Source organism: Camellia sinensis, chromosome 11 (assembly GCF_055761805.1).
Source record: "Camellia sinensis isolate YWXY chromosome 11, ASM5576180v1, whole genome shotgun sequence".
In the NCBI taxonomy this organism is placed as follows: Eukaryota; Viridiplantae; Streptophyta; class Magnoliopsida; order Ericales; family Theaceae; genus Camellia; species Camellia sinensis.
This window is the reverse complement of record NC_138971.1, coordinates 170,658,993-170,731,081: the sequence shown is the minus strand read 5'-3', so window position 1 is coordinate 170,731,081 and position 72,089 is coordinate 170,658,993. Positions and strand designations below refer to the sequence as shown.

General features: G+C 35.1%; 2 protein-coding genes across 2 annotated transcripts; both read right to left on the bottom strand.

Annotated features, from left to right (window-relative positions):
• Positions 1-28,683: 28,683 nt before the first annotated feature.
• LOC114257369 (aquaporin PIP1-3) lies at positions 28,684-32,732 on the bottom strand. Its single transcript, XM_028197133.2, has 4 exons — positions 32,106-32,732; positions 30,547-30,842; positions 29,296-29,436; positions 28,684-28,990 (listed from the first exon to the last, which is right to left on the bottom strand). Exons 1-4 carry the CDS (start codon positions 32,431-32,433, stop codon positions 28,895-28,897), a joined length of 861 nt encoding a protein of 286 aa, XP_028052934.2. The 5' UTR covers positions 32,434-32,732; the 3' UTR covers positions 28,684-28,894.
• Positions 32,733-48,057: 15,325 nt separating this feature from the next.
• Positions 48,058-59,529, bottom strand: LOC114257368 (signal peptide peptidase-like 2). The gene is made up of 14 exons (XM_028197132.2): positions 59,100-59,529; positions 55,575-55,733; positions 55,354-55,465; positions 54,922-55,041; positions 51,922-52,073; positions 51,635-51,817; positions 51,447-51,481; positions 50,733-50,889; positions 50,201-50,254; positions 49,474-49,566; positions 49,210-49,352; positions 48,770-48,840; positions 48,535-48,618; positions 48,058-48,426 (listed from the first exon to the last, which is right to left on the bottom strand). The coding sequence occupies exons 1-14, from the start codon at positions 59,247-59,249 to the stop codon at positions 48,311-48,313; spliced, it is 1,629 nt and encodes a 542-aa protein (XP_028052933.1). The 5' UTR covers positions 59,250-59,529; the 3' UTR covers positions 48,058-48,310.
• Between the last annotated feature and the right edge of the window lie 12,560 nt (positions 59,530-72,089).

The window sequence follows — 72,089 nt, the reverse complement described above, 5'->3', positions numbered from 1 at the left end:
TTTGCTTGGTGACATCTTCCTTAATCTTGAGAGCCCAGTCGGGGCAGATCCTCCTGAGTTTCTGCTTAACAGGTCGGTCCTCGGGGTCAAGAGGGATCCGGTGCTGTACAATCTCAGGATCGATTCCAGGCATGTCTTCGTAGGACCACGCGAAAACATCTTTGAAATCTTTTAATAAAGCGACTAAGCGCTCGCGTTCCTCTGAAGACAACGTGGACCCGATCTGGACCAGCCGCGGGTCCTTCTCAGTACCAATATTTACTGTAGTGATTTCATCAACCAGGGGTTTAACAAATCTTTCCTGCTCTTGTTCAATTAAGCGTTGCAAAACCGGAGGAACTTTGTCCTCGTCGTTTTCATCAAAATTTTGAAAGTCAGAGTTAATGCAATAAATCAAGGGCACAAAAAAGTACTCAGAAACCATAGCTACTTGATTCTCATTAAGCACATCCAAATCGCCCGATTCCTCGGTTACAACAGACTCAAAAGAGAAAGAAAAAGACGACCTGGACAAGACTGTGGCATCCGGGTTATCATCCCCAAGATTACCAGACTCAGACTCAGTCAAGCTGGAACCTGATTCCGACTCACAAGACTCGGTGGAATCAGATTCTGGCTCACTACCTGACTCGGTACTGTTGGACAAAAATCCCTCTTCATACTGCCAAATGAGAGAGGGTGCGATAGATGCATCCAAAATAGTTGCTGGCAGGCCCACAGCCGTTCTATTCCCGATCACGCATACCGAGAAGTTATCCCCCAAGCACTCCTGGTCGATCGGAGGATCTAAAAGTAGACATGCCAGTGCTACTCCCATTTTAAGTTCGGTGTCCTCAGATTGCACTTTCTTACTCTTTTCAACCTCAGCTGATGGGTTCGTCTGCTCTTCGGCAACGTCATCCCCGGATAATTGCAGGTCGAAGAAGATCTCGAAACCGGGTAAGCGCTTCCTCTCCGCGTTTAGCCATGGCTCTGGGAAGCCACAAAATGGAAAGTCCTCCCCTTCCCGGACGAAGCGTCCGTTTAGGGTACCCTGTATGGACCTATGTATTAGCTCAAAAGGCTTCCCGGCCTGCTTTGCTCTGGCTCTTCCAGCCATTTCCTTCCCCTTCCTTACCTGGTCCTCTTTGGTGGGCAGATATCCCATGTCAAAGGTATGAGGGTTGTGTGGCACTTCGGCCAATGCTGCGACGCCCTTCCGGCCGCTCCTTCTTAATCCCATTGCGGGAATGTGTTGTAGCTTGTTCATGAGGTACATAGATTGAGCACTGACATATACTCCCTCATTAACGACCATGATATTCTGCACAACCCGGGCCTCAGTCAGAGTAAACCCTGATAAGAACACATCCTCCATGCCGTGCTTGATTTCCAAGACTGGTGTAGACACTTCTGGCGGTGGATGGATTGATGAATTCCCGAAAACAATGGCCACCCCCTTCCCGTGAGGGTATTTCAGCATTTGATGCAAAGTGGAAGAGACCGCCTTGACCTGGTGCAACCACGGTCGCCCCAAAAGTAGGTTAAAGGTTGCGGGAACGTCCACGACATGAAATTCAATGTTGTGTTGTCCTGGACCAACCTGGGTCTGGATTTTGACAGTCCCCATCACCTCTTTGCTGGTGTTATCATAGGCTCTAATCACTTGAGTAGTCGGCACGAAGTCCGCGGGCTTCAACCCGATCGCATATGCCGTTCTTGATGGGCATACATTAATGGCGGATCCCGTGTCGATGAGAACCACTAGCACCCACTTGCCTCTACATTCCACGGAGATGTAAAGGGGTTTGTTATGATTTGCGCCCTCAGGCGGCAGTTCTTTATCTGAAAAGGTTAGTGTCAGGGAACCTCCTCCCAGAAAAACCAGTCCAACCAGCTGCTCTGGTGTGGTATCTATAGAGAGTTTGGCCTTGTCCATAGCAGATAGGACAGCCTGTCTGTGCACTCGTGAAGCCATAAGCAGTCCCCAGATGGAGATATCCGCTTGTATCTTCTTTAACTGTTTGAGTACAGCCTCCTCTTCAAGATGTTTCTTCTTCTGTTTCTCAGCTTCTTTATCCTTCCCAAATGTCTCTGGCTGGTCCAGGTGCGGGGGCTTGAAATACCGCCCGCTTCTCGTCATATGGTCGACCTCTCCGACATACCAAGTGTCGTCTGGCTGATGGTTTCCCCAATCTTCGTCTGTGTGGGCAAGACATAAATCATCGTCCTCCCACCACATTCCATCAGCCGCCGACAGACACCTGTCTGGCTCTGGTATGTTTGTACTCTTAGTACTTTCGGCCCACATGCCCGCAGCATCTTCTGTCTCTGTGCACACAGCACTTTCGGTCCCCTCATGGACTTTGGCTTTCCGGATTCTCTCAGAATCCCAAATCTTTTCTTGTTCTACCTGCGTTAGCACAGTTTGTTGTTCAGCTTTCCCTTCATTCACAATGCTCCTGTTCTGAGCGAAATTCTTCGTACCGGCGCTCTCCGGCAATGTAATCTGACTTCCGGCCCTTCTGGCCACAGCTAATATTCCTGTCCCTACTGGGCTCTGTTCTAGTTGGGACTCTTCCACCACATCCGGTTGATCATCCAGCCATCCAGTGGCCTCTGTCGATTCCTCATAATCAAACCAGTTGATTGCCGCGCCCCCTGATTCTTGGTTATCGAAAAACTGTAGGTTGGCAAAGTCCTCCTTCACAGCCGTCAAATCATTTGCCCCTTGCTTAAATCCATCCCCCTAGATCACACACAGCTCTTCCTTCTCTGGCAATTCTATACCCAGCCCAATCTGGCCTGTTGACAAGATGTACTCACTCGGATCATAGACTTCCCCAGCAAAACTCTCAGACTGTTCAATCCCAGACTCAACAATTCCATTCTTTTCTGAAGTCTGCACTGCCCCATCTTCGATAGTCACCACCGTCGGCTCTGGTTGGGTTGTGGAGATGTCCATCATGCACAAAGAGTCGGTACAGTCAAGAAGGAGCACCTCTGGCTTGGGTAGGTGGGATGGGGTGATATAGATACTAGGATCATAAGATGCGACCCCAGTTTGGATAAAATTGATTCTATTGGGAGGGGGAGCTTGGTTATGCGGTGGGAGAGGATTAGTTGTGACATTGGGTTTGTCGGGAGGCGCAATCACCTGCTTGTCAATAAGATCCTGGATCTCATGACGCAATCTAAAACAACGGTCGGTGTTGTGACCGTGTTGTTGGTGATACACGCAGTATTTTGCTGGGTCATGAGAGGGAGGGAGTGGATTTGGTAGTGGCCTCGGCTCCAGGGGCTTCAAATGCTTTTTCCTGATTAATACCCCTAGAGCTTTGGACAGGGGCATGTATAAGGGTGTGAAGGTTCTTTGGCCTCTGGGTTGGTATTTGTTGGTTTGGGTGTTACTTCTGGATGCACCGGAGAAGGGCGTGGCTGCCATGGGTCTTGGAAGGGGAGGGGGAATGGTGGTGACCATGCTCACCTCTGAAGCTCTTGCAGTTACAGCGCCACTCGGGCCTGCATTGTTGTTACGGTTGAAAGTCCTCCTTGGTTGCTCTCTATCTTGGTCGATCAGACCCTGTTTCATTGCATCTTCAATCTGTACCCCCATCTCGTGCAGATCTGAAAAAGTGGGGAAGGGGAGTACAATCATCTTTTGCATCAATTTTGGCTGGAGATTGCGTACAATCATCCTGATCTGGTCTTTATCGGTGGGCCTTAAAGTCATCATCGAGGCCTTCGCCCTCCACCGGGTTACGAAATCTGAGAAACTCTCCTTGGGCTCCTACCTTGTTGTTTCGAGATCACGAGTTGTAATCTCAATTTGGGTGTTGTAAGAGTATTGCGCAACAAAGGCTTCAGCCATTTCATTCCAACTCCACTTGACATCATCCTCCAACTTTGCATACCAGATGGCGGCTACACCCGACAGGGTCCGACCAAATAGTGAAAGCTTCTGGGGTCTGGTGAGGCCCATTGGTTGTAATATATCTGAGAATAACCGGAGGTGGACCATGGGATCACCAGATCTGCCAAAGCGATCAATCTGCGGCATTTTGAATCTATCTGGTAGCGTCACGGCCACATCGGTATATCCGTCCTCGATATCCGGGATAGCCTTTACCCCTTGGGATTTTTTGAATAGCTTCTCGAGCTTGCTCAATTTCAGTGTTGTATGGTCTGCCTCAAACTCGAAGGGAGAGTCTGGTTGATTAATAGGCGTAGGTGCCTTAGATAGCTGGGGCAGAATTGGGGGAGGAGGTGGCCTTGTTGGTATGTCCGTATCTGCCTGGACATTTGGTGCCTCTTCGGGTGCTGGGATTCCCGGTGGGGGAGGAACCGGGTGTAAAACAGATGCTCCAGCTTGTTGTTGCAGCCTGGCAATTAATTCTGCTTGCTGGGCCATGATCTCGGCTTGTTGTTTGGCAAACTCATCCCGGCGAACAGCGTCCTGCTGCATGGCTCTCATGGTCTCTTGCATCTGACGCATCATTTCCTCAACTCCTGTCGGTGCCGCCATACCGCTCTGATTTGTCTGAACTATTGGCAGGTCTATTTCTATAGCAACAATCGGGATCTCAATCTGACTGTCTACTGATGGGGTAATCCACTGCTCTGGAAACCTCTGCTCGGATACACTGCGTTTTCTTGGCCTCTGTCTGATAACTGGGGGTAGAGAGTGAAACACTGGCTGTCCGTCAACTAGATCTTCGGATCGATTGAGCCGACGACCTCTTGTCCAAAGTGCTTGGGGAATATCTACTGGGTTGGAAGCAATTGTGCTAAAACTGCCCTAGTAAAAAGGTAAATAAAGCAATAAGGAAATAAATAAACAGATAAACGGACAGCATAACAGCTTAAAGTAAATACACAACACACAGCCGGGCATAACAACACATGGTCGATAAGCTGAATACACATTGTCCTCAATCACTGATCATTATCCCTGAATCACTGTCCCCAAAGACTGAATCTGATACCCGCAGATAACTGATTCTCAAACACAGACTGATGCCTGCAGGCCTGATGCCCCAAACTCGCAAACTGATGCATGCAACCCCTATAGAGACACACTCTGATAGCACATAACAGATAAGTAAGAGCCAAAACACCCCTATGTTGGGGTAAGTTTTCCCTGTCCTATTTTGTCAGGAGCTAGGGTTTCACTACGCACGCAGCGGTTTCAAATAACCTATAAACGGGTAAGCAACCTGTCCTAGTTTGGAATGGTCACTATGGATCCGAATATGCACTAGGTCGAATGGTCAAAAAAGGTGCCCCGGTAAAATCGGGGTTTGTGTTCCGATACTGGCAGAGCTCATAACCGGTCAGCCTTATGGTCATGCCTTGACAAGACAAGCCTCCGGCAAACCGTTCAGGAATAGCAGATGGAAAACATGGTGTCCTAGGCGCACCAATACACATGCAATGCAAAGAAACACACAAGTGCAGTAAAAAACAGATATCATGAGTTCGAGTCAAGTTCTCTAAATCCCCAGCAGAGTCGCCAGAAACTGTAGACGTCCCCGAACGCCCCGGGAGGAAGAGTCCTGTTCCGTTCGTATTGGGATCACTACAGCTCGGATTCTCAAATTGTCACGGTTCTAAATCTGAACCAAAGAGTCCAAATCCGACAAATCGTTTTGAGAAAACAGATTTTGAAAGAAGTGCCAAACATGGACTGCTTTGCCAGATACAGAGTCGCCACCTAAATGTTTTATTTTGAGAAAATTTAGGAAACCCTGACTCGTTTGCCTAAGGCCACGTGTTCATCATCACCAAAGTTGTCTCGGCTCGGGAACTTGGGTACGATTGGGGAAGGTCACTTCGTGAGCACCCCCGCTCGCCCGATCAAAGATTGGCCTCTACTAACCATGATATCTATTTTTGAAAACATTATGCGTTCTTATTCCGGTTATTAGCCTAGATTTACTATGTGATGCGCACAGCATATAAGTATAGACTGGATCACCTGAATTGGAACAAAACATATCATGTTTGTTTGTTTGAAAATGGTTTGATGGTGCTACCCGCAAGTAGGCTAAGACGTAGATTTGCTACCCTCGGGTGGGCTTAGAAAACATGATTTTGCCACCATCTAGTGGGCTTAAAACTCGTATTTAATGAATTGTTCTAATCCAAATAACTCAACCTTCACCCACAGGCATTCAAGCAGATATATCGCATAAGCAATTAGCCTCATGGTAAGCATGCTATTATGGGAGTCACTCACACGCATGCAAGGATGCTAAAGCATAAAACTTACCGAGTACTCCAAGCCAAAACAAAAGCTAATTAGAAATTCATGCATGATCCTAATTATACAGAAATGCCTAATGCAACACATGCAAAAGTGCAACTATAGCAGGCTCGGCTATTCTAGAATGGCACATGAAATGCTACAGCTAACATATATTCAATTTGGAATTAAAAATACAATGCAGTTAGTATGATGCGCCGAGCCCGGTGCATGCAAAATAGATGAATGAATGCAAACATGCTGTCATATTGTATGCTAATTGAAACATGCCCTAACCTAACCATCATAAGCGGGTAAATAAAAGGGAGAAAGATGTGGGGTTGGAAGACATACATCACACACACGCACACTTATTACAACATTGCCCTCGCACAGAGGGTCCGAATAAATAATACAGTCCCAAATGAATAAATAATACAGTCCAAATATGTACAAAACCCTAATTAATTAACAAATTAAATTAGGAAAGTAATAAATTGGCATGCAAGCTGGGAACTGCCTCAAATCTACTCCGAATGATGAATGATGCATGCTCGGGTTGCCTTTGTCGGAAAATCCCTCGTGATGCCCCTGTTTGCCTCTGTTTGCAATTGTTCTTGGAATGCGTGCCAAGCTTCGGAAGGCTGCCGATTTCTGATTTGCTGCAACAGAGAGCAACAAAGGGGCATGGCAAAGTATTTTCACATATGTATGCATGACTACTCTTCGGGGAGTGTAGTCCTCGATCCTCGTGCCACCAATCACGCATATCGATGCATGATGGCCGAGGAGTCGAATTGCACGACTCAATATGAAATGAATGCACATATAAACACAACAAGACCTAAACTCCATCATGGATAATCCGGAGTGTCGGTGACTGGGAATTGAGACACGTTTCGTCACTCGAAGTACGAAACGTCCCTCGTTTCCCGGGCTCGGGCTAACTCCTATCCCAAACACAATGCAATATGCATGACATGCATGAATGCAATTCTAACATGCAACCTAGCATACACAATACTATGAAATGGCATACACGATGCACGAGGTAACATGGCATACACAATGCGCTAACATACAACCTAGCATACGCAATGCTATGAATCAAAATGGCATACACAATGCATAATGGACTTACACCAACATGAGTGGACCTCGGCCACACTCACATTAGTAGCCATTAGATGAAAAATGAGACTCTCGAAATACATGCACGCATGTACGCAAACAGAGGACCGAACCTAAGGCATAAAATGCTACTCTACCAAAGCATGGCAAGGCATGGAATATGGTATGCAAACATGCGAATTTCAGCGCTGAAATATGCTACAAAACAGCCCCGAAACATGGAAACATAGCACCCGATGCATGGAATGAAACCCGAAATTCGAAACTGGGCACATGGAATGACTTACAGCTATACAAAGCATGCATTATTTGATCATGAAGCATGAAGAAAGATGTAAGACAGTCCCAAAACACGCATATTTCCAGTTTATAACAAGCCTCAAAAATGAACACAAATAGGGCTAATCTATCATGCAAAAATGGCCCTAAAAGAGAGATTAAACACAAAGGGACAGAAGATGGCCCCAAATGTCCAAGAGCCCTTCAACAAAGTTTAAGAGGGGCTCAAAAAAAGGCACTTTACAGTTTACATCCAGCCACGAAAATAATCACAAATAAGGCCAAACTACTATGCAAGAAAAGGCCTAAAAGAGGGGTAAAGAGACAAGTGGCAGTTGCTGTTCTCAAACAGAGGAGATCCCTTCAACAATGTTGAAGAGGGGCTCAAAAAAAGATATTTTACAGTTTATAGAAAAGTTCAAAACAACTCAAAAATAGGCTTAAAATACTATGCAAAAATTGGCCTAAAAGAGAGATAAAGAAGCAAGTGATAATAGGAGGCGTCAAACAGAGGAGAGCCCTTTAACAATGTTGAATAGGGGCTCAAAACAAGATATTTTAAAGTTTATTTCAAAGTCCAAAACAACTCACAAATAGGCCTAAAATACTATGCAAAAATTGGCCTAAAAGAGAGATAAAGAAGCAAGTGATAATAGGAGGCCTCAAACAGAGGAGAGCCCTTCAACAATGTTGAATAAGGGCTCAAAAAAATCTATTTTACAGTTTATGGAAAAGTCCAAAACAACTCAAAAATAGGCCTAAAATACTATACAAAAATTGGCCTAAAAGAGAGATAAAGAAGCAAGTGATAACAGGAGGCCTCAAACAGAGGAGAGCCCTTCAACAATGTTGAAGAGGGGCTCAAAAAAAGCTATTTTACAGTTTATTGAAAAGTCGAAAACAACTCACAAATAGGCCTAAAATACTATGCAAAAATTGGCCTAAAAGAGAGTTTAAACACAAAAGGTGAGGAGGGGACCTCAAACAGAGAAAAACCCTTAATAAAACATGGAGATGAGCACAAAATATGACTATTTATAGTTTGGGTCGGAGCCCAAAAATGCTAGCAAGTATGGCTTAGATACAAAGCAAGATAAGGCACAAAAGAGGGAAAATGGGACTCACCCTTGTAGAACCACACTTCAGCAGCCTTTGGACCAGGCTTGTGAGCTCTCAACCTCTGGAAATCAGCCTCAAATGGTTGGAATGGATGATGGTGGTGTTATGCTATGGGTTGGTGTAGAAATGGTGTAGGAGCAAGGTGGTTTTGAGGCTTGGAGTAGAGAGAGAGGGAGATTGAATGCAAGAGCCCTAAACAATTTTTTGTAACCCTCTAAAATGCAGCTGGGGGTGCTGGTTATATAGGCAAAGGAATGGAGGAAAGGAGGAAAATGAAATTCAAATTTCCCCCCAAAAGACCCCCCCTCGGATACAGGATCTGAGGGGGAATAGAGGGTACAACTGTAAGGAACCAGGTGTGGGGGTCACGGCCGGCCAGGTTCAGAAGGTTCAGGGGGCCGGCCGACCACCTCCCATGGCCGACCGACCAAGGGTCAAAGGGGGCAGTGACAATTGCTGGTCGGCCACCTCATATTGGTGGCCTCCCATGTCTGCACAACACAACTATGTGGTTGAAACCCAGAAAAAGTGAACCAGTAGAGAGAAAAGACCATTTTTTAGAGGGGGTCAAAAGGGTCAAGCATAATTACTGGTCGGCCACCAAATATTGGTGGCCTCCCAGGTGTGTACATCACAAATATGGGGTCTAGGGTTCAAGAAAGTGGCCCCGGGGTGGTCAACATTGGCTTTCAAGTGAGGAAAACGGGCGTCGGAGAGCGATGAAGAAATAAAGCTGGCTTTTCAGAACAATTGCTGGGCTCCCACCCTCCTACAAGCTTCCTAACTATGAAAATAAGGTCTCCACCAAAAATGAACCAAAACGGATGCAAAACGGAGGTTCGGGAACCGAAACGTGGGGCCCGGGGCCCCGAAAATGGGTTGTTAAGCACTAGAGGTGGCGTTCGACCACGAAGTTGGTCTCTTGGGCCACAATGTTCCTCAAAAGGGAGGAAATAAGGTGTATGCCAAAAACCGGAGCAAATGGAGGTGGTTAGGCAGTCCCGAACTAAGGCACACGGTCGTCGGCTCTGAAAAACCGAAAATCGGGCTCCAAACGGGAAAAATGGCCTACGACTGCGAAACGTAGCCTACGGCCACTGAGAGATGGCCTACGAGACCTCTCCCTCCCTTAGGGAAGAGAAAACAGAGAAAACAAAGTCTGGTTCGTAAACCGAGGCAAGGTACGAAAGAGTCCGGAAGTCCGGAGGCAAGGTTTGTAGCCGGGACTCTGAAACTTCTGAACGAGCGCAATATGCAATATATCGAGCGTTCAATCAGTGACGTCTGAGTCTTAAGGTCGGTCAAAAATGGGGTGTCTACAGTGACCTAGGCTTAGGATGACCTCGGCTACACACACCAAGCAACAAACAAAGCAACGCAAACAACACTTAAGCAAAACAAGACAAGATCCGCAATGCAAGTTTAGCAAGACGAAAACATATAATTGCATGTGAGCATGACCAAGATGGAGTATGGGTTGTTACATCCTACCCTCCTTGAAGAAGTTTGGTCCCCAAACTTAAGTTACTTTGCTCTACAAATAACTTCGGATGACGGATTTTCACTTCTTCTTCCTTTTCCCATGTAGCCTCTTTGCCATAATGCTCCTTTCATTCAACCTTTACCATCGGTATCGACTTGTTTCTCAACTGTCTCACTTGTCTATCAATAATTCTCATCAGCTTCTCCTCGTAGCCTAAATCTTCACTAACCACAATCCCGGAATAGTCAATTACATGCAGTGGATCTCGAATATACTTCATCAACATTGAAATATGGAACACATTGTGAACTTGACTTAGTTCTGGTGGTAAAGCCAGTCTATAAGCAACTGGGTTAACTTTCTCAAGTATTTCAAACGGCCCAATGTAACGAGGTGCTAACTTACCTTTCCTCCCAAATCTGGAAATTCCTTTCATTGGTGAAACCTTCAGGAATACATGATCCCCAACTTCAAACTCCAACTCTCTTCTTCTCTAGTCGGCATAGCTCTTCTGTCGACTTTGAGCAGTTTTGATCCTTTGTCGAATGAGCTTAATCTTCTCGGTTATAACTTGAACTAGCTCAGGGCCAATCAAAGCTTTATCTCCCACTTCAGTCCAATATATCGGCGATCTGCACTTCCTTCCATACAAAGCTTCGTACGGTGCCATGCCAATGCTAGCTTGATAACTGTTGTTGTACGCGAATTCTACTAACGGTAGATGTACTTCCCAACTTCCCTTGAAATCTAACACACATAGTCTGAGCATATTTTCGAGTGTCTGAATCGTTCTTTCTGTTTGTCCATCGGTCTGGGGGTGAAAAGCTGTGCTAAATTTCAACTCGGTTCCCAAAGCTCTTTGTAAACTCTGCCAAAATCTAGAAACAAACTTCGGATCTCGGTCTGACACAATGGACATCGGCACTCCATGAAGTCTCACAATCTCATTCATATACAGTACAGTAAGTCGGTCAGCATTGAATGTAATCTGAGCAGGCAAGAAGTGTGCTAACTTAGTTAATATGTCAATGATAACCCAAATTGAATCCATGCCTTTTTGTGTCCTTGGCAAACCAACCACAAAGTCCATGGAGTTGTGTTTCCATTTCCACTCAGGAATCGGCAAAGGTCGAAATAGTCCTGTTGGCCTCTGGTGTTCTGCTTTCACTTGTTGACAGTGCAAATACTGGGATACGAACTCGGCTATTTCCCTTTTCATATTCAGCCACCAAAAAGTTTGTTTCACATCTTGATACATCTTAGTGTTCCTTAGATGAACAGTAAATCTGGAACCATGAGATTCCTGCAGAATCTTTCTTTTCAACTCTGGAATGTCGGCCATGCACAACCTTCTTTTAAACTTTAGTACCTGATTTTCAATAGTGTACCCTGACCTCAGCTTAGTGATAATCTCATCAACAACTTTCTTGAAGAATCCGTCTTCCATTTGTCTGGCCTTCACTTCCTCTATAACGGTCGGCTCCACTGAAATCATGGTTAAGCATGCTAGACTTCCAACTAATTTTTTGCTCAATGCATCGGCTACTGAGTTTGCTTTACCTGGGTGGTTCTGAATTTTCATGTCGTAGTCTTTCAATAACTAAAGCCATCTTCTCTGTCTCAAATTTAACTCCTTCTGAGTGAATAAGTACTTTAAACTCTGATGATCTGTGAAAACTTGGCAAGAAGCCCCATACAAGTAATGACGCCAAATCTTCAAAGCAAACACCACGGCTGCTAGCTCTAAATCATGGGTAGGATAATTCTTCTCGTGAGGTTTCAACTGACGGGATGCATACGCTATAACCTTACTTCTTTGCATTAACACGCGACCCAATCTCTTATGTAAAGCATCACTAAAAATCTAAAATTCTTCTTTGTTTGACGGTAGTATGAGTATCGGTGCTGTAACCAACCTCGTCTTTAACTCCCGAAAAGCTGATTCCCTATCCTCGGTCCATTCATACGCCACTCCTTTCTGAATTAGTTGTGTCAGTGGTACTGCAATCCTTGAGAAATCCTTCACAAACTTCTTGTAATAGTTGGCCAAACCCAGAAAACTACGAACCTCAGACACATTAGTCGGCGTCGGCCAATTCACGACGGCTTCAATTTTACTTGGATCAATAGAGATTCCTTCTTCATGAATCACATGGCCCAAAAATGAAATGCTGGAAAGCCAAAATTCACACTTGCTAAGCTTGGCATATAATTTCCTGTCTCTTAGGATCTGTAAGGCTAGTCTCAAATGCTTCTCATGCTCATCACCACTCTTGGAATAGATCAGTATGTCGTCGATGAAAACAACCACGAACTCGTCTAGGTACGACTTAAAAACTCTGTTCATCAAATCCATGAATGCTGCAGGAGCGTTGGTCACTTCGAAAGGCATTACCAAAAATTCGTAGTGGCCATACCTTGTCCGAAAAGCAGTCTTCTCGACATCCTCGGCCTTAACTTCAGCTGATAGTAGCCCGACCTCAGATCAATCTTAGAAAAGACACGTGCCCCTTGTAGTTGATCAAGTAAATCATCAATCCTCGGTAATGAATATTTATTCTTAATGGTCACCTTATTTAGTTCTCGGTAGTCGATACAAAGACAAAGTGTACCATCATTTTTCTTGACAAATAGAACTGGTGCTCCCCAAGGTGAAGTGCTCGGCCTAATAAATCCCATGTCCAACAATTCTTGTAATTGTAGTTTCAGTTCTTTGAGTTCGGCTGGGGCCATTCTATAGAGTGTTTTGGAGATAGGTTGGGTTCCCGACATAACATCAACCGTAAATTCTATCTCCCTATCCACTAGCTGGCCAGGCAATTCATTTGGAAAGACATCGGGGAATTTTCTAACCAATGGGACGTCGGCTAACTCAACATTTCCATTCAAATCACAGTATGCTACATAGATAACCGTGACACCCCTTTTGGATCAACTTATAGGCTTTCATGGATGAGATTAAGTAGGGTGGGGGTATTACTCCATTACTCTGGAAAATAACCTCGGCTTGGTTTGGGGGCTTCAGTGTGACATTCTTTGAAACAAAATTAATAGATGCATGATTCGTTACTAACCAGTCCATTCCTAATATAACATCAAAGTGAGTCATGCGTAACGGCATTAAATCAACTAATAATTCTACGCCCTCAAGCACCACGACACACGCCCTATAAATGGATGCAACAATTATAGTTCTCCCAGATGGAGTAGACACATATAACACATAATCAAGGGGTTCTTGTTCTTTATTTAACTTCTCGGCAAACTTAGTAGATACAAATGAATGTGAAGAACCCGAATGAATCAATATGTATGCATCTTGAGAGCAGATTGGGAGTATACCTGACACGACTGTCTCAGCATTCTAAGTGTCTCCTAGTACCAATGCAAAAACTCTGCCCTGTCTCATCTGGGCCCTCCCAATGTTATTTCTCTGTGCAGAGCCCGAGGTACTCCCATTCTTCTTACCATCATCAGCCCTTGCCTTTGGACAGTCTTTCATGCGATGACCCATTTTGCCACATTCAAAACAGGCTCCTGATACCCAACGACAAACTCCGAAATGCGGTTTCCCACAACTTGCACACGTCGGCTTAGTATCACCCTCCTGGTTCGAGTTGCTGGAGCTGCCCACATTCGCTTTCCTCTTGGCGTTAAACGGAACTCGACGATTATCATAGTTCTATCTCTTCCTCTGGCTCTCTCCTGAATTATGATATCAGTTCAAGTTAGCTTCTGCAATGATGGCCTTGTCCAATACTCCGGCATAAGTCGGCATGTTGAGCATGTTAACTCAATCTTGTATCGGCCCACGGAGCCCACTTTCAAACTTCCTGGCTTTTCTATATTCATCATCAACCATATGAGGCGCATATCTCGCCAACTCAGTAAAAGCACGGTCATATTCTGCCACTGTCTTGTTGCCCTGCGTCAAAGTCTAGAACTCTGTGGTCTTGCGGTCTCGGACACTAAGGGGAAAATGCTTGTTGTAGAACAACTCCAAAAATCTAACCCAAGTCAAACCTGGATTGCTTTCTCGAGTCATCATCCACCATCTTCGTGCATCGTCATCTAACGTAAATGTTGCCAAGGACACCTTCTGGGCGTCGGTGCTGGGAAAAATCTCAAATAACTTCTCCATTTCCAAAACCCATGCCTCAGCCTTCATCGGCTCTATACCCCTTGAGAACCTCGGAGGTTTCATCTTTTTGAACTCTCTGATCAAGGCTATGGTGTCGTCCCCATATAAAGCTTGTTGTGGAGGCACTTGAGACACTAGAGGAGGTGGAGGTGGAACTGCATGTCGGCCGTTTGTCTGCTCGACCTGGGTAGAAGTAGTACTAGTGTCTTGTGGCCTAGGTTGTCTCAACTCACGGACCAAACCTTCGACCAATCTCTCTAATCTGTCCAATCTGTCTTCGGGATGATCTCGGCCAACTGGTGGTTTACCCCTTCTCATGATGGTAAGAGTATACAAAATGTGACTTTAAAACAAAACGATCAAATAATATGCATGCAAATAACAAATAGTCACGCCGAGATGATGCACACATTATCAAGTAGCAAGCATTATGATGCAATCCTAACACCAATTCTACGGGAAACCCTATGCTCTTTAGGACTCGAAGTGTGTGAGTGACGTACTATAAGAAACTTGTGCTCTGATACCAATCTGTCACGACCCCATTCCGCCCCTCATAGAATGATGTCGTGATGGCCAGTAATCTGAGATTACCAAAGGCCAACTTCCAAAATTCACACATAATCAGAGTATAAATATATGGGGCTCACAAGTACGGAAGCAATATATTTAAATCTAATTAGTCCATGAGAGCTGTGCATAGATCGAATGAAATGTCATACATCTTAGCAAGGTCTTACAACTTGGATACAATAAAATGAAATACAAAATACATCTTGACCAAAACGCTTCTCAAGCCATCATATACAAAACACAATAAATTACAAGCTAAGAAGCATGATCTTCAAGATGCTACAAAATGCGAATCCAAAACAAGTTACAAAGCACATCTAGGCGTCACTGTCGTCCTGCTCATCACCTACATATATATATATATAGAGAGGGTGAGCTTGGATGCTCAGTGAATGGTACGAGTAATAAAGGGTTTGCATGAATAATATCTGAGATCTTTAACAAAACAATACATAGTCATAGCTTGTAATAAAACATGGAATGAATCAAGTTCATCTAACAAATCTTTCAAGCTTCATCAATCAAAGTCTTTCAAGGCTTTCAAGTTTCAAGGGATGACATTAACCAAGGTTGTGCTACAAATGCTTATAGTCCCCTAGCACATACGGACTTTCAAGGATTGTGCTACAAATGCTTATAGTTCCCTAGCACGTACGGACTTTCAAAGGTTGTGCTACAAATGCTTATAGTCCCCTAGCACGTACGGACTTTCAAAGGTTGTGCTACAAATGCTTATAGTCCCCTAGCACGTATGGACTTCCGAGAATGTCATCCAAAATAAAACTTATACTAGGCATACAAGACTTATACTTGGCACACAAAGCAGGGATAATCATTCATGCTTGATTAAATACTTTTCAAAAAAAAGCAAAGCAAGGCTTATCAAAATATTATAACATAGCTTTATTAAAGATACCACTCACATAGTTTTTCAAACGTCAGTGTCACAAGCAAGGATCCAAGGCCTACAAGCACATAACAAATCCCATTGAATGCACCATCAGACAAGCTTTTCATGAATGCAAACGATCTCGGCATTCCTTCAAAACTAAGTCGAACCAAAACAAAACATTGTTCCTCATCTCGGAAAAACATAATGGGCACCAACCAGATCTTGGCCGAGGTCCCACACCTCCTTGCCAAGGTGTGGCCCCGATGGCCTTATTCAAGGAAATGAAGTCGGGAAAATCTGGGTTTCCCTTTCTTGAAGAACATGAAGAACATGGATGCAAAAATCATAACTTATCATTACAAAATCTGAGATTTCATGCTATGAATTCAAAAACATAGGCCTGGGTACCCATACTTGAAGATTTTATGAAAACAAACACTAAACATGAACCTTGATGCAAGCTTTCGGATCAAACAAGGCTTTTATCCAAGAACACATGAATATTACTTTCTCCTTCTAAAACCAAACTTTAAATCAATGCATGGCTTACAAATTGTGCTCGATCATGTAATGCAGCTAGATGAACAATAAGAACAACAAGAGTAGATCAAGATTCTAACCTCAAGACACGAATCTAACGGCTCAAGGTGTGAAGATCAAGCTTGGAAAAATCTATTTTCTCTCTAAGAACTCCTTCTCCCTCTTCTAGAGCTTCTCTCTCCTTAAGAACAAAGACATATAACAAATTACACATTTCTCTCTCTGCCGGCTGATTTAACACTCAGCTCGGACACGTGGCAACGGCTGGTTGGCTCTACTCAAAAAGGTGACTGAGTGAAAAGACAAGACTATGACAAAGTGTGCTCAACAAGCAAGATGGAATAGGCACTCCGGCAGGTAATGATCTCGGCTAAGAACAAGGCATCGGTAAGTACGGGAACAATGATCTCGGCTGGGAAGGACGACACTTGGCCTAGCTGTGCCACACCTCGGCCTGATGTGCCACACCTCGGTCTAAGTCGCACCAATCCAGGAACAAGATCACTAGGTGCAGGGATAACATTTCGGCCTAGATAATACACATCTCACATCTCGGCCAATATGGCAGGGTGAAGGTGAAGGTGAAGGTCAGTCAAGGTGATCCCAAGATGGTCCTAGGCATAAAAGGCTCAAAGGTGACCTAGGCTTAGGATGACCTCGGCTACACACACCAAGCAACAAACAAAGCAATGCAAACAACACTTAAGCAAAACAAGACAAGATCCGCAATGCAAGTTTAACAAGACGAAAACATATAATTGCATGTGAGCATAACCAAGATGGAGTGAGGGTTGTTACAATAGTGGTGTGTTTTTTCCAGGGCGTTACAGTCCCCACAGGTCCAATTGTACCCTTCAGTCCGTGACGGACTAAAGGGAAGCCATTCTCTTATATATATATATATATAATGACGTAATATCCCAAAAAAATAAACCACACACAAACAAATAACATGGGCAAAATAATATTGTTCCAAACTAATCCCCTCACAAGTTTAAAATCCAACCATTTGAAACCTTTGCTAATCTCCTTCTCAATTTTACAAACAAATATCATTTTAGTAGGTCCTACATCTATCATAATTCAATCTCATCTCCTATAATCCAAAACAAACAGACCCTTAAAGATCACAAGATTACTAGAGAGTCATCCGAGGTTATGCTTGGTGAAGGCCGATCATCTGAGAGATTGAAAACTTATTATGAAAACAAGTAAAATATATATATATATTAATTTGTGTGAAATATTTGTATAATTATTAATTTGTGTAACATTACTTTGGGGTTTTATTTGTCCAATGATCCCTTACTTAAACATGATACAGGCTTGTTTGTGAATTGATTATTTTAATTAATTTTAAAAATTTTATGAAAAGATATTTAAAAAATAAAAAAAAAATTGATGTGGCAGTTTTTAATTTTTTTAAAAAACCTATCATAACCATTTAGAACTCATCACATTTATATTAGTATTTTATTTAATAATATAAAATTAGAATTAATGACTCGCATGATATACTAGGCGACGATATCAACGGATAAACATAATTTTGTTCACATAAAACTCTCAAAATTCTCCTAAAAATCTCAACTTTCATAATTAAAAATTCACATATTGAAATCTTATTACTTTAATCAAGAAAAATGGAAGTATTTTTTTATAAAATGTAATTTTTAATTTTGAGTCTTATTTATTGTTACAATGCAAGTTCTCATTTTTTTTTATTCTACCAATTACATAATAATAATAATAATAATAATAATAATAATAATAATAATAATAAATAAAAATGTAAATTTTTGTTTAACTAGTTATAATGTGAACAAAATTGAAATCTTGATGAAGATATTCGACGATCGCGCTACGTAGCTCGAAAACGGGGAGCCCGAATGGCTCAATTTTTTTTTTTTTTTTTGCAGAAGAAGAACGAAGATCTGGAAGAAGAAGGAAGAAAGGAGGAGGAGAAGGAGGAGGAAGAAGGGAGGGAGGAGGAGGACTGGAGGGGGCATGATATTCGGGAGAGGAGGAGGCGGAGGCGGGGCGACGGCGGTCGGAGGCTGCGGCGGGGCTGGGCTGGGCGATGATCGGCGGATCAGCGGCTGGGCGGGGCGACGATCGGTGGCTGGGCGACGATCGTCTTCTCTCTCTCTCTCTTCCCCTCTACTTCTCTCTTTCTCTCCCTCTCTCTCTGCTTCTCTCTTTCTCTCCCTCTCCTTCTGCTTCTCTCTTCCCCTCTGCTTCAAAATCGAGCCATTCGGGGCAAATGTTTCGAGTTACGAAACATTTTCCTTAAATGGACTCCTCGGAACAAGTTGAAATTTATTTTATTTATTTAGGTTTTGTTTGTCATAACTTAAAAAAATTTAAAAGTTTAAAAGTTACTATCATATTTAAATCACATCATCTTATTTAAGTTACATCACCTCTCTATCACATCACTTCAAACACAACCCATACTCAACTTATATTTCATAAAAAATTAAAAAATACATTTATTTAAATCATTCCAAACCACCAGTTACTTTTACCTCAATACCAAGTTGCCTCCATCTGATTGGAAACCTGTTGTTTTCTACTCTATTATGGGGCCCATGATATTAATTCCTTGGGTATGTATTTGACACATTATTTTTAAAAGAAAACTCTTTATATTTTTGCCGTACATTTGCACTTAAACATCATTGATGACATGGTTGTAATACCCCTAACGTCATCAATGACATGTTCGTATAATGAATTTATTAGAATTAAAGAATAATATCAATTTATTTGGAAAAAACATCAATAAATTTCAAATTTAGATAATTGAAATTAGGATATGGCTTCTGTGTGCTATTGGGCCCGTAGAGACCCAACACGGGTCCCGTTTTGATAATCTGAACTGTTCAATGTGTAGAATTTGTCAAGTACTACATGCCTGTAAAAAATCACGTTGATCGGCTATCGATAGCTATATGATCAAATCAGTTTCGTATTAAAAAAATTGGACGATGAACAAATTAACGGTTGACAAAAAACTGTTTTGATCACATAGCTATCGATATCCGATCAACGTGATTTTTTACAGACATATAGTACTCGACGATTTCTACACATTGAACGATTCAGATTATCAAAACGGGACCCGTGGTGAGCCCCTACGGGCCCAACAGCACGGTCCAGTCCGATCCCGGACTAGACAGAAACCATACCCTTTAAATTATTTAGTCCTGTAATTTATTTTATAAATTGATTGGTCACATGTCAATGTTAATTACACTTGAGTCCATGAATATAACGCATGGGTTGACTATTTAGAGGAATATATTGTGTGTTTAGGTGATGCTGTAATTACCAAAAAAACTAAAAGTATACTATAGCATTTTTTTTACTTTTTCCTTAATTGTGAACAAAACGAAAGCTCAAAAATGAAAACATTAACGTTTCCTTGACGATGTTGCAGTGTTGATTTTCAGTTTGTGTGAGTTGAACGCTGGATTCAGGAACGTTACACCCAAAATTCGTTATTCCCTAAATAACATTACAAACCCCCCAAAAAAATCCTTGAAAATCTTGGAAACTCCTTCTATCAAATTTACAAGCGAAACGGCGTGGGCATTGAGACATCTTGGAGTGTGATTAACATTGAGGACATAACATCGGCGATTTAAAATTAATCCGTCGACGACATCGTTGATCGTGTGTTAGTGTGCTGATAACAAATATGGGTGTCTTCGATGTTAGTTTGGTTATTTGTGGAACAATACGGCATCAAGGTCGATGCTCAAAATGAGTTTTTGTTTAATTGGTGCGTCATGTGAGGTCCTAAGTGATCTTGTTCACGTTGCAGGTTTGGGGTTTACCATTGATTGCAAATGTGATGTTGCGCATGTTTGTAATGTGACAAACACATGATTTTGTTGGCTAATGTTGTAATATTTTCACGGGTTTGGGGGTTACCAGTGATTGCAAATGTGATGTTGTGCATATATGTAATATAACATACACATGATGTTGTAGCTAATGTTTGTATGATTGGGCGTGTATTTTGTAATGTTGGGAGCTAGTGAGAGGATGTATGCTTGAAAGTGTTAGTGGGATTTGGTGGTAGTAGGGGGTAGTGGCTGTTAATTGTCGGACTGTGTCGATATTATGATATGTGGTTGGTATTTAGAGCTAATGTTATAGATTGTTAGTGGGAGGCTTAATGGTACAACAATGTCGCTCTAGGCTAATGTTCTGTAGGTAAATGTGAACATTACAACCCAGACACCTCCCCACATCAATAATGTAACACCGAGTAGGTAACATCAATAATTTCCACAATCATTCCACGAAATCCCTAAAAAAAATAGAAGTGTTAAACCATACCTTATTCACATACACTCAATCCCAAAAAAAATTAAAAACATAATCACAATAAGGGGCAAACAAAAAAACTCAAATATTACTAAATCAAATCAATAATGCATACTACAAATAAAAAGGACTATTTGGTTTTTTTTTTAAAAAAACATGTAGGACTAAATGAACTAACATTTCTCCAAATGGGATTTATAAGTAATTTTTCCAAGTATTTTCCCGCCTTTTCTTCTTCTATTAATTTCCTTTTTGATAAATTACATTAATCTCTTTTGAAATTAAAAAAATAAATAAAAAATGATTCAGTCTTACAAATTTGATATAACTATTACATAATGCTTACCCTTTTTTTAAAAGTGATTTCGTTAATTATATATATGAAAATATGATATTGTCATTTATTTTACATGAAAATAATATTTTTACATTTCTTTATTCTTATTTTTACAAACCATCTCTATTAGTTCTGATTACTTAAAACTTACTCAAAAGAAAGACAGTGTAATTTATCTTCTTCTTTCTTTTTTTTTTTTTCTTTTTTCTTCTAATTTTGTCAAATAGAGCTCGATTCAATTCATTATAGCAACTCACACTCAAATTACCTCTTAATCATAGAAAGCAATTGAAGTTGTGTTTTAAATCTAAGTCATTATAAAGAGTTTAAAATAAATTAATTTGAAGTCGTATTTTAAAAAGCACTTCTTCATAAAACAATATGAGTTTGAAAAATACGTCAAAAATGCATGAATTTAGAAAATATTTTTTAAAAGCAAATGAATTTATGGGGAAAAAAAAATTATTTGTTAGGAGGCCTTCTAAATCAAGATTCATAGGAATTGAGTTTGATGCTTTCGCTGAATGAACTGTATTCTCACGGCCAAGATGCATAAAAATCTTATGCACTCTCTATTTGTCATACAAAGGCAACAAAGGAAAATGATAGAAAGTAAACAAAGTGAAATTTATTCATTTATTTATCTTTTGTTGATATAACTAAGGATCAAAACATAACATTTATGTTGCGTTTGATTGAAGGATTTGATGAGGGATTTAGAAAGGAAAAGGAAAAATATGTGTGAAATTAGGTGAAATGTAAATATATTTTATTTACATTTCACCTAACTTTTATTTTTTCCTTTCTAAATCCCTCTTTAAATCCCCCAACCAAACACAACGTTAGAGAAATCGCAAGAAAAAAAGACTGGCTGTTTTTTTTTTTTCCTTTTGTCAATGAAAGAAATTATTAAATCTTTATCTCTGAGAAAGATTAATAATCACTTGACCTCTTAATTAAAATACAAGAGTGATTAATTTAAAGAAGTTTTTTTTTTTTTTTTTTTTTTTTTTTTTTTTTGGGGGGGGGGGGGGGGGGTGTCTTGTTCACTAGATTAGAACGTAGGGTATCTTGTTATTGCAAACTTCACAGTTCCATTGGTGATGTGAAGTCATATATGCCGTTAGGTAACATATACTTTTTGTTGTTTATAAAAAATACTAAACATTTTTATGTTCATTTTTGTTAAAAATAAAAATAAAAATATGTTTAGTACACACGTGTGTTTAAAAACTTACTTTGAAAACAAATAAAAAGAAATAACCAATGGTTCAGGGCCGGCTCTGAAGGTAGGCAAGAGAGGCCTGTGCTTTGGACCTCCAAATTTGGGTTAAAAATAGAAGTTCTCAAATATAATTTTGTATTTTAGATATATATATATATATATATATATAAAGGCTCAAATACTATAGGCCCAATTGAACATGAGGCTCAAAAAAAAGCAACAAGATTAGATTTTTATTTTTTAAAAAGGTAAATTATAATTTAACCCCCTGTGGTTTGCCTCAAAAACACGGAGCCCCCTATAGTTTCATTTGTAACACTTAAACCCCCTATACTTCATATCATAGTGCAAAATCTAACGGAACTGTTTGTTTAAACAGTGCATGTGTTGCATGACCAAAACTGGTGAGTAGAGCACGTTTTCCCGCTCAAAAACATATGACAAATGACCAAAACACCCTTATTGCCATATATATACACAAATCAAGACCCAAATAAGATAGAACCCTAAATTGAAATGTTCTCAGATTGTCCGAAAGTTGCCCAGATTTTCCCAAAGTTGAAGATTATTGTTAGATGGCTTCTTCATTTGCTTTCGAAAGTGGGTAGTCAAGGACAAATGCTCCAAGACTATGTTATTGTGGAGAGAGATCCCATGTGAAGACTTCAATGACATCTGGAAATATGGGTAGAAGGTTTTATGGTTGTGCAAGATATGGGGTAAGCAAAAATTATTTTTTTATTTTTTTATTTTTTTGGAAAAAAAAGATTGAATTTTTTTTGAAAAGGAATTTGTGGACTCATATTTTTTTATTATAGGTTGATATAACTTGTGGCTACTTTGAATAGGTTGATCCACCCATGTGCCAACGTGTGAGGGAGGTGTTGCCAAAGATGGTTGCAAAGATGAACAAATTGGAGAAGGAACTAGCAAGAAGTCATAGAAGGGAGAAAATGTTTTGCAAAGCTCTGTTTGGGACATGGATTTTTTTCTTTATCATGACAATGTTCTAGGTGAAGTTTGCTGGAGTAAAGAAAAATGGGTTGTTATTGGGCCATAGAATTTGAGAGATGAAAAATATAGTCAAGGTAGAAAATGAAGGTGTACAATGGTCTGTGAAGCAATTGTAATGAAAAATGAAGGTATAAAATGAAAGAATGTTTTGGTCAAGAAATGTATGCATCTGATGAACCAAAGAAATTGTAATGAAAGAATGTTTTATTCATTACATCTTCCAAGAACATTAAAGAATAGAAACATATTGGTTCCCATTCTTCTCCTGTAAAACATGCTTCATTTGTAATGAAAGAATGTTTTGGTGAAGAAAGTTAACCTACTTGATTTGGATCTTGTGAAACATACTTCATTTACTTCAACCCAAAAACATGCTTCATTTCCTTGATTTGAAACATAATTCAAAAACATGTTTCAACCCAAAAACATAGTAAACTAAGATACATGTATTAATAAAGGTATACAAAAACATGTTTGATTTGGATCTTGTAAAACATGCGTCATTTGTATCAGTTCACATTACTTTAATACAAGGCATAATTAAACCCACTGGGCTTCTCAAAACATAGTAAACTAAGATACTAGCCAGTTTCAAATTCAAAAACAAATTGGTACAAGCCACTTAATGGTTTAACAAGTAGAAAACTACTCAAAACACAACAAAAGTTGAGTTGTAGCTTTCTCTGCCATCATGTTTTCCCTTTGCTTTTGTCAGTTTGCCTCTGAGTTGTAACTTTTGCAGACCCACCTCCTTCTCTACCTCTTGTAATGAAGCTACCTCCCAATGCAGATCTGGACATAACCCTACAACCTCTAACTGGTTCACCCATTCCTCTACCATAACTAGTGGGTTACAAAATAACACACACAAGTATCCAATTACATTTTGTCAAATACTATAAAAGCAAATGAACTTGCAAATGAAATTTGACTATACCTGAGATGATGAGTAATCAAATTCTGGAGAACTGTATTGAACTCTACTGGGTTGCAATGATAATGGTCCAAGTAAGCAATTATATGTTGTCAACTATGTCAAAAACCAAATGACACCCATAGGAGAGAGAGCTTACCTGAGATGTTGATGTCTTGCCTGTCATACTTGGAAATTCTTCAAATGTGTGGCCAATTCTAATGGGCTGCAATGATGTAACAAATATGCAAAGTGGACAGATCTTACTTGAGATGAGGATGTGTTGGCCCTCCTACTATGGAGCTTCCTTCTGGGCTGCAATGATTATATCTATATTAAGTCATTGTTGTGGAATGTATTGCAAAATGAAATGAAATTGGAGGTTCAGGTTACTTGATATGATGTTGTTGTTGCTGTTGCTAGTGTTGATGAAGCAGTTGCTGTTGCTGCTGAAAATGGTTGTTGCTGGTTACTTCTTGTTGGCTTAAAAAGCTTGGACTTGGGATGGACAGGACCCTTACAAGACCTCTGGTTGTGACCTTTTTGAAGGCATCTAGCACAAACAATGAACCTATGCTGCCTTGAAACTCTGACAGGGTTTATTGGCTCATCTATACCTTTCTTTCTCATTTTTGGTGGTTTTCCAGGCTGTTTTTCATACAATGGAGGAGCCACTGCTGGCAGTCCTATTTCAACCCAATCATGCTGGCCTGGAACAGGGTGCATCATTGAGTTATAGGCTACAAGATAATGTCGCTTACTGTAATAAGGGTGCACATAGTCCTCTGACTTCTCTCTTTGAACAAATATGGAATTTATTGCATGTTTACAAGGTATTTCAGTCAAATCCCACATCCTATAACTACATTTCCTTTCCTCCAAATCAACAATGTGTGTGGTATCACCACAATCTACTTCAAATTTTCTGTCACCACAAGAGGTTGCAAAACAATTCCTAGCGTGCACTTTCAGTGCTTCTAAATCTTTGACAATGTTAGGACAAATTTCACCAGTGTATTTTTCCATCCCTTCCTTCTTGATTTGGATCCTGTGCATTACCCTCCTTCTAATCCATTCAAGCATGCTGATTATGGATTTGTCCCTAGCTTCCAAAATGTTGTTATTGAATGACTCACACATGTTGACCAATGTATCACACCTACTTCTTGGGCTAAAATAGGACCTAGTCCATAAAGTAGGATCTATCTTCCTTAGCCACTTGTATGCTTTCTTTTCTGGATCCATCTCCTTCAACTTGTTCATGTGAAATTCAAATTCCCTGACAGTCCCAACTGCAGCTGCCTTCCACAATAGGTCCCACAATTCAAGCCCTTTGAACTTTGCTCTAAAATTGGAGTAAATATGCCTCATATAGAATTTATGTTCCACATTTGGCATTACCTCCTCAAATGCAGGTACTAACCTCTTCTGTTTGTCAGAAATGAAGACCCATCCCATGTCATCAGCACTACCAATATCATCCATGAGTTGCCTTAAAAACCACACACAAGAATCTTTACTTTCTGCCTCAATAGCTACCCATGAAATTGGAAAATAGTTGTCGTTCTCATCCCTTCCAAGTGCACATAATAATTGTCCACCATAGATTCCTTTCAAATGACACCCATCCAATCCTATGATGGGCCTGCATCCTCCAACAAATCCTGTTCTAAGGGCTGCAAACCCAACATATAACCTTTGGAAAACTGGGGGCAATTCTAAGTTGGGCTTAAGCATGTCTTCATTGGGCCTATCCACCACTACTTGCATTACACTGTTTGGATTATGTAGCCTCACTGTTTCACAGTAATCATACACCTTTGCATATTGGACCCTTTGATCTCTTTCAATAACTTCTCTTGCTTTTTTTTTTAGCCCTATACAATTGAGGCCTACTAACATCAACCATTAACTCCCTCCAAACTGTCTTCTGCATAGGCCCAACTTTGATGTTAGGGTCATCCCTTAACTTGTCCACATACTTGTGTGCCAAGTAAGTTGAGTTCACCAAGTGATTATTATATGACCTTCCACATGCATGCTTTGGCTGGAATGATTTTATTTGAAAAGTTCTCTCACCTTACATGGGAAAAGCATGCAATCTCCATCGACATCCATGCTTGCACACTACAGTAATCCTAGAGTTGTCATTCCTTATGTACTTGATGTCATAACCATGTTGAATATTCCACTCTTTCATTGCCTTTCTAAAAATTTGAGGGGTGGCAAACTTCATTCTAAGTTTGAGTTGTGGTTTCTTCTTGTCTACTTCTTCAATGAACTCAGGATATTTATCTTAACATTCCTCATCTGATGAGTTATGTACACTATGTAAATCTTCATCCTCAGGATCAGAATACCACCCTTCATCTGCCTCTTGATCACATGAAAGAGGTTGCCTCTTTCTTTTCTTTACAGTCTCCCTTGGTAAGAAAATATCATCATCTTTTGGCCCCTCTAAACCCTCATTCAACCAGCCAGGTTCATCACTTTCATAGTCTTCATCTTCTGAACCACTATCAACATTCCCATCATCCATGTAATCAGGATCATCACTATCTTCTTCATCCCAAGCTCTGTTATCCATTTCCTCATCTCTAGCATCTTCATCTGCTGCTCCTTCATCCCCATCTCCATTATGCATTTCCTCATCAGCTACATCTTGCATTCCATCTCTACAATCCATCTCTTCTTCACTTATATTTTCCATGTCATTCCAAGTCAGTGCCTACTTAGCACTAACTGGTACTCTTGGGGGTACCAAATGTTTCCCTTTTGGACTTACCACTTGTAATGGGTCCTGACCCTTCTCCACATATAATTGAATCACGTCTAAACCTTCATACTCACATATCATGGTATATGCATCAACATCTTCTTCAATTATTGTCAACCCATCATCCAAACTTTTTCCAGATTTCATATACCACAAAACAGAAGTACTATAGACGTTTATTTTCATTTCCCTCAAGATGGTATGAATCTCAATAAAAGATAGTTTGTCAGGATCAACATCATATATATATTCCAATTTCCCTTGTTTATAAGCAATATTATGAGGCTTACTGAAGTACCCATTATAGTTGATCTCAAAAATCATTTTTTTTTACCTCACTACAGAAAACAACAAAACTTCACAATATTACATTACAAAACTCAAACTCATTGGAACCACATAACAACAATCATAAAAAAATCCAAAGTTAACATCATAAAAAAATACCTGTTGTTTATGAACCTCTATACCCCACCCCATGTTAACCAACATCCCAAAAAAAATAAAATAATAAAAGGCATGAATACTAAAGTATACAAAAACAAATCTGTGAATAAAAAATACTCAAAGTTAACATCATGAAAAATATTCCCCATTACTTATGAAGCTCTATACCCCACCCCCCTCCACTTTAACCATAATCCCCAAAAATTAAAGCAATACAAGCATATCATGCCTAAAACATTACAAATTTTGTGAATCGAAGTCAACACACACTCAGTTATGAATCAAAATTACGGAAAATCAACATCTAAGGATCAAAATAAATTAGGGTAAACAACATATACCTAAACTAGTAATGGCGTTCGCGATATGATGGTGAAATTGATGATGAAACCCTAGTTCAATCCAATCAACCACAACGAGAGAGAAGATAGAGAGAGAGAGAGAAAGAGAGAGTAGATAGAGATGCGAATACTGGTGTTAGTCAAATGAAACGAAACGACTGAGAGATGTAAAATATCTAGGGGCATTCTTGACTTTTTACAACTTCTGTTACGTCCATTGAATTTTGCACTCTGGTATGAAGTATAAGAAGTTTAAGTGTTACAAATGAAACTATAAGGGGACTCCGTGTTTTTTAGACAAACCACAAGAGGTTAAATTATAATTTACCCTTATTTAAAATATTTATAATAATTACTTCCTATCTTAATATATGAAAGTAAATTTTTATTTATAATTTTAATGATTATATTTACAAGTAAATTTTTTTATAATTACAAATAAATAAAAAAATTATAACTTACCATTTTATTCATGATATATATATATATTTTTTTAATGTAAGAGGCCTTGTTTTCGAAATGTCACCTTGGGTCCCTAAATCTCAGGGGGCCGGCTCTGGTTATTAAAATGCCAAAGATGAGAGGTGGTATCCAGAGTAGTGATTGGTCATTAGAAGTGGTTACTGCGGACAATAGGTGGTTGTTTGGTAACGATCAGAGGTGGTATTGGAAGATGGGTTAGTCAAAGATAGTTGTCGAAGGTCTGCACCGAGGTAGTAGGATTTGCTGGATGAAAACTTATTTTCAAACAAATTTTTCTTTATAATTTTTTAAATTTTATAAACATTATAAGCATAAACCATTAACGTTACCAAATTTGTATAGCAATCAACAACATAATGGCTCAAGTTAACCTCGGGATCAAGGTATGAAGCCAACAGATCCCCCAACCTTAAATACAGAGAACTATGTAAGAAAAACGATTCAAGAATTCTTCATTCATAAGCCAGCCACAACCTCAAATACAGATAATGTACACATAATAGTCTACTAACTAACATCTCAACGGTAAACAACAAGTCCACACGAAGAAGAGACTAATACACAATAAAGAAAATAAAAACAAGGCACACGGGTGAGATGAGACAATGGTGTGACTCAAAAGTGGCTTAAATATAAACTTTAGGCCCTGGACTTGAAAGGCATGGCTCTGATGACAATCTGGTGGTACAAAGCAGCAAGAGCAGCTCCAATGAATGGTCCCACCCAGAAAATCCACTGAAAGCAGAGAGAGAGAGAGAGAGAGAGAGACAGAGAGATAACATTAGCTTCTGATGATTTTTTGGCCTTTTTAAATCTAAAAAAGTTGATGTGTTTACAGAATTGCTAAAACAGTAGGGTTTTTTTATTAGAAAAGTTTACTTGTGTTTATGCTAAAATTAATTTATGAACCAAGAACTTGTGTTTTCAAAAAAAACTTCACCAAACAACATGGCTTCGGAAAATATGTTTTCAAAACACATGTGGGTTTGGTTAAAAACTCATTAATAATGTATAGTGATCTCAATCATGGGTGTACTGACTTGATCATCCCATGCAAGGTCCCTGTTGAAGACGATGGCAGCTCCAAGACTCCTGGCTGGGTTAATGCCAGTTCCGGTGATGGGGATGGTGGCTAAGTGAACCAAGAACACAGCGAACCCAATGGGAAGAGGTGCCAAAATCTGCATTATATTTGCAAAAATGGAAAAATTAAAACAACATTGTTTTTTTTACTCAATTAACACCTGATTAAGTTTGTATCAAGGTTTTAAAAACAAGTAAAATCTCACACAAAAATAAAATAAAAAAAAACTACACTGCAGTTTCACACAATATAAGTTATTCTCCCAAAACAAACTATGAAATGGATGTCTAAAGCTTGAGAGTACCCTATGGTCACACTACTGAAAACTCCCCTCATCATTACACATATACAAATCAATGCCTTCAGGGTCGACTTTTGTCAAATAAATTAACAAAATATAGTAAAATACAGGGGTCTGAGCACGGGCTGGGATCATCTGTCCCAGTTTTCTATCCCCCAGCTCTTTTATGCTGCCATGTGTTCATCGGGCAAAAACCCAAAATTCTGTGTTGTCATCTCTATTTGTGTAATATTTTTTGTCTGGGTTTTGAAAAATTTTGCTCCAAATAACTGAAAACAAATTTCGATGGAGTTTTAAAAGCTGAAAATGATTAAATTTTCAATCGGTATGTGTTCTTGGTGTTGATGATGACCCAACTTATTTGTTGCTATTGGATTGTATGCCCATTTTGAGAGGGGACGAATTTGGGTGCACTTGGGTTGATTTTTTTATGTACATGTGGTGTCATATGAACAGCGGGGCAGAGGATCCTGACCCCTAAGCAAAATTCAATGAATAGTATATGCAATCATGTAACTAAATTTTTTTTTCCCCATAAAGGAACAAAAGTTTGGCTTTGGATCCTGTTGTTCCCTTTCCCTGTCAAAACCCTTTGTAGGACCACAAAGTCCCTTAGTAATTTAAAAAATAAATAAATTGCATTGGATTCAAATTGTGATGAACACTATAAGGGTGAGACAAAGGCAGAGAATGAGGACAAAGCAAGGATGATCCCAAGCCCCAAACGTTTATACTATAGGCCGGGGAATAATTGCTGAGCAAGGATCATTAATAATTGACACATAATTTTATCCACACAAAAGACACAACCAAATCAAGCAAATATACAAGTCAGATCCTGTAAAATTGAATCCAAATAATAGACAAGAACTTAGTTCAAGTAAATTTATTAGAGAGAACACGTACGGGGACATGCGAGTCTCGAGCGCTTCGCTTGGCATCGGTGGCAGAGAAGACGGTGTAGACGAGGACAAAGGTGCCAACAATCTCAGCACCAAGACCATCACCCTTGGTGTAGCCATGTTGCACAAAGTTGGCCCCACCATTGTTCATCTGATAATAGGAAGGCTGGAAGCCCTTGACAACACCAGCACCACATATGGCACCAAGGCATTGCATCACCATGTAGAAGACAGCTCTGGTGAGAGAGAGCTTTCTTGCTAGAAACAATCCAAAGGTCACAGCTGGGTTAATGTGTCCTCCTGTCACCAACAAGTTTAGTTTGATCAGAGAAGTACTTTTGACTAAAAAAAATTGCAGTTACAGACACAATTAAGCAAGCAAAATATACGATGTATGGAGCTAATCTTGGAACCAGAAGAGAATATTAGACAGGCTTAGGTAAAGAAAAAGAAAATGACAGTGGTATCTATCTTTCCTTCTTGTTTGGATTGTTTTTGGATTATTTAGGAGAGAAAAGAGAAGAAAATAGGCTTTTTTTTGGATAATTTAGAAGGGATTAAGAAAGATAATAGTAATTCATCCTCACCCTTGTTTGTCAAAGATGGAAAGGAAAAGAAAAAGAGCTACAAGGATTTTGGTTTCCTTTCATTTCTCTATTTCCCTCATCATAGTTGATCAGGGAGAGTCCTCCTTTTTCTTTTCTTTTCTTTTCTTTTCTCATCAAATCATCCAATCCAAAGGGAAAAAAGCACACATGATGATCAAATATGTGTGGCTCAACCAACACATACACACACAAATCCACAAACTTTAACTAATAAATACCCATAAAAACACAAATTACAAAATAGTGATCCATTAGAGTGCCAAAAAACAAGAACTAAGAAAAACCCATTAATTTTACCTTAAAAAAAGGAAAATAAATTATTTATCAAAAAAAAAAAGGAAAATAAATTAGTGATCCAGGTTCAAATGAGTAGCAAAGAGAAGATCTAACAAATCTAAACAGAAGAAGAAAGTACACATTTGGCACAGATTATAAGCAGGTTTATTTTCCTTTTCAGTGAATTCTTTGAAATTATTTCATCAATATTTTTACTTATTGACATCCATCTCCACTTAACAATTTTGAAATAGTTTTTTTTTTTAGTGATCCAGATTCAAGTGAGTAGATCTAAGAAATCTAAAAGGAGAAGAAGAAGATACACAAAGGAAAAAGAATTTGGGATAGCTTAAGCTGACTTATGTTTTCTACTTTTGTTTTTAATGAATTTTTTAAAAAAATTATGTCAATTTTTTAAAAAATATTTTAATCTGTCTACACTAATTTTTTATTCTTTAATCCGTCAAATTTCTTACCCAAATCAAGAGCTTACTAAAAAAAAACCACTATCTCATATTTGTACTTACATCTGAATTTGTTCACTATTTCAGGTCAAATCAAGATTTCAAACAAAAAGTTTGAATAAAGACCGAAAAGATCGCATAAACCCATCTTAAAAATTCACCCACCAAAAAAAAAAACAAAAAAAACTTTTTTGGAAAGCAAAGTTGGTGCTAACCTGAGATACCAGCAATGCAGTAGACAAGGGCAAAGATCATACCACCAAAGGCCCAAGCAATTCCTTGAATACCCACAGAGGCACACTTGTTGGGTGCCCTAACAACACCCATAACAGTCAAAAGGGTGATGTACAAGAAGAGGAAAGTGGCCATGAACTCAGCAATCCCAGCCCTGTAAAATGACCAAGACACTAGCTCCCCTGGCTCAAACAATGGTGCTGGTGGTGGCTCCTTGTAGTCTTTGTCTGTCTGAGCTGCTGTGCCCAGTGGCTGCCTCTCTGAGAACTTGTTGGCTCCCAGCTTCACATCCTCTTCCTTACCCTCCATGGTCTCTCTCCAAAGCTCTCTGTCTCTTTTTTTTCCTTCACAGATTGGATACTGGGAAAAGTAAGCTTTGCGGAAGTGGTGACACAGGAGCGTTGGGGTTTGGGTTTTTTTATAATAGGGTTCAACTCATTATTTTGCATTAAATTTTTCTTTTTAAATTAATTAATTATTATTTTTTTTTAAAAAAAAGGTAAGAGAAATGATGTCCATGCCACTCACAATTTTATTTTATTTTGAGTTAAAAAGACAAATGTTAAACAGTAAGCATTGTTTTAATGTTAGAATTAAGATTAAAAAAAAATTATGTTAAAAATAAATGAAAGTATTTAAAATATATTATTATTTTTTAAATGTATTAAATTCAATAAAAATTACATATACCTCCCTTCAGGTTTAGTTAAATTACAGATACCTTTAAGGTTTTAGAAATTACAGATACCCCTGAGATTTATATTTTCATAACAAATTGTTCCCTGAGGTTTATATTTTTATAATAATTTACTTCCTAATTTGTTATGTAAATAGTACTTTCAGGAGATATCTGTAATTTTTCAAATCTCAAGAGATATCTGTAATTTTACTAAACCTCGAAGGGAGCATTTGTAATTTGCCCCCTTTTTTTTTAAATGAACATTTTTTGCTATAATTTAATATCCGTCAAAGTTTTATAACTTATGGGCATGTAGGCAACACTTAAATAAGGATTAATTTAATAATTAACTATTAACTTCTACCAATAAAAAAATAAAATTATAATTTAATATCAATTAACACTTTTATTATAAATTATATCATTTCATCTTCTCAGAAAAAGACATATCATTTGGGTCAATTGCAAAAAAATAAGATAACACAACATAATTATAAGTAGCCTAATACCCGTGCTAGTTTGAAATAAATAATTAATAATTAATTTTAAAATTAAAATTAAATAGTAAAAAAATAAAATTAATTAAATTTTAATTATTTGTATCACAATTTCGCTTATGGTTTTTTTTCCCTACCATTGATGCTATGTTTTAAGATCTAAATAATAATAATATGAATCATAATGTAATTAGTAAAAGTTATAATAAATTATAAATTTTCACTTTTTAATTTGTATTTTTAGGAACAAAAACTACACCTATGATAAAATATGAATACATTATTATTTTCTAAAGGTTTCATAATTTTAATTTGCCATATATCAGATGATATCATAAATTATGTGAAACTCAATAATTATTATTATTATTTTTTTTACTAATTACAATTTTTTAGTTTGCCAAATAATAATAATAATAATTTTTCATTTTTATTTTTGTGAAAATCAATCTAGTAAAATTTGTTTAAATCAAAAAATTGAATAACAAAATAAAAATGACAAACAATGAACTACCAGTAATCCTTATCCTCTTATCTTTCCTGTCAAGTATAACTTTTAGATTTTTTTCATAATCGTTAGTTTTGATATCTCACATTGGGTCATTTTCTTATTTTTCTCTCTCATTCACCTTTGCTTAATGAATCTTCATGTTTCTGGTGTAATTTTTTAAAATTATTTTATAAACCATACACGGGTTTAAATAAATAATTAAAAATAATTTTGAAATTAAATAATAACATAAAATATATTTATAAGAAATCAATAAACTATAGTAGAATGTATTTTTAAAAAAGTGCAATAAAATTACAAAAATTATATTTATAATGAAATATAAATGCATTTTGTCTTATAAGTTTTGCAATTTATTTTATTTTATGTCAAAGATAGCCCAAACATATAATAAATTATATTTGTCAACTTATTAACTACCCATTGTCTATTTTATAAAAATTTAAAAATATGTCATCCTATGCCATAATTCATGAATACAAAAGAATAAAAGTTGGCTCGAGGATTTATAGTTGTGCTAGATATGACATAACCTAATTAACTCAATATTTATCTCAACTTGGCCATGACCTAATCATTAAAAAATTGTATTAGTCTATGCCTAAGTATGAACCACTTAACTCATTTATTTTATTAAATTGGTGAATAAATATATGTTAGTATTGTTTTATAATAAAATATGAAATATGTTCATGTTTACGCATAGTTATTAAAAAAATTCAAACTTTGATAAAATTTTATATTTATATTTAAAATTATTACATGAATAGTTAAGTATATTTATGTGTGAAAAAACTATTCAAGGTAGGGGTGTTTACGGGTCAAGTTGGATCAGTTTTCCGGCTTATCCGCCACCCAATCCGAACATTTCGGGTTGGATAACTTAGCATCCGATTTCGACCACTGTGATGGTCGAAACCATCCGTTCCTTTCAATCGGTTTACCGGTCGGTCTCGGTCGGATGGGGAAACAACAAATCACGTGGACATACCATGAAGCTACTGTTCATCAATGGATTCTTTCAAACAAGAAGTCATACTTACAAATAAAAAAAAGATGAACCCAAAAGAATTTTGAAAAGGAAAAAAAAAAAAAACTCTGCAAATCTTCAACACCATGGTTACTTTCAGATCTAGAACTCAAAAATGCAATCTTTGCACAGCCCCGAGAGATGAGAGATGTGAGAGATAGCATCGCAGATCATAGTGAAGTCTGGTAGCATAGTAGCGGCAATGAAAAGTTTCCCTTTGTCGTAGCCATGGCCTCTTCGAAACTATAAAAATGATGAAGGTTTGAAAGTGTGAAATTGTTTGGATTTTTGAGTCAGGAACTTTAAAGATTGAGAGAGAGAGATTTCAAAACGGTGAAGTTTAAATTTTTTAGATAGAAACTTTAAAGATTAAAGATAGAGATAAAAGGAAAAGACCTGTGTTTGGCAAGTGGGTTTGCAGATTTTTTTGGCTATTTTAGTTACAAAAAGCAAAATAGGTTATTTTAGTCATAACAAACAAAACATCACATCCAACCCATAATCATTACATTCTTCTCTCACAAAAAAAACTCAAAAAAGTCAAAAAGCCAAAAAGTCCTTCCCAAACCAAGCTTTTAAGCCCAGGTTAAAATAGTCAAAAAAGTCAAAAAGCCAACCCACTTTCCAAACGGAAGCTGAAATGGATCTTTTAGTTTGCAGGTGAAGCCTTATTTCCAAGGCAAAGTGTCAGGATTGAGAGAGGGAGAGAGTGAAAGATATGAAAACCATTTCCGTTGTAACCCAAAAAAAAAAAAAAAAATGTGAAAAGATTTTATTAGTTTTTAAAAATGGGCATGACTTCTATCCAGTCCTTAATCGGATTGAATCGTGTTATTGGGCCCGTGGAGACCCATCACGGGTCCCGTTTTGATAATCTGAATCGTGCAATGTGTAGAACTCGTCGAGTACTATATGTCTGTAAAAAATTACGTTAATCGGATATCGATAGTTATGTGATCAAATCAGTTTTGTATAAAAAAAAAATAGACGGTGAATAAATTAACGGTTGACAAAAATCAGTTTTGATCACACAGCTATCGATATCCGATCAAAGTAATTTTTTATAGGCATAAAGTACTCGACGAGTTTTACACATTGAACGGTTCAGATTATCAAAACGGAACCCGTGGTGAGCCTCCATAGACCCAACAATACGATCCAATCTAATTAAAGATTGGACAGAAATCATTCCCTTTAAAAATAATCTCTGTTTCCAAGGTTGTGAGAATAGAAAATAAATAAATAAATAAATATACTCCATCCAAGATAAAGAGATAGAAATATATAATTGTTTACTCCAACTATGTCTTAGGATGAGGCATAACTGAGGAAAAAATTCTACTTTTATGTGTTTTTTTCGGTCGGATCGGTTTCACTCGGTGTTTGAACAATTAATCCGACATCGACCGTCAACCCGTGAGAAAATTATGTCTGCAACCATGGCCGTCCGAACTCATTTTCGAAATCAACCGTATGTCATTGGGTCGGTCCGGGCTGGTCAAATTAAGCGGGTCGGATCAACCTAAAATATGGGCATTGTTCAAACCACGGATTTAAAATTTTGATCGGTCAATTAATAGAAATAGTTGGTAATAATCAATTTAAATTTTATGTTTAAATTATATTCTAATTTCTTGAATTTCGAATAGTATGAACTTCTATTCCGATGTACCTAAAAAAAAAAAATAGTATGGACTAATTTGAGAGATAATATTTGCATTAAACATTAAAAGTAGTTTAGAAGTTAGATTAACATCAATTTTTATGCCAACAATTAAATTATTGGATAATTATCTTCATTTATACCCAATTTATGATTACTTAACTTACTTATTTTTTTTATTTTTAAAATTAATAAATATATTATCATTATTTTTTGTACCCAAAAAAATGTATGTATATTTTTGGCATATTTATTTATTTATTTTTGTAAAAAATTATATATTTATATTAAAAATTCTTACACAAGTAATTAAGTATATTTATGTATGAAAAAATTATATAACACTGGGTCGACCTAAAATATGGAGCTTGTTCTAATCCTACCTTGAGCTCAATTTAAAAATGAATTGGTCAATTAATGAAAACAATTAATAATAATCAATTTAAAGTTATATTTAATAATTTGTTAAGTTATGATAGGTATGAGCTAATACTAGATCAAATACTAAAAATAGTGCAGAAACTAGATTTGGTTGATTTTATGTTATATATCAATCCAATTTTTAGATAATCATTTGGTTCATGCCCAACTATCACATTGCCCACTTATTTATTTTTTAAAATCGTTAAAATATTGTAAAATTTTTTATAACCAAATTAAAAAATATGAATATATATTTGGCACATTTATTAATATTCTAAAACTTCAGTTAAGAAATTATATATTTATTCTTAAAATATGTCTAATATTAAATTATATTTACATATGAAAGAATTATTTAAAATTAGATTAAGCTAGTTCATACATTTAATTTTTAGTATAGAACTTGATCAAAAAGTGAAGTCACAAAACAAATTATAATTTTCAATTTAAATTTTATTAAATTTTTATTCAATACAAATTTTCACGTAAAATGTTTTAATATTTTGAAAATAATTAATTATTTGTGAAACGAAGTTACCATTATAAAAAAACACTAAAAAAATTGTCTTTTAGTAGTGTAAAAATTCATTAATTTAAAATTCATTAATTAAAGAATTAAATTGATAAGATATATAACTTTTTTTTTATTTAAAAAAAAAATCAATGAATGAGGCTAATAGGAAGGGTATTTATAATCATTCACACTTAATTTCTTTCACACCCATCACATTTATTAAAAAATTTAAAACTTAGGCACAAATATTAGTACATATGAGTGTACAAAACAAATAAAAAAAAAGTGTGCAAAATAAATTAAATGTGTATAATTAAATCAAACTTTTTTGAAGATTCCTAATTTTTATCATGAATTTTAAAAATTTAAGAGTAATCATATATGGTATGAATAATGTAATAATGCAGTAAAAAATAAGTTTTAATTTTTTTTCAAAGGAAACAAAAATCAGTGAGAGAGGAATTATTAATATCTTTATATCTTTCCTTTTGAAAACTATAAATTATGAAATTATTAATATTTTGAAAATTATTACTTTAGCTAAAATTCCTCCATTTGACCTTTGTTTGGTAAAAAGGACAATTCGATTTATTTTGTTTCATAAATCCCTTAAGGAGAAAATACATAATTAAGTAAGGACAAAGTAAAATATCTTCTTTTTTTTTTGTTTTTCTTGAACACTATTATCAGAGTAACATGTTTCTTGTGAGACAGAGTAACGTATTACTATCAAATAGAATAACATGTTATTATTACTGTTTACATCAATTTCGACGGTAATAAATTTTTTTAAAATTTTTTTTTATAATCAACATAAATCTTACTTGATAGATCTTGGTGAGAGAATTATAAAAATACTAATTTTATTAAAAAACGACATTAACATAAAAAGTTATATTATTTTAAAATTTAATATTTTGATAATAATGGTATGTATTGGCCTTTTCAATAATTTTTTTGTGTTTGTCTTTAATGCATTAATTTTATTATGAGTGGATTTTGACCAAATCCCCCATTAGTCAATATTACTTTTTTAAATTTATTTTTTAATCTAATAAATTCACAAATTTATTATAAGATTTTGAAACTCCCACAACACTCTTCATGAAAATTTCCTCTTACTTATATAATATATTGGTGGTACTACATGTATCAATTAGTGTACCAATACTAATTATGATGTTATTATTGACCCTACTCATTATAAAAATTATAAATATAAAAAATTTCTTAAATTATATCACATCATCAATTGATATACTAATTAATACACTAATCTATGCATATAGCATTATTCATAATATATAGATTTGATAAATCGAGCAAAATAATTGCATAGTATATAAAAGGTTACAAATAATTGTAAACAGGTGGAAATCATTTACAAAACAAAAATGTTTTAGACTATTAATTAGTAGTGGCTCTAATGATGTGGCAGTGGGTATTTTATGCCTTGTTTTTTTTTTTTTTTCAATTACCACCTCATTAATAGTAGTATTAGTGATAGTAAATTAGTGGTCTATAATAATGTCCTTTGTATATTATTAAACTTATTGAGTCAGAAGTCATTAATTTCGACCTTTAACTAATAAATTATGATTGTCATTACCTCATTATATTTTTTAATAACAAAAAGAAACGAGTTTGCTTTTCATATTTTAAATTTTCTCAATTACTTGCTTTGATAGTTTAAATTAACTTTATTAATATATTTATTCTGTTAAAGACTGTACTGAAGGGGAGGACAAGGGAGCAATGGGGGAGGAAGAGACAGAGAGAGAATGCACACTGCAAGTCTGCAAAGAGCATAAGGACGTTCACACGGCTGAGCAATGAATTCGTGAAATGTGTAATTCGATTCAGTTCAGTTCAATCTAATAGGTTTGGATTAGTTTTTTGGATTCGTGATTCGGTTTCGGATTGAAGAATTAAAAATCCGTAATTGGTTCCGGACTGAATCCCACGGTTCCGGATTGGAACCGATCCGGACCGTATACAAATATTCTATATTTTTATTATACATCCTCCCCTATAGTATCTTCTCTTATTCTATATAAAACCTAAACTCAAACTTAAACCCGTATAATATCTCTTTTATTACTTTTATTTGTTAGTTTTTAATTTTAATTTATAATGGTCTAAATTTTTATGGTAAAACCAGTTTTCTTATGATTGTTTAAATTTTAGAACAGTATGTCACTATTATAAAAAAACATATTGCTATTGTGGAACTAATATAGCGCTATGTTTATGTTTTTATGAAATTGAAGTGTTATATATATTTTTTTGTTATTTAATTATGTAAATCTGTAGTCCTAAACCGATCCAATCCGTGTTTAAATGGATCGGTTCGGATTGGTTCCATGATTTAAACGGATCGGTTCCAATTTTTCAAGAATCATAGATAACGAATTAATTCTGATTTTATCCCAATTCAATCCAATCCAGATCATTCTCACCTCTAAATGTTGACCAGTGCTGAATAATTTATTTGGTCTTATCTTCAACAACAACAGAGTGTTTCATCACTACCACCATCATTTATTTATTTATTTATTTGTTAATTTGTGGTGAGTTTGATTATTAGCTGTTGTGGGCCATTCCATTCACCTAATGAAAAAGATTGTTGCCAACCTTGCAAAAATGGGGTTGAAGTTCTATAGAACAATCTGGATTATGGCAAGAATGATTGTATTTTAAGTTTAAATTATCTACTTTAATTATAATTGATTACGTTTTGAGTTTGAATGACTTAAATTAGTGTTACAAAATTATTGCAAGTGGAATTATTGTAGAGAATTTCATTCTGAACAATCTAGATTTTGAAACCAAAATATATACTAATACTATTACACTAATGCTAACAACGTATTAAAGAATATAGAATGGACGATAAAAAATATATTGATAAAACTGAAATTTATTTTAAGTGTTTAATTTTAACTATTCATTACATTTTTTATGATCTATATTTGCCTTGAATTATAAAATAAAAATAAAAAATCAGGATAATATAAAGGTTAGGAGAGTTTTGACTCCGAGTAATTGGCAGTGGTCATGGAGAGATCATGCAGGTGTCAAAGTTACTAAAATTTCATATTTGAATTTAAAGAAAGATGTTTATCTACATTGTAATTTAGCTAACATACTTGTCATTTTCTTGTGCCTAAAAAAAAAAAAAAAGGGTAGGAGTTTTATAAATGGGTTTGGACTGTCTCTAGTTGGCTAGCCTAACTAGACAGTTCAATCCGGTCCATTTTGAATCCGTCTCGATGATCCAAAACTCAATGTGTAGAACTCGTCAAATATTTTATCCCAATAAAAAATTACATTGATCGAATATCAATAGTTACTTGATCAGATCATATTTGTGTGAATAATTTATTTTTGAAATTATAATTACCATTGATACAAATTTGATCTAATTAAGTGATTATCGATATTCAATCAATATGATTTTTTGTAGAGATGAAATACTCAACGAGATTACACATTAAACGGTTTGAATTATCAATATGGGTTCCGTGGTAGACCCATAGAAGCCCAACAGCATTATCCAATTCAATTTTAAACTAAAGAGAAGCCACTACGCTTATAGAAAAATTCACTTTATTCATTTTTACACTCCATAAAATAAAAATTAAAAAAAAAACAAAAACTGAGACAAATGGGTCATAATCAAAGCTAATCTACGCCACCATAAAACATAAACAAACACCATAATAATTTGTAATAAAATTTAATTTGATAATTTACTAATCTAACTATGACATAACAATTTTGTAATCCACACTACGTATTTTTTTGACAACTCAAAAAAAAGTCACATTTTTTTTATATTTTTTTATTTTTAGTAATTTATAAAAAATTATGTCAGATTTTTTTTTTTTTTTTAACTATCTTGTCGAGATAAATCTAAAAGGTATATATACTTTGTTTTGAAATTTTTTTAAAAAAAATTGAAAAAGCCAAAATAAGCTAAAAATGATTGCTTATTTTTGTCTTTTTTTGATTTTTTTTTGTACTTTTTAAAAAAATTATAAATTTTCGGTTCATCTTGTCGAGTTAAATTTAAAAACCTAAATTTTTTTGAATTTAAAAAAAAAAACTCCCTAAAAATGTAAAAAAATAAAAAACAAAAAACCAAAAACTAAGCAAACTCCAAAACAAACCTAATTATTTCACCATCATAGAACCTAACTGATGTTAACCAAACGTTAATGGGTCAAGGAGGAGGCAAAATGACACTTGGTTTAGTTGAGAACAAATTGCAACCATAAAATAAATGGAACAATTACACCTCAGTTGTTTTTTAAAAAAATAATTACACATTTAATTATCAATATTTATAAAATTTATTAGTAATTTATAAATATTTTTTAAATTTGATAATTTTCAATAACAAATATGTGAAACAAATCGAATGGCTTGAGAGAAAATAGCCGTTATGACCGTTTTGGAAAGTGACAGCCTTTGCGTTGCATTGATCACGGGCGTGACGGCTACAATAATAGGCAACGGCTAAGGTTGTGTTTGTTTGATCCGGGGGATTAAAGGCTATGAGATGGCAGTTATTATTATAGAGTTTTGCTACAAATACATAAATGATGTATAGAATGAGTCACAAGACAAGACGTTAAAAGTAAGTCTCACAAATGGGCCTTACCTTTTGTGTTAGAGTCTCTAACCACTTTTATGCATCATTTCTGTACACTTAATTTTTTTTTATTATATATAATGCTTAATTTTGAATAGTTCAATTTTTTTTTTCTCCTTTTGTGATTAATCTTTGTTTGAAAAAGTTGAGTTTATAATTAAAATTTTTAAATATTATTATAAATTATCATATCACTCTCTTTATTTTTTTATATATATTTTTATAAAAATTTAAAAATTAATTAAAATAATCAAATCTCAAATAGAACCTAAATGCACATAATCCCCCTTCATAATTCAAAGACATTCCAAACACAAAATTTTAAGAAATGGGTAATTTTAAGATTGAGAAAGCAGAGCTTCTCTCTTCGAGAGATTTTTGATGATACTCCGACGATATTTCGGGGACTTCTTTTATCTTTTTAAAGTATAGATCTATATCTATAGTTTTAGGTCATCTCCAACGGTTCATCAAACCTTGTATCAGATTTGAAATTTAGTGAAAAATTCACTTTTTGGAGTTCCAATAGTTTTAGCAAATTGGTATCAAAATGAGAATGGAACAAAAAATTCATCAAAGTGAGAACAAGTTCTAAATTTCACTATTTTACTGTGCTTTACCGTTGGAGGAGACCAACCGGTTAACCAGTCGGATGTCCGGCCGGTAGACCAACTGGTCGACCGGTTTCCTTTCAAATAGGTAGGTTCAAACAGGTCGAAAGGTTCAAACAGGTTAAAAAAAAATTAGTCTTACTAGTCGACCGGCCCTCAATTCTGCATATATTTTGTTCGACAGGTTTGATATTCATCGTTGGAGGAAGCCGTATCAAATTGAGAAAATATCCTATTTTTTACTCAGATTTAATGAAAAAAGAAATGAACGGTTGGAGATACTCTTAGAGTATATATTTAGATTTTTTTTGTCTGAAATAAAATTTTGAGAGTTTTCTCTTCCGATTTTAGTATAAATTTTTGGGTTTTCTATATCTACAATGGTTTTCTCTTTTTTCAAGTCTTCTCCTATATTATTGTGGGTGTACCTCCTCCTCCTCATCTCTAGCTTTTGGCTGTGTCTGAAGTACGACGACGATGGTGACAAAGTTGGGTAGCGTCGACAAGGATGACGTTGATTGAGGCGGTAGGCTTTCAAGCAGTTCTTACTTTCAAAATCACATATTTGAAAAGATCAATGGTCTTCCTTGGTCGTAACTGATTTTTTGACATATTTTTTATTTTTTTGTTGTATAGTTTGTATGGCCATTTGGAATCTTATTCCGGATATTGTTGTTTTTAATATAAATGTTTTTTCATGTTGAAAAAAAAAAAAAAAAAAACTAATGCAACGTTTCATGATGTTAGAATGGTATGCTACTCCCGTTAGAGGTTATAAATTCGAACCCCATGTGAAATGTTGGAGGCGATTCCTTTTTTATTTATCCTTAGATTAGGATAGTGTCTTTTAAAAAGTGGCACCAAAATAATAATAATACTAATAATAAAATATTTTAAAAAAATTAAATTCATCTATCATTTATTATAATTTTATGACATTAAAACACGCGCATATATATATATATATATATGACAAATGTTAAAAATAGTCTTAGGAACTATTATTAGTGTTTAAAAGATGTGTAAAAATTATATTGAAATGTATGAAAGTATTTTAAAATATATGAAGAGTATAACAAAATCACAAATAATTTGAATTTTACATTTCTTATTGATAACCATTATAAATTTTAGGGTAAATTATAAATACATTTTCTGAGGTTTAATTAAAATACGAAAGTTCCTTATTGTTCTGAAAATTATATTCCACCCTTTGGGGTTTCTACTTTCATAACAAATCATCTATTTTATTAATAAATTATCAAGACAATTAATATTTTTTAACGATGTTAGAAGTGTGTTTCAATTAATAATTTAAGTAATTTTATTATTATATAAGAGAGTAATTATGAATTTTATTTTTTTAGTTAATTTTGTTAAATAAAAAATTCTGACAAAGAAATTTTTGTAATTTTTTAAATCATAGAGAATAATATGTACTTTAAACAAATTTCAAGATGTATATTTGTAATTTATCCAAACTTTCATTAACATAATCATATAATATTAGTGGTCCACCTCAAGTGAGTAGTAGCTTTTAGGCGGTGGAATGGCTTAAAATAATCTCTAGGTTTCAAATTTTTAATTCCAGGCTGACGATTACTAAATTCAAAAGTTACAATTATTGAATTATGCTTGAATTTAAAAAATAAAATAAAATAAAATAAAAAAATTAATGTCTCCCATAGGCCTGTTTGGCTGCAGATGCATCATTTAATGTTGTTTGGTTGCAAAGCTATATCCTGATCTACACAAGGATACAATTTCATGTGCAAGATTTTATGCCATCCCTATCAAATGAAAAAAGAATAGGGCAACCTAATTGTCATAAAAATATGTACCATACCCTATTCATGTGCAATAATTTTTTCCCCAAAATTGACTCTTTTTCAATTTTAATATATAAATACAAAAAAAGTGCTTTATCTTCAATAATGCAGAGAAAATAACACCCAATGTGAGGCCTTATCATGATCGGTACAAGAAATAACATTTAGATGAGGGAGAATTATTTATAAAACTTATTTAATGGGAAATCTTATAAATATTTTTTTAGAATTTGAAATCTTATTTAAATGGGAATATATTTTATAAGGTTTTATGAATTGTAAATGAATGATATTAGTATATTATTATACTCCTAATTTGTTTTTATATTGTACCTTATTTTCTTATTCATCATTATATTATATTTAGGAAGGCTTTTAAGAAAGATAAGTCTACAGGTAATGACTATGCGAGTTTTTTTTCCGCTTTGATCGCGGGATTTTAGTATATTTTCAAAATATTGCTTAAATGGATGTGGATATGGTCGATGATATGATGAAATTTGAGAGTTGTGTGTTGATTTCTTCGATAGATTTTGACTCCAATCGATTGAGGGAAATAGGTTTTTTTTTTATTTTTTATTTATATTTATTTTTATTGTTGCTGTTGTTGTTGAGTGTGTTGTTGTTTGTTGAAGTGTGGATTGTTCATCTTTAATAGGACATTGACAATCTATTATACTCATTGATAGGCACACTTTGGCTAATGTTCTGATTAAATGTGTGTATTTGACATTGTGATGGTTGGTGTGTTTTGATATGTTAAATGTGCAGGGTGATGTATATGGGTTCAAGGGTTGGGTGGGGAATATTTGGTTTTGATTATTAATTGAATGTCGAATGTGAACCACGTCGTAGGATGACAATTGTACATTGGGAAATGAATGATTGTGTTACGATGCATGTTACATTTAGTGTGTAACGTTTGTATGTTTGTTCGGTTGTGTATGTGTTTGAATGTGTTTCGTATCTTTTTTGTAATCAGTGTTTACATATATGTCACAGTATGTTACACAAAATTATTGGGGATTTGGGTTTGTAATTGAATGCGGATTGAATCCCATCGCTCAATGTTAAAGTTACGTTGGGTTGGGGGTACTGATGGTTCAATACATGGGTTGGGTTGGGATGTTACATGTTACATTATTCATAATTTAATGGTAGAGTATTGGAATGTCACGTTGGGTTTTGGGATGAGAAACATATGAGAATGTTACAGTGGATTTGAGATGTTACATGTTATATTTACATTAGATTTGGGATAAGAAGCATATGAGAATATCACGTTGGATTTGAGATGTTACATGTTACATTTATGTTTTGAATTTCAAATTTTAAACCATATAACTATGATCACAATCTATGGTAACATTAGATTTTCTATATATGGCATTGTCATTAATCAAGTTATTTTGAACTTCATAAGCACATGAGAATGTCACGTTGGGTTTAAGAATGTCGCATGTTACATTTATGTTTTGAATTTCAAATTTTAAACCATATAGATATGATTACAATCTATGATAACATTAGATTTTCTATTATAATATTGCCGTTAATTAAGTTATTTTGAATTTTAAATTTCTAACCATATAAATATGATCACAATTTATGGTAACATTAAATTTCCTATATATGGTATTGCCATTAATTAAGTTATTTTGAAGGGAAATTTGGCTATAAATCCCCTTTACCTTCCTTTCATTGTTAAAAGGACTAAGAAAAAAATTATACTTTCTAAACCCCCTCATAATTATAAAGTCTTGCATAAAGGACAAATTTATTATTTAAATATTTTATATGACTATTATACCCACTCTCTTCCCCACTCTCTTCCTTTCCACAGATGGCCTCTTCAAGAAGACCGGCGAGCTCTGCAACTTGTGCGGCACCGAAGTCGCCGTCATCACCTTCTCCAACGCCGGCAACACCTTCGCTTTCGGCAACCCCTCCATCGACTCCGTCCTCGACCGTTACCTCTCCATGACTTCATCATCCTCCAGAGCCTCCGTAAGCTTCTCTTCCCTCTTTCGATATAGGGTTTCAACTCAAATCTGTGCACCATGAACGATTCCGATCTCTAATCTCCCGAGATATATAGATATATATATATATGTGTGTGTTTGTGTGTTTTGAGATTTGAATTCGAATATATGTGTTTTGAGATTTAAATTCGAATATATATATATATATCTACATATTCCGATCTGTAATATATATATGTGTGTGTGTGTGTGTGTGTGTGTTTTGAGATTTGAATTCGAATATATAGATTTTTGAAAGCTCAAAGTTTTAAAAATCTGAAAAATCTGAAGAACCGGGGTATGAAAAATTGAGATTTCTCTAAAATTTTCAGATTATAGCCTGATTCAAGGATTATAGGCATGATTCAGTGTTTTTCAATGTAAACATCGATTGATTCAAGGATTATAGGCCTGATTCAAAGCTCAAAGCTCAAAGTTCCATCGATTTTTCAGAGTAAACATCAAATTTCATTTGATAGAACCAGAGTAAAATTTTACTCTAGTTCTATTGCTCTGTTTTTTTCATTTGACAGAACCAAAGTAAAATTTTACTTTTAGCTTCAGAGTCTTACAGTTTACTTATTTTTCAGAGTAAAATTTTACTTTTATACAGAGTAAAATTTTACTTTTAGTTTCAGAGTGTAAAATTTTACTTTTATACAGAGTAAAATTTTATACAGAGTAAAATTTTACTTTTAGCTTCAGAGTCTCACAGTTTACGTGTTTTTCAGAGTATAGTTTTACTTTTATACAGAATAAAATTTTACTTTTAGTTTCAGAGTGTAAAATTTTACTCTTATTCAGAGTAAACTTTTACTTTTATACAGAGTAAAATTTTACTTTAGTTTCAGAGTGTAATATTTTACTTTTATACAGAGTAAAATTTTACTCTGAAATACACAGTGAAGATGACTTAATAGGAGAGTTGATAGATATGAGGATAATATAGTAAAAGAAAAAGTTTTAAAATATTATAGGATTTTGAAAGTACTTATATAATTCTTGTCATTTTGAAAGACAAATTAGATAGTGAGGAAGCTATCCCCAAATCCCCTATTTTGAATTTTAAATTTCTAACCATATTGATATGATCACAATCTATGATAATATTGAATTTCTCATATATGGTATTATTATTAATCAGGTTATTAATTAATTAAGATTGGGATTAGATGTGTCTACAAAAAAACCATTGGACCTATTGGATTATAAATTTTTTCATAAGACCGTATCTTGTATAAGTCATCCAAATAAAACTTATAAATAATTTACCCTTTAGATAATTTCATGCTTTTAGCAATAAACAAGCCAATCAGTAAGTTATTCAATTTTAATACACTCAATGAGCCGTGTTAAAGAAAATTAACAACCTTCAAAATGCGTTCAAACTTATACATAACAAGTTATCCCAAACAAGTTTTTAACGAATCCATCCTCAAAGATTTGACCTTTTCAAAAGAGGCTCAAGAAACAAAGAGTAGATGCAAACGTGATATACAAGAAGAAATAAAAAGATTGTATAGAGAAATTGAAATTGAATAACTTAGATTCGTTTTACAAGTCAAACTCACATACAAAATGAGAATGTTAGCAGGGATCAAACTATGAAACACTAGCATGGTCATTGATGATTCATCATTCACCCTACAAATCAATAGCTAGGTCGAGTCTTTACCAGAACATTGATGATCTACAACATACTACACATGCTATTATACAATCACAAAATGAAGAGTGTTACACCCGTTCTCTTAGTTAGATTCTTCAGTGGGTAGGAGTTGGACATGAGAGCAAACCCTTTCCGGTTCCCCTATCGTCCACAGATTCTTCAGATCACCTCTCTTCCTCCCCAATGTCAACATAGTCCCTGCATCAACACGTAAAACAAAAATAATTACCATAAAGCCGTTTTGCATCCAACAATCTCTCTCTCTCTCTCTCTCTCTCTCTCTCTGCTTCTTGTGTTGAAAATTACCGAGTGTGAATGGGACGATATATAGCAATGCCGGTTGGCCATGACCATCCATCAGATTCAGTGCCACATAGGTAATAAGAAGACCTGCATATATATTCAGATACATATTAAATCTTGAGTATTGCAGCCTACAAAATTACCACAGGAAGTATTGTAATGTTCTTTCTACATTGAATTATAGATTTCTTGATATCCTAGTCGCAAACTTAAAAATGATTTCTATATTATTTCTTACCAAATCCATAAGCAAACATTGCCCACAAAAAGTATCCAGATCGAAGACTCTTCTTCGCCAGCCAATCATACCTGCAGCACCAACTCATGTCATTTCAATTAATTAAGTACTCATTAGCTGGAAAAACATGAGTAATTGTTTCCCCACTTGTTTAAAAACTTGAGGAAGTTGCAATCAACTGTTTGTTTGTTATTGGAACTTTTAGAGCAGTTCAACCAGAGAAAAAGAAACGTTTAATTACTCCAGTTTTGAAATGTTTCAAGATCAGAGAGGGGGAAAAAAATCAGTGAAATTTGGAAGGAAAAAAAAAAAAGAAGTCTATCAATTGAAGAATTTCGAGAACAAATAAGGAACAAAGATTTTATTCTACTTTCTTTTTTCAAATGGATGAGAATGCATACTGAGATCTTTCAAATGAGACAGGGCCGCAGAAATCAAACCTAAGTGAAAATGCAATTAGCAATCCTGGTAAAAGGATGTCACCAAAGCCTATGATGCTGTAACCACCCCAAGGATCAAACATTCGTGGGATCTTCAGTAGCATTGGAATTCCATCCTCTCCACTTTTATCACCACGAGCCACCTATAAAATAAAAATTTTAAAAAAACATCCAAATTACTCCCTACCTAGCAGTCAGAACACAATTATTCTGTACCAATTAATCATGCTCCAGGACAGTGGCAATGTTGGGAGGATTACTTACCACAATCATGACACTTTCATGGAACAGCTCCTTAGAAATGAACACCCAAAATATGTCATACAAGAAGGCACAACCGAGGAGAACAGTACCCACCTGATTCACAAAATCACAGACTCATGTCAAAAAAAAAAAAAAAAAAAGACCTAATAAAAAGGCATGCTTTTTGTTCAAAACTTTTACATCCAAAGTCTAAGAGATTTTTTTTTTTTTGCTTCCACCAATGAAATATCATTATCTAATAAACTAGGAATATAGTGTTCCTTGTACTAGAGAAAAGTGAATCCAGCTTCAGCCCAAAAATTGAGTTTTCTCATAAATAACCAAGCCAGTCTATTGACCTAGCCAAGCATGTTCATATGCAGTTCCAGCATGACCAATTGAGTTCATTTTTTAGATGAAATTTTAACCAGTTTTTTTCACAAACAATCATCCGTGGCACCATTCAAAGAGGCAAAAACTTAAGGTAGTACCTAAAACTCTAAGCATAATTCTATAATTTTTTTAATGACATCTATCAGGGATTTCCAATTTCTTAAATAATTTTGCATGAACAACTTTATAGAAAGGCCTAACTCACACACACACACACACACACACACACATATATATATATATGTACATGTCTATTGTCATTGCACAATAGCAACCAAAGAATCCAATAAATGGTGTGAGCATGCTTAAAATAGTCATTTACCACCAATGAACCTATGTGACTTAGAATCATTACCTTGAGATTAGGCACACGCACAATCTGAAGAACTGTAATTATCAGTGCAATTCCCTGATTGAAAAAGAGATTAAAAAAAAAACATCATTATTTGAATGCCACCAGAACTTAGAAAAAGTCAGAAACAAGTGTGGTGTGAATGTCTCAGATATGTACAGCAACATGAAGAGAAATGCCAACACTAAACAGAATAAAACTATCTCTTATTTAATGTGATAATGCAGCAAAAAATAGCATGTGAAGCCCAAGAAGAAAAGGCTATGCTAAATTTAGAGCATGAACAAAATGATTAATTAGGAAATAATCAACAGTGCAAATTCCCAAACCATGGAAAATGACAAGGAAGCCACCATATTCTTTGCCAGAAATAGAAGACATCGCAACAACCATTCTGCTGATAATTAAACTATCACCACAGTTTTGCCTCATATGAGGGCTAAACGTAGGGCACATCACAGTTATATAGACAAAATATTACAATTGTAAGAATAATCATCAAAAGCAAAAAGCACAGAATAAAGTTTATCCTTACAAGTATATCTTGACCTATCCAGGCAAAGGAGAGATCTCTGTAACGTGCCCAAACAGCAGCGAACGCTATGCAGAATGGAGAAACAATCAAAGTAAGGTATGAGACAGCTCCAAAGAAAGGTACTTTAACGAATGATTCCGCAGTAGGTTTGAACCATCTGAAAAAGTATTTGTCCACTTAGTCCCTAAACATTAAAAGGAATATCTAAAATCTCATAACTATATTACCATCATAACTATATTACCATCACATTGTTCACGAATATAATGACTGAAATGTGATTTATTATCATTTTCATCATACAAGCATGCGTTCTGTCTGCCCGCTTTATTATTCCACTCAACCTGTCGTGAAAATCACAGTAATTTTCAAGCGAACATACACAAACAAAATCCAATTTCCAAATTCCCAAATTTTCCTCTAAGTTTGCCAATAATCATATTCATGTTCTACAGCACCATGTTTAAAGTTCTCTCAAATTTTAACCAAATCCCACAGGATTTGCAGCTACATACAGCTAATGACTAACGACAAATTCTAAAAATTTTCCCAGATTCTTTTGGTAACTTACTGCACATCACAAAATAAGCATAGCGTCATGAATAAAACACAGATTCCAACCAAAAGGTCATCATATTTGTTGCACAACAATGAATGCAGATCTTTATAGAATGCTGAAAGGCAAACGTGTCAAGAAGAGAAGAGTTATTGTACCTCGATAGCAAGGACACCAAGCATGTTAGCAAGCCCTGCAAGTACAACAAACCAGCCAGCTTTCAGTATGTTCAAATTTTCAAATATTAATTGCTAACTATTAGGTTTTGAAACAGATGTGCAAGGTAATCCATGTAGTGAAACACGCATGGATCATAAATAAGAATGGAAAGGGACTCCTCACACACCTCTACACCACCAACGGCAAATAGAATCACCAAAAGTTCAATGAACCAGGAGGACATTAGTTTGTAAACTACAATCAAGAAGCATGAAGCAACAACAACAAACAAGACTGCTGATGTTGTGCTAACATCCACCACACCACTAGGACCAATGTCTTTGGTGATGGGAAATTCATCTGAAGCATCCTACAAGAATGAAATAACTTGATACATCAGTGAACATACAAAGGCTGTAAAAGAGAGACACTTTAAAGAAAATTATTAACTAAATAAGAAAGGGAAAAGATGACTTTTAATAGGTTGTCCTGTTCAATAGCTGCTTCTCTTGCACTCCATGCAGACCAATAAGATGCACACAAGATGGTACCAACTGCCATAAGCCATAAGAAAACTTCGGCTATGTCAACTAGTGGTCGTAGTGGAGAGTAGAGCTGCACAGACACTGTAGAGAAGGGTCAAAACTTTAGAAAGCTATCTTGCATCCAGTTGTAACAGAGGAAACTCTTTATTATAAACGATATATATCTTCTTTGTTTATTTATTTATTTTTTTTAAGTATAGGCACACACTTTATTAGTTATTCCTAAATAAAAATTTAGCACTCACAACAATTAACAATCACAAAATTAGATTTCAGGCAACCCAGGTCATGTTGCATTGTCTCTAAGTGGTTTTTGGGGTGCACTTTTTTTGTGGCTTTTTTAATGTGTTTGGGAAGACGCTAAAAAAGCTGTTTTCTGTGAGTGAAAAAGTCAATGTGGTATCCAACTTTTTTAGCTGATGCCAAAGGAGCTTAATGGCTTTTTTGACTTTTTTGGTCAAAAGGTGGCTTTTTTTGGAAGTTGCCAAATGGCCTCTACATATGATCCATCGAACCAATCTTTGGTTTTTGTTAAGGCTTTTAGTACGATTTTAATGTACAAATGATATAGGGATATAGGTACCTGTTCATATTTTGTAAACGGGTTGCACTCCCTTGGTAATTCTTTTATAAAATACCCTTTACTTATAAAAAAGTGTATATACATCCTTGTAGCCATGATCCAACATGTTGTAAATAATTTGAAGCGCGATTAAAATCCATTTGTTCCTGTAAGAGGAGTTAACTTGAGCCTGCTAAATGAATTGGGCCCAATCGAAAAGTCCAAAATTTGGTAAGTTTGGAGAAATTCTTGCCAAATGGACCCAAGTGAATTCTATTGAACGGGCTCACAAAAAAGTCAACAAATTGGGCAGAGGAGGACGCATCAAGCAATATCTTTTAAGGGAGCCCAACAAACCCATCTGAGGAGACCCAGATCATACAGACATCCGGGGAGGTTAGCCATTGCTTTCAGAAGAGATGAAACCCTCGGAGGAGATCCATTCTCCGAGGTATTTGTTTAGTATTAAAAGGGTTTGGAACCGTGAACCTAAAGACCTATTTGAGCTCGGACTCGAAAGGGTTCATATCCACAAACCTAGAGATCCGAAGCATTTGGTTTCGAACGGATTCGATCGCAATTTAGAAGCCGCTCCGTTAATGAGTTCCAGAACACTCGTGGGCTCGAAGTCTTTCGGGATCGACGCCAGAACCATGGGCATGGCGAAATTCGAACAAAGGACCCGATTCCGAGGACGGTGAGTGAAGATAAATTCACTCTTTGGTTAAACCAGCCTATACCTGAGTCTAGGTGGCACGATCTAGGGGTCCCGGAGACTAGGCAATATTTGCGACAAGGCGTTCTCTTGAACTACCTGATCATTGGTTAAGTGTGGCTAAGAAGAAAGGTTCGCCAAGACATTGATCTCCTCTTCGAGATTTTTCTCATCCTCGGAGAGATCACCTCCTTGGACAACGTGGTTAGAAATAATATTCTCCATGTGCCTTGCACATGGGCTCCATCCTATATCATGAGGTGCCTATAAATAGCACTCACTCATAGCTTTACGAGGGATTAAATTTTGGAGAGACAACTTTTGAGAGAAAACTAATTTCCCCTCTCTATTATCCATTGAGAGTGAAAGTGAGAGATCCATGGGTGAGCCTTGTCATTATTCTCTCTCCAATCACTTTGCCTTTTTTTACACCCAATTTTTTATCTCCATCATCTCTTTGCTATTGTGTTTCTAGTTGTGACCGTCGAAGAATCTAAGTCTCTCATCGTTTCTAAAAAATTCAAATTTTCCGGCGATCTTCGAATTTCCGACGAGCCTTCGAATTTTCCGGCGGCATTTTCGAACCCTCACATACAGTTCCAACAGAAGCAAATTAAACAATAATACTTATTGCAGCAAAAATGAAATTAGTCTTTGACAAGGAATTTCAGGTTTTGCTTCAGACTATGGCAAGGTTCTGAAAAGCGGTTGCGGTTGCCGTAACGGTGGCGGTGACGCGGTTGCGGTTGCGGGGTGTAAAGGCCGTAGCGTAACGGTTGCGGTAATCGGAACCGTGAATTTTTTTATTTTTCGCACAATTTGAAAAAAACTTACCGATACGCACATTTTTTTTCCATGATCATATTTATTGGATTTTAAAATAAATATTGATTAATTTTTATAAATTTTTAAGTTTGATCCAATATATTTCATATTTTTAAATCACTATAAATTGAGTTTTTTACATTTTATTTTAATAATTAATGACTTTATATTATACAAAAAATCAATCACTAACTATTATATATAAGATAAACAATGACAAATGTAAGAGAATAAATAAAAGCCTAAATATATATATATATATATATTAATCAAGCCAAATAGATAATGACCACACTTATTATTATTATTATTATTATTATTATTATTATTATTATTATTATTATTATTTTCAAACAATATATAGATAGACACACACAAACAAAATGGTTGAGTGATAACAGCTGAATAGAATAGCATAGGTCTTACAATTTCAACAGATCAATAACATGTTCTTCATCTTCCCTATTCTCTCTCTCTATCTCTTGTTCCTCCATCTTCCCTATTCTCTCTCTCTCTATCTCTTATTCCTCCATCTTCCTTCTTCTCTCTCTATCTCTCTTCCCCCATTTTCAACCTTTTTTTTTTTTGTTGTATTTTTTCGAAAGAAGCAATTTAAAACCGTTACGTAACGGTGCGTAATAGGCCGTTACGGCACCATTACGACCACTATAGCAGCCGTTACGACCGATACACCTGTGAATCTCAATCACACTGCAAAAGCGGCCGTAACGGGTGGCGGTAACTACCACAACCGTTACGTAACGGTGTTACGTAACGGTTGCGGCCGCTTTTTAAAACCTTGGACTATGGATAATATGGAAAATTACCTGATGAACTGTTCATCAGCATTTTCTCTAAGCTTGTGCCAGCATCTTGTGGGAGTATGACAGCAGGTATGTGTATATTTAAATCAGTTTCGTCGGGTTCGCAAACCATCTTGTAAAGCTCTGCAGGTAAAAGAAACAAATTTGATAAAATAGAGATAATAGGGGAGAACCTCAACTTTATCAATGTAATCAATCTCTATGTTTCCTTCTATTTCAGAGTTTTATATGCAAAACGCTAGTTAGCAACTTATTTTAAATGTTTCATATTGTAATTCAGGTCCTTTATTCATGTCAGTCAGAAATGGGATTCAAAAACAAGAAAAATAATTATATAGGTAAGAATAACATCAACTACTGAAGTTTCTCGGAGCTACTGTTATTAATTGACACAAGCAGCGAATAAAAGACTACACATAAGAAATTACTAATTACCTTTCTGGTTATTAATAATGAGGACTGCTGAAGCACCAGCAGCTTCTGCAATATTTGCCTTGGTTGTGAATTTGCAATTACCTCGGTCCGCCATGATGACATCTCCAGCAAACTAATAAAATTCAAAATTATGAATTAATTGCCATTGATTAAACACGCCATAAATCCCCATTGTATAACACAAATGTTAAAAATGAAAATGCAAGGGGGAAAAGCAAAACCTTGATATTTGGCTGACTACAACAATCACGAGGGTTTGATTGCAAAAGGCGAGTTTGGTTGGCATTTTTTTCCTTTGACACAATGGCAATACCAAATCGAGCACCGACGCCAACAAATTCACGGTTCTCTATGCCATCAACCCAAGTTTGAACTTTTACCTGACAAAAGCAATGACAAATTGATGAATAAATCATAGTGAGACAAAACAATGAAGAACAAAGCGATGAGCAACTATGAAGACATATCAATAACTAACTATATTCATACTCATCACTTTGGTAAAAACTAGATAGGCTTATCAGATACAATGTGGCCCATATTAAGTCAATGACAATAGTTCATACGAACATGATAAACTTTCCTTCCATATATAGCTTACTGATGAGGATCAAACTAAACTAGCAAGGCTGGATTGGGCTGAGCTAGTGGGACCCTAGGAGTGCTATCACATAAGCCCTGGCTCCATTCCCAGCAAGGCTAGTTGTGGGTTGAGCCATGGTTGGTAAAATCGGAATCTTATATGGATCAATGCAAGGATCTCACGAATCGGATCAATAATCGTAAGATTCTCCATTCTACAAATAAATAAATAATTTAAAAAAAAAAAATACCAATAAGGATGATGCATATTAAAAATACCATCCCAAATATCATACCTACGATCCCACACAATCCTATTTGTGATCTTGTTATAATATTGGATTTACAATGATTTGGATCATTTTAGCAATTTAGAATCGTAAAATCGTATGATCTTATGATTCACATCGCAAACTTGACAACCATGGGCCAGGCAGAGTCTAGAGATGGACATTGATTGAGGTCTTTTGGTGAGCTGGATAGGGCTTCACCATCTGGAGTTACAAGTCACAAGAAGCCCTATAGACTTCATGACATCAGCTAAGAATCTTCTATGGCATGGGCTAATGGATTGCCTCACGAATATTCCACGTAACAAAATGGAGGTCCCCCTTTATCTAGGGATGATAATGACCCAACTAAGGGGGCATGTGAGGTAATTATCCTCATGTGGTTCTCGGAGGGAAAAGAAGAAGACTCCATAAAAGGGAAACATCATCTACTTTGAAGTGGACACACATTGAACCCTGATTCTTTGCATTTCCTTGCTATATACTTTCATGTTTCCAATCACTGACTTTACCATTAGGGAAGGTTCTCTGGCCAAACACCTAGTCGGGCAGCACTAACAATGTGCTCTAGTGTGTAAGTTATAGTTGCTAGATTGGGAGGTCACGAAGCTCCAATTCCATTTGTATAGGAATCACACCCACACAATTTAGTGTCGTTTGTGGGAAAAGAAAAATTCAATGAAATTGATGACAAAGTAGTTTTGAGAAATGTTAAAAGTAATCACAGTGCATGTACGGTTAACAAACTCAATTACCAAGGCAAATATATGCATGCAACATCACATGTTCTGAGACACATAGGTAGTCGAACAAGCGCAAGGGAAGAACAAATGGGTAGCTCGACGTCACCCACCATCTCTTGGCTTGTGAGATGGATTCTATCATCATTAAAATCAAAATCAATGAGCACAGGAAACCAACTATGCTTGACCACGGTGAAGTGTTGGCAACAGTGGGGTAGCAACACGTGTTTCAGTCTCCTGAGCAATGCTTTTAAAGGCTAATGTTGAAATCGAGGAATTTGACCTCTCATGAGGAGAGACGTAAGCCTTAAAATGTCGAGGCGTAAGCATTTCGAATTTTAAATTTTAATATTTAGTAAACAAATTAAATATTTTAAAATAGTGAAAAATAAATAAATAAATAAATATAAAGGTGTAAATACTTTTCTCCGTAAGACGTCAACTATAGAGAATGAAACTTACCTTCATTGAAAGTGAAATTGACATTCTCAATTGAACATTAACTTAGTATTTTTTTCTTAATTGGTCATTTACTTACTTTTTCTATAGAATATAGTCGCAAAAGGGGTTTGTTCTTATTTTTTGCTTTTTATATTTAAACCATTTACTAGACTAAGTTTAACAAGTGCTCAGGACAACCTTTTCATATGCGTATTTCTTATATGCTTATGCACAAAGAGGTACAAGGTGTACCTAAGGTGTATGCCTCAGATTGTGATGCGCAAGATTTTGGGGAGTATAGCCTAAAAATCGAAATCTTGATGCGTTTTCTATATGCCTCGAGGAGAGGCAAGCCTCAGTATAGCCTTTTAAAACTTTGCTCCTAAGCACGGAGGTGTACCAACAACAGCGTGAAAATAACACATGTTTCGGTCTCCCAAGCACGACAGTATACTGACAACAGCGTAGCAACACATGTTTTGATCTTTCGAACAAGGCAGAGTGTTGACAACAGCATGGCAGCACATATTAGCACATGTTTCGGTCTCCCAAGCACAGTGGAGTGCCGACAACTGCATGGAAGCACATGTTTTGGTCCCCGATCACGGTAGAGCATCGACAACAGCGTGACAGCACATGTTTTGGTAGCCAGGTACAACCTATGCAGCACATCATTATTGTCCAAGGCCCTTTTTTTCTTAAAGAGAACCAAACACTGGACAATTCAGGTCACACAATTATGTGGATCTGACCATGTAAGGCTGCTAATCAGAGCAAAAGATATCTCCCACCCCCTTCTCAATGCACTAGGAGAAAGTAGGACTGGGGGGGCATTTGTAAGAGGTAAAAATTAGCATGAAATCATGGAGGTCCCAGCACAGACATGTAGGGTTTCATGCGCAAGACGGTGGTCAAACCCAAGCCAAAGATTAAGTGTCAACATCTTATAATGAATCACACTCATCAAAACATGAAGACCTTGTCAGTATGGAAGTCCCAAACAACTAGAAGTTGTGTTGGGAAAGACTTCTTAAGCAATTATAAGCCTATAAACATGAACCCTAAGGAGTCCAGGAATGCAATCTTTGATACAATAATTTGTATATACTAGCACTATATTCATGGAAATTGTGTTAACTTAAGTATCAGAGTGTCCGTCTGGCAAAAGCCGCGTTGCCTGTCTCTTCAATGATCTCTACACCATTTTGTGTGTTCAGATTTTTCCCCCCACACACTTATTATTACTAAGTATGCACATATTGTATTCATCTTCAAACTAAAATTAGTAACAATATGAAAGGAATGGGGCATTAATTGGAAACTAAAGCAGCCAATTTCTGGCATCATCCCTATTTGAAGAAAAACAAATAAATGCAGCACATTTCCATGAAAAATACCAAATTTGAATTGCACATCAATGAAATTTTGAAGCATGAAAAACAAAAACAAAACAAAGTAAAGCAGCTGAAATTATTAGGTTAATTTTAAAGGCCCCAAATTATAGAACTAATTTTCTACATGTACCACCATTGTTTTCTTTTTGTAGTCAAACCCAGAACTAGATTCACGAGCTTTGACACAACGATTGAAGAAAACAATGAACACCCAGTTGAAGAATCAGAGAGAAAAAAGGGGGGGGGGGGGGGTTTGTATAGAAAAACAAAAAATAAAAAAGGAGGATTAGATGTACCAGTATGAAATCGTTCTCACAACCAGGCTTCTTCGGAGCCGAATCGTCGCCTTGAACGATGTCACCGGCTTTGACCGAACAAGGGTTGTTGAAGATGAGCAAAACCACTGTGTAACTGCACAAAACCCAGCAAATTCTTCGCAAATCCATCAAAGTTCTCAATTATGCGTCTCCTTTCAATGCATCAGAACCTTTCGAGTCTCCACTTATATATATATAATATATTTATACATACAGCTAGAGATTTTGAGAGAGAGAGAGAGAGGGACAAAGAGAATCCAAAACACTTCTATCCACAGTTCTAGCTTAAGAAAATAAAAAAATTAATGAAATAAATAAATAAAAAAAATAAAATAGAAAAAATGGGTCTGCTGTGATTAGTTTTGGGAGAGCGAGATGGTGCAGAGGGGACGTTTACCGAATTGCGAATGTCGTTTTGTTTTTATTTTGACATAAAATATTTTTATTAAAATTATTTTATTTATTTTTTGTTATTTAATTGAATAAAATGTAATTAAAATATTTTTTAAGAAAATTAATTCTGTATTATATTTTTAAAAATGACTTAGTTTTAAATTTTTTATAAATTAAATTTTATAAAATTGACTTTCAGTCACCACCTTTTTAATATATTTAATTTTTTAAAATAAATATCTTAACTCACTAAAAATTCATATATGATATTTTATTGAATCAATTTTTTTTTATTATGCAATAAAATATTTTTGTTTTAAATATCAATCAAACGTTGAAAAACAAAAACAAAAACAATTTTTATGTGTAAAATTAATTTATGAGAAAAATATTTTATTACATCAAAACAAACAGAGCTTTAGTGTATTTTTTGGGAATTTCAATTTGGAGAAATTTAAAAAAAAAAAAACTCTTTAAATTTTATAATAAAATAAATCATGAATTTTGATTTTTATCAATTTAAATTATTTACCTATTTACATTAAGTAAAATCGATACAAAAATAATATTTTAGTCATTAAACTCAATAAAAATGATATTTTAAATATTTTATATATATATATATATATATTTATATTGATTTAATAATTAAAATAATCTTTTTTTATCGATTTTACTTAACAAAAATAAACGAATGATTTAGATTCAAAATAAATCAAAATATTATGGTTTAAATTAACAAAATTTAAATTTTATGATTTATTTTTTTTACAAGACTAAATTTTGGAGTTTTTCTTTTTTAATTGTCCCTTTTAGTTATGTTTGGTTTGATTTTGGAAGTCTTTTTTTAATTAAATTAAAAATTAATTCGATAAAAAATATAAAAATACTTCTTATTTTTATATAATTTTATCTTTTTGGGAGGTGAAAATAACTTTTAAATTTTTGTGAAAAAAACTACATTAAACACTAGTACAATTTTTTTTTTAAATAAATAAATAGAAGAAGATTGTAAGTAACTCCAAACAAGCATTAAACAATGTTTAACAAAACCATAGACTAATATGTATATTTGTACGTCATCAATGATCTAACACTATTCAATAATTTAACATTAATAATAATTATTAGTATTGAAAAGTCCACAATGAAGAGCCATCAGGAATCATAGTTTAACACTTTATTCAAAAGGCTTTAACTTTTAAAGCTTATATACTCATAGTAATCCTAATTCACTTCGAATCAAGCTTTGTAAAACAATAGGCACGTGAATATTTTAAAACCTAATTATCAATTAAAATTACATAATTAACCTCATAAAAATCAAAAGAAAAGTTTTAGAATTAATTCCACTCAGTTAAAAGTCAATTTTTTAATTTTTTGACTTTTTAAAATTACATCACCTCTTTATTTTTTTTAAATAATGTTTGGTAGCTCGAGGATTTTCCTTCCCCCGAATCCCCCTAATGCCCAAAACGAGGTCGTTTTGGGCATTAGCCTTTTTTTCTTTTCTTTTTTTTCTTCCATTTTCGATCAGCTCAGGAACGGGATGAGAGAAAGAGGAGAGAAAGAGAGAAAGAGAAGAGGGAATGGAGAGGGTCCCTCCTTGCCGCCGCCGACCTGCAGATCGTCGAGTAGCTCCAATCGTCACAGCAGCAGCTCCGCCGTCGCAGCCCTGCCCCTCGCAGCCCCTGCCTCTGCCGCCTCCACCCCCGGCCTCCGCCTCCAGCCCCATTTGTTGGGCCCTCTCTAGTCCCTCCTCCTCCTCCCCCTCCCTCCTTCTTCTTCTTCCTGCTTCTGATCTGCAAAAAAAAAAAAAAAAAAAAAAAAAAAAACCAAAACAAAACAAAGACGGCATCGTTTTTGGTTCGGGGGAGGAGAGGAGGAGGGGTTTCGAGCTACGTAGCACTGCTGATTTTTTTTTTACTTATTCTTTTTAAAAAAGTCAAAAAAAAATTTAAAAAATTAATTTTTAACCAACTTCCTTAAATAAATTAAGTCATTTGACAAAAAGTACTTGCATATGTTTACAGATCATAATATCTAACCGAAAGTTAAAAGTTTATTTTCTTTGACTTCTTAATAATTATTTATTTAAAATTTATTGAAGTGATTTTTTAAATGATAAACTATAAGTAAAAGTTTGATAAACAATTTTATGCAAACTTTTTTTTAATTTTTCCAGCATCTATAAACACCTTAATAAACTGTAACAAGACGTCTATTGTAATGTTATATGTTTATTTTTTAGAATATTATTAAACAGCGATGCTGCAAACTCCCAGTTGGAGCAGACCCCACCAACCCCACATCCACGTGGAGGCAGAGAGAGGATAAAAAAAAAAAAAAAAAAAATTAGATCAATCAACACCCAGTAAGAATGCTGGGATCACCCCCATTTTCCATTATTAAAATGGTGATTTTTTTTAAAATATTTTTTTGGAGTCAATATTAGGCTATGAATAAATTCATTTTTTAAAAAGTAGATGCCCACATATAATCAGCATATGATCTTCAGAACACGAGGATCGATACCTTTGACCATGTGGCTCTCAAAGCCAATAATCTACATTAAAATATTTTTCTATTTAATCAACCATAAGATTATTTAATGCAAGCTATTCCCCTTCCTCACCTAATTTGTATTGTGATTCACATCCAAAGATTACGGTTTAAATATGATGGACATAGTGGTGTAAACAATTACTATTGGATTAAGACTTAATATATTTATACTATATATTAAGTAAAAAGGAGTTTTTAACCCCAAGTCTTATAGGAATTCCAATCTCCCAATCTAAATTTCTTAATTTTTTTATTTAAAAAAAAAATCTTAGCATTTATTAACGTCTCCCAACTCTCAAGTCTTACCATCATAATAACACTTTAATGCATTAAGAACAAGCATAAAAAAATTTCTTTGAAATCCAACACATATGAATTCCTTGAAAAGTCCCAACACATATGATTATTATCTCTCATAATAACACTTTAATGTATTAAGAACAAACATAAAAAAAAATTCTTAAAAAGTCCAACACATATGATTATTATCAAACTATTAAACTTTAATATCTATACTATATATTAAGCAAAATGGGGTTTTTAATCCCAAGGCCTGTGGGAACTCCAATCTCCTAATCCTAATTTTCTAATTTTTTGATTAAAAAAAAAATCTTAGTATTTATTGACTTCTTCCAACTCACATTCCCTTTTGACTTCTCCTATAATTATTGCAACACCCTTTTCAATTTTTCCCATACACTATGATTACACCCAACAATAAAAAAAAAAAGATAAGAATTTAGTTATAGATCTCAAAAAGATATAACATCTAAATTTGAATTATGATTTAATAATATAATTATGTATTTTTTTTATGTATATTTATCAAAATTTTAAATCACTTAATGGGACAAATTAATCAGCTTTCCAAAATTATTGATTTTTAATTTACAAAATAGATTAAAAAAAACTATTGATTAATTTATTTATTTAATAACAAAAATATTTCATAATCTCTCCCTCCTAATCTCTCTTACAAATTTTCAAAAAAAAATATTAAAACTTACATTCCTTTTCTCTTACCCAAAAAATCAGATAATATTTTTTATTAAAGTTGTAGATATCAACCTATATTTTATATATTATATTATAACATAACAAAAAAAACTAAAAAACTAAAAAAAAAAATCTTTAGATAAATTGATTTATTTATTTAATAACAAAAATATTTCATAATCTCTCCCTCCTAATCTCTCTTACAAATTTTCAAAAAAAAATATTAAAACTTACATTCCTTTTCTCTTACCCAAAAAATCAGATAATATTTTTTTATTAAAATTGTAGATATCAACCTATATTTTATATATTATATTATAACATAACAAAAAAAAATAAAAAACTAAAAAAAAAAAATCTTTAGATAAACTTTAAATCAATAAAACTCACATGTCTATCACATATTTAACTCACATCATAACTTACCTAAACAATAATAATTAAAAACAAATGAAAATCACAGATAAATTAAATTTTAAAAAAAAAGATATCCACAACTCCATCTTAAATAAATTGAAAAAAAATATCCGAATAGAAACCACACAAAAATAAAAATAAAAATAAAAAATATATCTATCTATCTATATCTATACTATATATTAAGTAAAATGGGGTTTTTAACCCCAAGTCTTGTGGGAGTTTCAATCTCACAATCTAAATTTTTTGATTTTTTTATTTATAAAAAAAAAACTTAGCATTTATTAACTTCTCCCAACCCCCAAATCTTACCCTCATAATAACACTTTAATGCATTAAAAACAAGTATAAAATTTTTTTCTTGAAAAGTCAAACACATATGATTATTATCAAAATATTAAACTTTAATATAATATAATAAAAGAAAGAAGACATTTAATTTCTTGAAAAGTTAAACACATATGATTATTATCAAAATATTAAACTTTACTATAATATAAAAAAGGAAAAAAAAAGAAATTTAACAAAAAAAAGACATTTAAAAATCGCAATTCACATATATAGATAATTGTAAATATATTAAGAAAAATGGAGTTTCTAAATCTCAAGCCTTGTGGGAGTTCCAATTTTTCAATCTTAATTTTCTAAATTTTCTATTTAAAAAAAAAAACTCAACATTTATTGATTTGGTCAAAATTTCCTGATCAGCATTTATTAACTTTTTCCAATCCGTATGCCTACATTTATTGATTTGGTCAAAATCTCTGATTAGCATTTAAAATCCCCTCATACAAATAATTATAGATATAGCCCGTGCATAGTTACTGCAGTAGTTTTTTTAATTTCTCCTGTACACTATGGTTAGTGATAAAATTGTTAAATTATTTTTATAAAAAATCTTAAAAAACATAATTTATATATTAAAAAAAAATTAAAACAAATATAAATATCTATAATTATCCCGTGCTACGGGTGATAGGTTTGTAATATAATAATAAAAAAAAGACATTTAATTCCTTGAAAAGTCCAACGCATATAATTATTATCGAAATAAGAAACTTTAATATAATATAAAAAAGGAAAAAAAAAAGATATTTAAAAAATTTAAAAAAAAATATTTAAAAATCACAATTCACACATATAAATAATTGTAAATATAATTCGTGCATAGCACAGGTGATATGCTAGTATTTATATATTAAAAATGTGTAAAATAAAATTAAGTTAGAGTTTGGTTAATGTTTAAAAAATTAAAAAGTTAATAAATTGTTAAGTTATTTAAGCAGTTTTCTTCAAGATTCCATCCCTTCTATACTTTCTCAAAACTCACTTCAGAAGTTTCCCACGATGGTGATTCGAAATGCCCATCTCTTGGACTCCGCAAACAAGAAAATATATACGCAAATGTTAATGAAGAAAGGACAAATGTTGACGTTGTACCAAAATTAGTTGAGAGTCATTCCCATGCTTCTAGAAGGCAAATAGTAAAGGAAAATTGAGGTAGAGTATTGATACAGAAATATACATTATATACATAATGATGTAATAAAATTATTGATTTATCACATTAAAAAGGAAAAAACATTAAGATGTTTTTTAATATCAAGTCACTAACATGTCATTCTAGTAAATTATTTTGTACAAAAATTTAGAAGAAAAAAATAACATGTTCTATTGGAGCATTGTTAGGTGGGACAAATTTGACCTCTGACGATAACACTAACCATGGATGGGGGAGCTTCTATTTGCACACACCACTTCCTCTCTATACACATCCTTCTTAGTTCACACATTCAAACAAAACAAAAAAACATTTACTCATTATACACTATTATTCCAATTATACCCCCATGTCTAAAGCATACACACACAACTTTCCAACATACTCAATCCACCCACCTTCCCTTACCTTTTTCATTTTCCAAACCCTAACCCTAAACCAGCCACCACCCACTTCAGCCACCATCGACGACACCATGGCTTTCCTCGCAGCCGCAGCTTCCAATCATCACCCCGCCGTTCCCTCCACCCACTATCGCAGCCCACACACCCGTCCAACCCCTCGGCCGACCACCTCTCGTCCTTGCTACTACCACCATCACAGCGACAACCTACCATCACGACGTACCTGCCGTTCATTAAACCAGGGTCGAAAATCACACATCGATTCAACCATCAACATCCGAACAAAACACACTGGTTCGACCTTCAACATCTGAATAAAACACATTGGTTCGACACTGTACTTTCGAATCAATGTATTTGGTTCGAAGGGGGCAGAAAGTGGAGGTGACGACGATTCGCTTGGCGACTGCATAGAGAGAGAGAGAGAGAGAGAGAGAGAGAGATAGAGTTGCAGATGGCAGGGATGAGGCTTCGATGAGAGAAGAGAGACTGGAGAGTGTGAGCGACGAGTGATGGGGTGGAAAGGGACTTCGATTAGAGAAGAGGGGACCGGTAGGGAAGGCGACGAAGGGGATGGCGGCCGGCGGTGGGGATGATTAGGGTTAGGGTTTTGGTTGAAGAATAAAGGGATATTAGGGTTAGGGTTTTGGTTGAAGAAAAAATTGATATTTTGGTAATTTTATTTTAGGACAAAAATGTATTAAAAAAAATATGATTAAGTGTGTGGAAAAAGGCGAAGTGGTGTGTGCAAATAGAAGCTCCCCATGGATGGAGATTAGCTGAACTTTAGGTTTGCATCAGCCCTTGCACAAAAGAGCAGTGAAGTTTTTACAATGTCAAAGGCCCTCTTTTTTGCAGTAAGGGTGAGCAGCGGATATACCGATCCGCCAAAACCGACCGAACCGATCCGATCCGTCGCATTTTGGACGGATGCGTGATGTCGAGCGGACGGTTGTGGATTGATTTTCTCCAATCTGCCAATTTGGCGGACGGATGGCGGATTTGAGATTCCTTTAGCCGCAACCGAACCGCCAAACCGCGAGTACCCTTAGTAATTTATAAGACTTTGTGCTTTCAATTTGTTTAAATATTTTGTTTGTGTTTTCAATTGAAAAAGAGTTCAAATATTCTTTTGAAAAAAAATTTCAACTTGAATAATATATTTTTTGAATTGAAAAAAATAAACATATTATTTATTTATATTTTTTGGTTTTTAAATCTAACTCTAAAAGTAATAAATAGTAAATATAATATATGTTGGTTGGTTTTTGTTTTCAAAAATATATATAAATGTAACAATACAGAGACATACAATCTCTACTATTGCTTTTAAGAACCACAGATTGTAATATTTTATGCGAATGAAGCATGCTGTGATTGTAATATGTGGATGAGGCATGCAGTGATTGTGAAAGTTTTAAACTTTCTTTTTTTGGATGAGGTATGCAGTAATTGTAATATTTTTTTAAGTCATTAACTGCAATACTTTCCTTCTTTCTTTCTTTTTTTTTTTTTTTTTGAGGAAGTGCACAAGTTGAATTATGTTGAAAAATTATAAAATTTCAAACCGCCAAATCGACTCACATCCATCTGCCAAACCGCCAATCCGCTCAATCCACATCCGTTGAATTGACAGACGGATGCGGATTGATTTTCTCCAATCCGTCAATCTAACAAACGAATGACAGATTGAAAGTTTCATGATCGCAACCGACCCGCACCCATCCCTAATTTGCAGGGTCACTTCTTAACAAACTATTCCATTGACCAATCATTCACAAAATAGTTAGAAGAATAGTAATCCTAACTTCAGAGGATTAATCAAAATAGTTAGAAGAATAGTAATCCTAACTTCAAAGGATTAATCAAGTCATTTACATATGGTGTGAATGTTGTCAGGCTTTTCTTTTCCTTTTTTTTTTCTTTTTTCGTTTTGAAGGATGCCCATTGACTGTCACATCCAACTAGTTTTCTCATTTGTCAAACTGCCTAAAATTGCTGAACATTTGTCCTCAATTCATCATATCACTCCTCAATATTCAAACCATCAAAAAAATTTAAAATATAAAATTACAAATGCATTAGGTCTGAATCCACTGCTAGCATAGGTGGTGTTTGGAAAGTTTTTTTTTTTTTTTTTTCGTTAAAAGACAAATTTTTTGTAAAATAAAAAAAATAAATCCAAACAAAATATCACATTCAATCCCTTAATCATTTCACTTTTTCTCTCACAAACATCACATCCAACTACAAAAAAACCCAACTATCTTTCCAAATATCAAAAAAAATTTCTCCAATAATATTCTACGACTAAAAAAAACCTATATAAAAACCCAATTTCCAAACACCCACTATATGGTCATGTTTGTTTCGGTGGACATGAGCTTGGGATTGGACTAATAGTCCAATAAAATTATTAATCCAATGTTTGGTTAAACAATTGAAGTACGGATTAATTATTTTAAACTTGACTATTAGTTAAGATAGGATACATAATCCAACGGATTGGTAGTCCTAGGACTATTAGTCATGGGAATACTAATCCAGTCCGCCCAAACAAACATGGCCTATATGTGGTCATGCGACAAGGTTCATATACCTGATTATAGGCACAGAAGACCACTGAAATCATTTTCTGACACTCATAACTTACTAGTGTTGGTTTCCTGGTAAGTTACTGAACATTTCCAACTCTCATGACACAAATTGCTGGTAGAAACCAAATTTAATAGCCAACATTTCTTCTACGAACAATTGCAAATCTTGTTTCTTTCCACTGACAAAAATTGAATCATGAATAAAGTACAAAGAATGATAAATAGCAAAGGCAAACTGCATAGAAACGATCAGTCCAGGATTTCAACTCCTTCTATGGTTAAATTTATCTTTCCTTACACTAGTTAGAGTACAGATTACCATCTTTCTGATCTTGCCTTTCACATGCCAAAAGTCTGCCCTCAGTTTTATAGCTCAGCTGGCTAGGGAAGTTGGCAACAAAGTGCTCTGATAAAGCATGACTTGCCCCAGAGAATCTTATCGCTCCTCCACTCATCTGCAGACCCAAACTGTTACTGTCACAGGATGAGTTCTCAAGAACAGCTTGGCTTGGGGTGTTAAAACCGTTGCCTAACCCCTGATGAAGTGGTACTGGGAACCTGGTTCCCATTGTTGAAGTTTGAGCATTGTACCAATAAAAACAATCCATATTTTGGGAACCCATTTGAGAAAAACTCCCAAATTGTCCTTCTTGATGGTTGATTGAAAAGTATCCTCGGTGTGTACTTGCATCGATAACTAAATTTGGAGAAGAACCAAGCCTGTGGTTTTCAACTCGTGGCTCAGACAGGACGGTGGGTGAAGTCAAATATGGAGAAGTAGTCACCGGATCAGAGAGGTTAGATGATGAACATATTGGTTTTTTAACAGATAATCTCGACCTTTCTACTTTTCCCTTTTCATTTGATGTAATGGTTCCAATGGCTCGGTCAGGGTTAACTCGTTCTTCAAGAACTTCTAAGCAGTTATTCGAATCAGTTGTCTTATCGCTTTTCACAGACCTACCTAAGGATCCACCGTCAAAATTTTGAGTTTTCAAGCCGGATTCAATGTTGTTCTGATTCTTCACTTTGCCAATTTTCTCCATGCCACTACCTTCTTTCCTTGTCGGCTTGAAGCCAACTCAACAGGCACTAACTTTTTCATCTCTTCTATCATCCATGTAAATGAGTTCTCTCTCGCAACTTGAAGTTCCTCTATTATGGATTCCATGAAGATCTTAAAATCGTCCAGCAAAACAGGCTCATGCTTAAGGTGATCATTCTTCTTTCTATTGCTTTTTTTCATAGAATCCGTCTTGATCTTGTTCTTAACTGCATTATTTTTCTTCCTTCGTCCAATGTGCATTTTGTGAGCTTTTCCGAATTCAAAAGGGACCCTATCATGACCCTTTTCACTCTCCTGTTGAAACAATGGAGTATTTATAGTTTCATCATTTTCAGGCAAAATCAATTTTGAAACCAGCTCATGCTTCTTGAGAACCGCCTTGCCACTAGAACTCGACTTGGAGTCCTCGCTTGAAGAATCAAGGTCATCGTCTCTACTCCTGAACTCCCAACGTTGTAGGAATTTTTGGTCCTGACTCATTTTAGAGCTGAGAGGTACCGCCAAAACTAGCACTTCACAAAACTAAAAATTATGCAAGAAAACTCGATTGGCAACTAAGCCCCAACTGTAAACCCTACTCCAACGGGAACCTGAAATTATTTCAAATTCAAACCAGTAACTTCAACCCGTTCCTCCCCATGAAGCAAATTCTTGAATCTGAGATTACAATAACAACATTCCAGCATAATTCATCTTCATCCCCTCTCTGTGTTCCATCTTTCCTTGAAGATAACGGCAAAAGAATGGCAAAAAATTGATCAGAAAGTTAAAAAGGAAATAGTAGTATAACAAACATCACAACAATCTTTGAATGAATTAACACGAAACCCAAATCAGATTGGAAAAGTAGATAGGAAGATATAAGCTTAGAGCATCTCCAACGGTAGTAGACATTACCTATCTAAATATTACTATAAAGTATATATTTTATTTTACCTATCAACTGTTTTATGTTTTTACTCCAACCATGCTCTTTATTTTAGCTATTAATCCAAATACTATTAATTTTATAGAATGCCACGTCAACAACAAAGATTGAGGGAAATGATCCTAATGATTGAATACATTTTGCCTAGCGTTGAAGGCTAGCTACATGTAGCTAGTGAATATGAGTTGAGCCAAAATGCCTAATCATATGCCTAGTGCGTTGGAATTGAAAAAAGTGAATCACACTAGGCATTTTAACTAACAAGTATGATATGTCTAGTGCATTGGAGATGCTCTTAGAAGGGACCAAAACCAGAAAACTTATACCGATTCCAAAAGGTTTCAATTTTGAATCACAGTTAGTAATATTAACAAAAAGGGGTAGTTTTGGCTTTCCATTGGTGTCATGGAAGGGTGATGCTATGGTACATTTAGATGTACCATACATTTAGTTATGAACTTATATGATTTTATGTCATAACCAATATCATATTAGTCATAATCACTATCATATTGAGTCATAACTTAGTTATATTCAATTACTTATTTATACCATATTATCTCATAACCAGATCATAACTAAATTACTTAAATAATTGAACTCTCAAATAGGCAACCGGCTACACCGGTTAAAAGGGGAAACAAAATTGAATCAGTGTGTTTGGTCCTCTTGTTGGCTCTTCTCCTCCCTCTTCTCTTCCACCATAGCTGAAGCTTTCAAGGACTACCAGCCTCGTCGGCGATCCGGGCTTCAGCCATGTCGACATCTTCTTCGCAAGCTCTCACTCTCTGGACATCTCCACCATGGGTTTGTTCTAGTTGTTCTTCATCAATCGCAACGATCTCTGTTCTTCATCGATCTCGAGGCTAATCGAACTCGAACTCAATCTCTCTCGCTATTAGCTCCCATCTTGAGTTTGCAAAACGCAAATCCGAAATCGAGTTTGAATCAGATTAGATCTATCTTGCTCTTTATCTCAGGTACATTTTTCAGAAAATTAAAAAAATTCATGTATTGTCTTTCATATATTTTTTTCTTAGATTTCATTTGCTAATAAATGAAAAATATATATATATGGTGGTTGCAAAAAAACAAATTTGTTAGATTTCATTTGAGTTGTAAACTAGTTTATATTTAGATTTTGAAGCTCGTTTAGTGTACATTTTCCTGTGGTGCTGTAATCGAAAGTTATATTTGAATTGTTGTCCTCTTGATCTGATCAACAGTTGGATTTGATATGTTATACAGAGAGTTTTTGTAAGTAATTTTATTGTCTGATTGCTTTGCAATTGTTAGATTGGTGATTGATTGCTCTATTATATTGGATGAGATTCATAGAGAAAGCTCATCAGTTTGATTTTATTTGAATTAGAATGGAAGATGAAGAGTAAAGGGGAGGAAGAAAAAAGAAAACATGGATTGATTCAAGTTGAAACTTTGGCACAATGTTTTTCTGATCCAGTTAGAACTCAGAGCAAACCTAGTTTTCTTCATCTATAACCATGTATATAAATTATTAAAAGAAATTATAGCATGAAGTAATTAGTAGAGATAAATCATGTAGAATATCAATTCTTTTAAAAACTTTACCTACATTGAAGTTCTTTGTGGGAAAATTCCACGTAAATGGTAGATCCCAGTTGTAACTAAGTTCTAAAATATCAAATGCAGGTTTATCATTCATATATGATAATCTATACTATTTTAAATTAATTCTTGTTTTTTCTTTGAATGCAGAGACTAAAAATAAAAAATAAAATAAGAATCTCGTTGTTAAAGTAAAGTTTAGAACTTGAAATTTTTATATTGAATGTACGTCTTCTTGAATTTGTATCAGAACTGAGTGCAGAGTTGTTTGTAACGATTAATTTATTTGATAGGAGCAATAATCTACAGAGAATTAGTTTAGAATTTTAATTGACATGGTTGTAATCAGTTCAGAAAATACTCTTTTAAGTGGGCTACCTTGTTAGAGACTCTGTATTTACTATTTAGGTGCACGGTAGTTGTGCAAATAATGAGAGCAATATCATGGTTGGTCTTGGCAGCATATTGTTTGCCATGATATGACCAAGTAGCTGATTACTGCAATGCATGTTATT

Coding starts and splice junctions, on each gene's coding strand:
- LOC114257368 (XM_028197132.2), bottom strand. CDS start 59,249: ATGGATTTGCGAAGAATTTGCTGGGTTTTGTGCAGTTACACAGTGGTT. Junction 51,482..51,634: donor TTGCCGTTGGTGGTGTAGAG/GTGTGTGAGGAG, acceptor TTGTACTTGCAG/GGCTTGCTAACATGCTTGGT. Junction 49,353..49,473: donor ATGAAAGTGTCATGATTGTG/GTAAGTAATCCT, acceptor TTTATTTTATAG/GTGGCTCGTGGTGATAAAAG.
- LOC114257369 (XM_028197133.2), bottom strand. CDS start 32,433: ATGGAGGGTAAGGAAGAGGATGTGAAGCTGGGAGCCAACAAGTTCTCA. Junction 30,843..32,105: donor CTGCATTGCTGGTATCTCAG/GTTAGCACCAAC, acceptor TGTTGGTGACAG/GAGGACACATTAACCCAGCT. Junction 29,437..30,546: donor CTCGAGACTCGCATGTCCCC/GTACGTGTTCTC, acceptor AATATAATGCAG/ATTTTGGCACCTCTTCCCAT.